The following is a 72089-nucleotide window of genomic DNA, read 5'->3' on the forward strand; positions in this document are numbered from 1 at the left end:
AGTACTCATGAAATGTTTAAGAGTTAAGAAAAACACTCCTGAGGAAAAATAACGCCCAGCCATAGCAAGGGAAAGAGGAAAACTCCCCAAATACATTAAATGCTAACAAGCAGAACTATGCGAACATACACTCAAATAAGAAATATGAACACATCTATGTCAGATACACTTGTGAATTAGTAATTTTCACTTGTGACCAGCAGATAGATTTGTGTCTTAATGGCATTAGAGTGGAATTGTACAAACGGATGAGGTCCATTATAATTTTTAACTAAATGATCATGAAACGGTTGGAAAGGAGGGTCCCTTGTGGGACTCTGGATGGGATTTGGCTAGGTGGATGTCGTGCCCTCAATGTTACTTTTTGGCTGCTTTCATGGATGGAGGATTTAAACCATTCTCTAGGAAGTATTATCTATTGAAGACAGTATTGCAGATTGTTGTAGTCCACTATGTTCAAGGTGGCACAGTGTTCCTTTGTTAACCTTTTTACAAGTCAATTACTAAGGCCTTTCTGTGCCCTATTTATGGTGGAAGCCAGACTGATTGTGTTTCTATGTGTTTGAAGGTGGCCAATGCCTACTTTGCCTACTGAACAACTGAAGATTGACTCAGTAGATCATGTAAAGCACACAAATATATTGTAAATTTATGAAGAACGACATTCAAAGCCTCTCTGAACATTCTACTCTTTAAAGAAACTGTAAAGAACAGCCCAAAACACACCTCCCACCTTTCAACACCTAAAACACGTAAACATTCACAAAACATCCAATTCAACAAAACATTTGTCTATATACAATAAACAACTTACAAAATATAATATCAAAAGAAACACCACTAACATATAACCCCATGACCCACAAAATACAGCTGTAGAAAATATGCACCATCAAGATAACACATAGTCTTCCAAATATTTGGGAACAGTGATTTTTCTCCTCGTCCTGTTGCCCCATCAAAAGGACCCTAAAAACTCTCCACAGCAGTCAACAAGGGAAAATCCCTCCAACCGCCAACACCAAGATCGTTTCTTACTGGAGAATTATTAACCTGCCTATCCATCTGCCTGTCCACATCTAACCAAAACTCACCAGAATCTGATGAAGGCACACTCCCACCATACATCTAGATCTCTGAGCTTGGCTGTAGCCTCAGGTCATCATATCTCTCCTTTGCTTTCTACATCATCCACTCTTTGACATACTTCCTCCAAATCAGGCAGCGAATCTTCTACAACACCCAAACCAGAGAAAATTCATTAGATGAATATGCTTCCCTCAGTAATACAAAAGGAGATATACCTGTATTGGAATGGGTGCGTTATGATAACTTTAAAATCTGTCTGTCACCATGTTAATAACGTTAGCATCAGAAGTCATCACTAACTGTATGGTGTCTTTCAACATTCTATTAACTCTTTCCACCATACCATTACCTTGGGGTCTATACAAAGCCACAGTCAAATGTTTAATGCCATTACTAGCTGAAAATGTTTGGAGTACATGAGATTTGAACTGCCCACCATTATCAGTCATCAGACATCTGGGAAAACTGTCTATCCTGAAAAACGAGCTCAGAAAATCTATGACAGCAACAGTATCAGGTTCCTTAAGACACTTGCATAACACCCATTTGGAATAATAATCAACTAAGACAAATGCATATCTACAGTTTTCTTGCAAATTGTGCAATGGGCCGATCAAATCAAGATTCAGTTTCTCCCAACATTTACAGGAAAAATCCACTGGTGTTAACAGAATATTACAAGGATGTAAAGACTTATCAGCCTGCCTACACACATAACTAGCGACAAGCTTGTCAAACTCCACGTCCAAGTCATTAATAACTATCCTGTCATTTTTTCGTCATGCCAGCCTGACCTACATGGCCATCATGGCAAATTCCATCAACCAAGCCCTCAAAATTCCTAGAAGTACTAATAAACTCCCCATCATTATAGGCTTGCCCTCAATAGAAAGCTCATCCTTGAACTTAGAGAATGGCACCACTTCCTTGTCTACACAATTTTCTCTAAGCCACCCTTCAACTTTAAATTGTCTCTCTCAGCTGGAGGAGCAAGCTCACATAATAAAGGCGAATAGTTAAATACATTTTAAACATTTGTCCCACATACAATCAGACACACATAATGGCTATGGATCCAAAACGGCTCTGTTTTCCCACAAGGGAAATCCAGTAATACCAAATGATCTGGTGACGGGTAATTGACAATGAAATTATGCTGTGTATCAGTGTCATTCAGGACGTTGGTAAGAGACACTCATCTCCATGTTATGTTCCATTGAACAACTGAAGATTGACTCAGGAGATAATATGCAGCAGCACACATTTGCTGTAGCATTTACTGGGACCTTTACTTTATTTATTTATTTATTTAATGATTTTATATAGCGCTGAATCACCCCGAGGGGTATCTCTGCGCTTGCAACCGAAGACTAACCTGGCACTAAAAAAGATGAGTTTTCATCAGCTTTCTGAACTGAAGGAGAGACATTTCAGCACGAAGATGTTGAGGAAGACTATTCCAAAACAATGGAGCCAAATACGAGAAGGCTTTGCCTCCCGTGCGAGCCTTATTGATTCTCGGGATAGAAAGAAATCTTTTAGCCCCCGATCTAAGTGAGCATCGAGGAGTGTACGCCTTCAGTTTCCTGACAAGATAGGAGGGACTAAGCTCGTTCAGAGCCTTAAATATCATACAGCCCATTTTAAATTCCACTCTTTTTTTAACTGGCAACCAATGCAGTTTAGATAACAGAGGCAGAGAGGGAGTCCTAGCAGGTGAACCAGTTACCAAACTGGCAGCCGTGTTTTGTATGACCTGTAATTTTCCCAGTGCAGCTGCATGGGCAGGAAGAAGGAGGGCATTACAGTAATCCATCCTGCTCATAATCAGTGCCTGAATTAGAGTCTTCCTGGTGGAAATAGGGAGCAACGGAAAAATTCTTCTAAGTAAACTCAGAATGTGGTAACAGGAACCGACAATTGTATTAATGTGGGTCTCAAGGGTAAGTTTCAGATCGAGCTTGATGCCCAGATTTTTAACCTCCTCTTTAGGAGAAGGAGCTTTGCCCAACTCCTCAGGCCACCAACTAGGCGACCAACAGATGTCAGCGCCCCCAAACAACATAATCTCAGATTTCTCAGAGTTTAACTGGAGATAGTTTGTTTTCATCCAGGAGGCAATTGCCATCATACCCTGAGAAAAATTTATTTGTGTGTCAGATCTATTTTTGTCGAAGGTGAGGAGGAGTTGGGTATCATCTGCATAAGAAATAGGGTTAAATCCTAAATCCCTCATAAGTTTAGCCAGGGGGGTCACATAGATGTTAAACAAAGTGGGGCTCAGGCATGAGCCCTGGGGGACACCCCTGGTAACCTGTGAGGGAGCAGAAGAAAAGGGACCCAATGTCACTGCCTGAGTTCGATTGGACAGAAAGTCTGACAGCCACTTCAATGCAGGTCCTTTGATCCCAAACTCCTGTAATCTGTACAACAGGATTCGATGAGAAATAGTATTGAATGCTGCTGAACGGTCAAGCAGCACCAAGAGTGCTGCTTGACCTTGATCCAGAGCCATTCTAATATTGTCCGTTACCTCCACTAAAGCAGTCTCTGTGCTATGTTTAGCACGAAAGCCTGACTGAGAAACATCAAGAGCACAGGAAGACTCAAGAAAAGCAGATAGGTGCTTATTAATGTGTTTTTCAGTGATCTTACTCTGTAGAGGAAGCAAAGAGATCGGACAATAATTAGACAATTCATCAGGGGAGATTTTTAGATTTTTACGGATGGGAATAATTTGGGCATGTTTCCACCTTTGTGGGAGACTGGCAGATTTCAAAGAGCTATTGATAATAGAGCATAGAGAGGGAGCAAGCTGAGCCGCAAATTTAGAGGTGATTTTGGCTGGAATGATATCGAGGGGGGATCCAGATCTGGTACATTCCAGAAGTGATTGTACTTCAGTGATGGTGATATTGGGAAAAGTGGTCAAGTAAGAATTTACACTAGTAGAGTAAGATGGAGCTACCGTAGAAACAGGGATGGGGATATTGGAGAGAGTAATGTTTTGATAAATCTGTTCCGCCTTTTGTATAAAGAAGGAAGAGATATTATCACATAGTATCTGAGAGGAGATGTCCCTAATTTCGTAGGATTTGGGATTAGTGAAGTCACGTACAATTTGGAAGAGCATTCTAGAATTGTTACCTGCATGCTCCAACGTAGCTGCAATATGCATTTTACGAGCCAATTTAACATTATTGTGGTAGATAGCGATGGCTGCTTTATAAGTGGCTTTAGCTTGCTCGTTATGTGAGCGTCGCCAAACACGCTCTAGCTTTTTACAAGCGCTTTTCTCTTCGCGCAAAGCAGGCGAGTACCAGCCAGTGGCGGAACTTTTAGGTGAGTGCGTAAGAGGTTTCAAAGGAACTACTTTATCAAGTAATTTGCTTACCCTACAGTCAAAAGAATCAAGTAACTGATTTACATCACCTTGCATGCTATCCCAGTCGCTCCTGGCAAAGAGCAGGGAAAGATGGTTGGATGTCAGTTTATGCCAGGGTCTGTACTGTCGAGTAGCAGGATTATTAGTTACAGCAGGGACATGGTCGATAGAACCCAATCTTTGAAAATTTATTAGAGAGTGATCAGACCATATAAGCGGGTAAGTCTCACCACATTTAATGTCCTGAGAATTAGCGAGGATAAGATCCAAAGTGTGACCTGCAGTGTGGGTAGGAGCAGTGTTGATTGTAACCAAACCACCAGCCGCTAGGTCTTGCAGACATAGTCTTGCGTCTTGATTGGAAGCATCTTCGCTATGGATATTAAAGTCTCCAAGCAAGAGAAATTTGCGTGAGGCAATTAGATAAGGAGAAATGAAATCTAGCAATTGACTAGTAAAGTCTAATATGGCCCCGGGCGGTCTATAGACCAGGGCGCCTTTCCAGCTACAGCGGGCAGAAAGGTCCAATCTAAAAACAAGGCATTCAAATGCTTCAGTCCCTGTCTGATCTAGGATGGTAGCTGTTAACTCTACTTTACCTTTCATTCACATCAATAAATTGGTCTGATGGATCTTGGTCTGTGCTGAGAGGGGTTGGATATTCAGGGTAATTTGGCAGCTAACCAATGAGAAACAGAAATAGGATAATTGTATCTACAAACTCGAAATCAAGTTCAAATAGAAATTCTCATAAAAATACCATAGCTATAAAATATGATCACTGCATCCCCATATCTCCTAATGAAACATAGGTGGGCAAGGATCATACAAACCAAAATTTCAGTTATAGCAATAAAGAATATTAGCATCAGAATTTGATGTTCAGAAACGTTCCCTGTATTCAGGCATAGGGTAACCCAATTATGAATGCACAATCACAAAAGTCGATAAATCAGAATAGCCGAGTCAGATCAATTTTAGTTAATTTAGTTTATCCAGTTTAAATGGAAGAAATTGACATTAAGAAAATTAGCATTCTGATTGAGTCAAGATTAATTTGATTTAATGCATATCAAATCTCAGGATTCAGCATAAGATAAGAAATCAAAGGTGTCTCAGCCGAGGGAGATCCCCAGGCGCACACAGTGAATGCGTCAGTCTGGATAAGTGGCCAGGTAAGCCTTTTAGCAAAGACTTTCAGGAAAGTTCAGCAAAGTTCCAAGTAGTCAGTCTAGTACGATAAGACAGAAGTCAGTCTCAGATACCAACGTAACAGCAAGGGTCACTACAGCATGAAAAAAGCTCTCCTTCCAAAAGTTCAGTTAGGATAGGCAATTATACTCGGTCAGTTCCGTGGTGACGCCTCCTGGCATCACTTCAATTTATCAGACCACTCATTCCATTGGTCAGTTCATATGGGATGAGTGTGATACGACAGTAAACTAGACACAGAATCCAGAAGAATAGATAGATAAATTACGCAGTTCCTTAAGTTATTCAATATGTGACACATTGAACAATGGCATATTGAGGAAAAGACATATAAAGTTAAGAAGTGCACTTTCTCAAGCAGCCGTTCTGAATTGTAGCAATGATTGTAACAAGTGCTCTGCACAGTGCAGGAGTATGGAATTTTATTAACTGATCGACTAATTAAAATCATTACAGTAAAAAAACAATAGAGACTTGGGTGCAAAGTGTGAACCCTAATGTACAGGAGTAGTCAAAGGAAAGAATTATTAATTCAATACTACTGGCAATAGTGTGGAATGTTAACAAACGCTTTGGTTATAGCAGTAAACGATGTCACTTTAAGAATGAGTTCTACATTAATTTAAGCTAATATATGGCAAAGTCATAGTAATGGATCACACAATAAAGGAAAAACGAAAGCATATAAGTTCTAATGCATCATCGATATACTAATAATCATTTCAATATGGTGAAAATTAGAATATGTAAGTATAAGGCACTCATACATTTTGAAAGTCTCAACATGCACATATAACTAATATTTTGTCTAAACATTTCCATGTGTGATCTAAATTATTAAAAGATATGTGAAATACATTAGAGAGAGATTTCATGGAAGCACAATACATTTTTGATAGTGCAACACCAACTTTTCTATTATTATTTGCAGTGTACACGTCATTAGATGAAATGCCATTTTTTTCACAAATTTTCACGCCAAGTTAATTCACATTAATTTCAATTTAGTCTTATTAATGTTCACACTCATACATGAAGATCAAGCTGATCAGCGATAAGCTCCACAACATGAGAGTTTATCAATTCACACTTTTCTAACACGTTAACAGAATGATATATTTCATTAATAGAATCACAACTATATTATTTGAATTAATAATATGTGTCTAATCTACCTTTATTCTTCATGCTTTTACAATTCAGTAACTAATTTCACATGTTTTGTTTCATTGCTCATATTGTGCAATTTGCACACGTTTGCTATTTTCGTCGAAATATTGTCATAGATCATCTCTTTGTCAAAAAATCATTTAGACGCACTCTCTGCCCCATCATGTTTAATCTCTTATTTAGAGAATGACACCCAATGCCTCTTCGCTCCAGGTCCCGTTAACTCCAACTACCAACCCCTGTGAAATCTTCCCACAGCAGAAGTTTCCCCAAACCCAGTATTCTACTCCTTAAAAAAACAGTAAAGAACAGCCCATATTACTATTTTATCCAGAATATTGAAACTCCATGGTTGTTTAGCCTTTGGAGTAGATGTTGGTGTTGACTAGGTCATGGATAGTTTTCTTGTGTTGTGGTGATGAGTTAGTGTTTCAGTGCTGCAGATACTACACTTAAGGGCTGATTGCGATGCAGGGGGCAGATTCACAGAACTAATCTGAGATAAAATCCTAAACGTACTACTTTTGGTATTCACAGAAGGCATTTGTCTCAGTTTAGCAGTAGTAAAGTTAGGAGTCCTAACTTTACTGCTACTAAATGCCTTCTGTGAATACCAAAAGTAGTAAGTTTAGGATTTTATCTCAGGTTAGTTCTGTGACTCAGCCCCTTGGTCGGAAACTCTTCCAACCGACTCCTTTTTGTAATCGGTTCTGACCAACTCGGGTTAGGCGAGTCTGACCAACCCATTATGATGTTTCCGAACACCGTTCAGTCTGACTTCCATTGACTTCAATGGGAGCCTGTGTTCTGAACGAGAACACAGGCTCCCATTGAAAAAAGGGGTGGTTGTGGAAAACCTTGCACCCTGTGGCAGGCACCCCATGGGCATGCCACACTGTGCATGGTTGTAAAGAGGGGTCCCATGGGAACCCCTATTAGCCCCAACTGGGGGCAACCGGGTGCAGGGGGACCTGGTACGGGCCCCCAAAGTCAGACTTCGGCAGCCTTTTTGTGTTAGACAGACCAATTCGGAAAAGCTGTCAGAATCTGACATCGTAATTGGTCGGTCGGAAATGGTGTCCATAGAGCTGCAAGTTTCGGCACTGAATGACTCGGGGAGTCCGAGTGCCGATCGGAACCAAGTCGGTCATCCCGAATGATTTCCCTGCGTTGTAATCGGTCGGTCGGAAACTTCTCAATTCCATCGGAAACATAGGTTCCGAAAACAGTTTAGGGAAATCCGATTGTCGACATCATAATCGGCCACTTAATGTTCGTGTGGACTATTACACTATTACTCAGGTATCCTCTCAGTCTGGCTTTGATAGGTTGTACATTTGACTTCAGCACCTCCAGTCTCCATCTTTAAATGTGCACATGAGAGGCTGCATGGCCTGAAGGTCAGCTTTCATTTGTCCTTCACCTTTTCATATGTCTTGGCCGTCCATGACCCTCTATATAATGTTACCCAAGCCTTGTCTACACACCCCTCCTCACTGTACCTCATCTTGCTGACCCACTCATGTCCCAGTGACAGAGATAGGGTGCTGCAGACACAGATGTAAAAAAGGAAAACAGGCCGCCTTTCATAGTTTAAGAAGGAAATGCCAAATACAACTGAAGATCAGAGGGATCCTCACACCCCTCGGCCCAGTGCCACTGCATGTTCTGTACTATTCATGTATATGCATCTGCAAGTCCCATCAGTGGTTTCAATGTGTAGCTCGCAGTGGCTGCAGGCGCCTACCATCATGTGGATTCCTGGCATTATCACTTTTAAATCAAGCAACTTTGCATATCCTTGTGTTTGAGAGAGAGTGGGAGGGAGGAAGACAGACTTATTGAATGATGAAGCACTTTCATGAAATTGGACTAATTGTAGATTGCCATTTACTGGTCAGAAATTGAGCTTTGCCCCTTATCTTCCAATCATGACCCTTGAGGCTCTGCTAGCTTCTGTTATTCTAATTCTGCTTCAGCTCTGGGCCTACGTGGTTTATATAGCGAACTTGTAAAGCATTTACCAGTGAAATGGCAGATTGCAAAACAACGTATATTATATTGGTTTACCCTATCTTTAAGATAGGAACTCTTAAATGTTATATGCCAAACAAGAAAGAATTTCACAATTGTTGAAATTACTGTCCTGCTGCCAAGGGTGCTGAATATATAGTTAAACCGTCATTTCCTGTAATTCAAAGGTGGCGAAACCTCATTTTTCACACATACTTAAGCTAGCAAATGAAATATATGTAAAAAGAGCCTTGCCTTTGATCTTGCATTTCACTTTGGGAATTTAGTACTGAAGCCCTTACCAGTCTGGAGCAAAGTAGAACATAACATTTCAAACAATAATAAAATAGGCCTGAAGAACGAATAAAATGGTAAGTTAAATGGAATGTAGAAATATTCTCAGGCACAATTACTTGTAATGTCCTGTCTTAAAAACGGTGCTTCCAGATCATTAAAAGAAATGGGACAGGAAAATGGGATACTATTTTTCTACAGTGAAAAGCAAAAAAATCCCATTATGCTCATTTTTTTAAAAGTTTATGTCTTCTGCAGTGCAAGATTGCAAGCAGTTTAAACATTTCCCATTATAGTTAGTAGTTTCTGTATTTAAATGCAATTTGAGTTCATTACTCTAAAGTAATCCTCATAATCACTTCACCTTCCATTCACAATCGTTAATATTTACTTTAAGTGCATGTCGTTGTGGCTGCAAAATCCTTCGATCATTAATCGTAATTATGTATTTCAAGTCCTCATACTGAATATCTCAAATTAAATCTCACCCTTCAGGAGACAATAGATAGTTTGGAAACTTCTTATGGATCTCTTCTTTAACAAACTAAGCAAGGTTTCTTTCTTTACAGGTGTACACAGTTTATAAATACGCATGAGCAGAAGGGCAGCGTATGCAAATTCTGGCATATAAGTGCCAGGTAGTGTTTCTCGATTTTGCCATGACTACGCGGTGTTCTATACTTTTCAATTTTTTACTTCTGCTTTACGTGTTGTTTTGTCTTTACCACTACTTTTGTCTCTTCCAAAGCTTTCCCTCACTTTTTTCTTTTTATTCCAGCACCCCCACAGTCTTTTTTGGTATTTCTTTACTATTTTTCTTTTCTTTACTCATTTTTACTTCTGTATGTCCCTTCTACTTTCTTTACCTCTCCTTTATTTTCTGGTAATTTCTTTCTTCCTTCTCCCTTTCTTCCTTATTTTAAACGAATTACCATTTTTTTAGCATTTTGTATGTAAAACATGCATCTAAAACATTTGAAACTGAAAGATAATGTTTTCAAAGTTTTGAGTTAATACAAGTCTTTGAATTGGGAACGTGGGGTCAGGACGAGTGACCAAAACATCTTTGCAATGAGCTCTTAGACAGTCTGTTCCATTGAAATAGGTGGTATCCAGCAAGTAAGAAGTTACCTATCTAGTGTATAAGTTTCTCTGTTTTAATTGGCAAGTTTGGGTTAGCCAAGGTTATATCAGTTGCAGCAGAAAGGGAACTGTGAAATGATTCTATCTGTCAACTAACATAGGGGGATATTCTCAAGAACGGGCGATAATTATCACCAACCTCGGTTAACGCAATTGTACATAACGCCATCTATCGCAGGAAACTAACGCTGTGTTAACAGCGTATTCTTAACACGCCGGCAACAGGCGATAGTTTCCAGATAACGCGTCAAATGTACGCGTTAAAATTACCAGGACGCCGATAAAAAAGGAAACCCGAACGTGAAAAAAAATGGCGATGGGCCCAACAGCGATAAAAACATCAGCAATAAGCAGCGCCAGGCTTGCTATTCCCACGTCAGGCGGGAAAAATCACCATAAAAGCTGCAACAACAAAAAACAACTGAGAAGCACCATGGAGGAAGCTGGAGCAACTACAGAGGCCAACCAGAACCCGACAAACCTCCCGGAGGACCAGCCAGGGACCTCGGGGAAGAAGAAAGGCAAGGAGAAGAAGAGGAACCCGCGATTCAGTCCGCAGGAAAACAAGATCCTGATTACGGAGGGGATAGAACACCAACAACAACTGTTGATCACCTCCACTGTGTCATTGGCAACTAAAAATGCAATATGGCAGTCCATCTTGGCCAAGGTGAATGCAGTTGGAGTGAAGAGAAGGGAAGTGGATGACTGCATGAAGCGCTGGAATGATGTGAAGTGCAAAACCAAGCTGAAACTTGCTAACAACCAGAAAGCAGCAATACAGACTGGAGGTGGGAGTCCAGCACCACAGAAGGAGCTGGATGAGATGGAGGAAATGGTGTCCACAGTCATCAGTGGGGAGACGGTAGCAGGAGTTGAGGAACCAGACACTGCTCAACATGACCTGACCCAACAGCAACAGGGTGAGTAACGACCAGGGACTGTGGGGACAGGGGAGATGGGCACAATGACACCCATGTACAATTAAGAATGGCACAGTGCACACCCACAATGACTCTGGATCATGTCCCTGATCTCCTTAGCATACTGCAGCACACATAGCAACAGCAAGTAGGCCCCCCGCCAACAATGTGCTCAGAGGGGGCCCTCCCCACACATCACTAATCTCACAACAAACCCATGCAGATGTGCTGGACCCAGCAAAGCTTGGGGTCCATGAGCCACACTGACAATGCAAGTGACACTGCATGACGATTAGCATGGCTGCAATCCAATTATCATGACATGGTGCATGCCACAACACTGAGGTGGCTGAGTGTGGACCACATCCGTAAAGGAGCAGGTCACACTCTGACACATAAACGTGCACAAACAACCCCTGATGTCATCAAGACATCTGTGGACAAACCATGCCCAAGAGTCCCAACTCCCACCAAGAGCCCAATTTACCCAAGTCTGCAACATCTCAGCACTGTATAAGCACAGAAGTGAAAGGCACACCGCCTGAAAGGGATAAGGGACAGCAAAATCAGAGCTGCAGGGGTGTTTCTCCCACAATGCAGCACACACACATAAGAATCAGAGCACATCAACATTGACAACAATGTGGTACAAACTGCAACACTTTCACAACAGAACAGAGGACACAACTGCTGCTGCTTGTGTGTAGAAACTGGCCAATCACATTTGGCATAGCAGGAAACTGTGAGATGATAATGTACAAGTACAACCTCTCATCCCTGATGGTGTAGAAATGTCCACTGTCCTGCATCAAATAGGCATCTCCTCCCAAACTGTCACAATGTACATTGCCATGCAGTCTGTTTGTAAACTTGTCCAATGCGTGAGCATACATGGAACACACTGTTAAACTGCTTCTCCCCTTTACATTGCAGAGGGAGAATCAACACCTCCTGCAGAGCAGACCATACATCTCTTCACTGATGGTGAAGAGGACCTTCACACCATCGACACCGACGCCCTCCAACAGCTCATGGACACCCTCGCATCCCACCCCCAAGGAGCAGGGCAGCCCAGCTGCAGCGAGGAGACCCCACCGCCTGCACAGACCACACAGCAGGAAGCACCCACCACCACGGCTGTCTCCCAGGACCCCCATGACCAACACATGGAATTTCAACACCGTGTGCTAGAGGGCCAGAAGGAGATGGCTGATCAGGTGCGGTTGGGGCTCAACCTCATGGCAGCCAAACTAGATGCCATACGTGGGTGTCTAAGTCCCATCAGGGACCACTTACACAGGCGCGTAGCTAGGGGGGGGGCGGTGGGGGCGGATCGCCCCAGGCGGCACTATATTTAGGGCGGCTGCCTGCGGCGGCCTTTATAATTTATTTAGGGACACAGTGTCACTAAATAAATTATAAAGTCCGCCGCGGCCGCAACGGCGCGCGCGGCCGGGCGGCCCAGTTTGAGTGCCAGCAGCGCACTGCGCATTGCGCGCACTGCTGCTGCTGCACTGCGTGCACTGCTGCTGCTGCACTTGCAATTTGCCATGCCACATGATGATGACTGACCGTTAATCTCTGCCCGCGGCGCCGCCCCGGCGCGTATACGTAACGTTGACTGGCACATGATCCCAGCCTGCTCCAGGGCCGTCAATCTGGGAGAGCGCGCGCCAGCGCTACCAATGACGGCCCTGGGCTAAATTTTTGCCCGGCCCTCACGATGAGAACGTAGCGGTGACGCGTCACGCGCTTCACCGCTACTCACTCTCGTGACGACCTTGTGGCCTGGGGTACGGGCACTGGCAGTCTCTGCTGCGTCACCGTGGATAATTCGTTTTAGACAGTGCAGTTCTGCAGTAGTAGGTAAGAGAATGTGTTTCTTTTATTTTTTAAAAATATGCGCAGGCCCAGCAGGACACGTACTTCCTGTGCGCTTCATTTAAACAGTTTTTATCATTATTCATCATGGCCGATGCAGGACAACAATAAGACAATAAATTTAAAAGTTACCTCAATAATGCTGGTGATTAATGATCGGCTGGAGAGCAATTATTTGTCTGTTAGTAGTTTTCAAATAACTGGCTGAACTGTATTTTGTGTGGAAGCTCAGTGGGTTGCTGCGCCTGCCTTAGAGAATTGATAGCAGTCGATGGAGATGTGTCCCGGGAATACATGCAGAAAGTCTCTGAAACTGAAATTATTCAAGCTGCATTCCATTGTTTTTTCCTCCACTGTGCCTCTCGGGACAGATTGCAACTCGGGCGTTGTCTTGCTCCAATAAGAAAAGTCTAGCAAGGATCCCTCTGAGAGGGAACACCAGCAACCCCGCAACCGCACCCCACCTGGGCCTCGTGGTCAGTGAGGTCCTTTTGAGTCCTGTGGCAGAGTGAGCACAGGACTCACGCTTTTTAGTTTTAATGCACATCAAAGGGAAATATCATACATTTAGGTGCACACAAAAGGTACTATTTATTTTGAAGTACTTTAACCAGAAGGTTGTTTAAATACCAAGAAGCGCATAAAACTATTGAAAAAGGGATAAAGAAGTGAAGAAAAAAGTATCAGCAAAGTAAAGTATTAGCACCAGCCCTGGCACTGAAGTAGACTTCTTTTTAGGCAGATGTGCCTATGTGAGTAGGCAAAACTGGTGTGAGCCATTGCCCCTGCTGCATGCTTTGGAGGCCGGAAGAAATATGGGAATGACATTTGAACAGGCCAGCGGATAAAGATAGCTGATGCAAGGACCCTTTGTGTATTTAGCATGATACCCAAAACTGTCTCATGCCAGACCTAAAAATATATTGATAAAGCCTTTACTGGTGTGCGCGCAGTAGCATTACTGTCAAAATCATAGGCACTCTGTGGATGCTGACCACCAAAGACAAACTGTGAAATCCCCAGTACAGGCAAAATGGAGCAATAACCATGCAATAAAAAGATTATGCAACAGGAGCCCTAAGATGAATGCGCCAGATGACTGTAGCTATATATGATTTGTTTTAAAATGCTCATGTCACAGGGGTGTCTCATCGGTAGGTATGCCTCCTCAGCCGAGCTTGTTCAATAGAAGGTAACATCAGTGTTTATCTTCACTCAGAAGAGCTGGGCATGACCAGTTAAGTCCGAAGTAAAGCGACCATCTGCTGATTCAGGGGACTACATAGTAGATATAAGTGAAGTGGCGCCGGTGCCAGAGTGCACCTGGAGCACACCTCGGTTTCTTTTTATGTCCTATGGTCCTAGTTTGGAACACAAGCATCCTCCACCAATCAGAGGGAGAGATGCTGCAAGAAATTCTTAAAGTCTTTGAATTCAGTAGTTTTCCTTTCTTCCGTTATTATATAATTAACTAGCGATTTATATGGATTCTCTGTAAAGGGAATACTCCTCTCCGAAGTTGTACCTTGTGTAGGGCACTGACATCTCACGATTTATAAAAATACAAAATAAAGATGTGGGCCAAATATATGCCTCTCGTGACTAACTGGGCTGTCCTAATAAGCCGCGCATCGCGGTTATTGGGCAGTATAATACTGATGGTTTGAAGGGGTGCCTTCTAAGACTGTACGCGGATAGTATTTCCCTTTACTGAAGGTTTCATGCTCCTCTCGCACAATGGGTTTCTAGCAGACCCTGCAACAAGAAACAAGTTGCCTCCAAAAAGTCTGTAGGGCTGGGATACAGTGATTCGTATTAGTATAAGTGGTGACTGCAAATAATGGTTGCATTTATCCTAGCCAGTGCTTTGACTCGGGGTTATTCGATTCCATTGTTTTATTTTTTTCCTCACCTGTGCCATTACAGACGGGACGAGCCGAGCCATGTGCAGGGCTGACTTGGCTCCAGCAGACTAGAGAGAGCTCACTGAGTGGGAACACGAGCCGCCGCACCCCCTGGGTTCGGTTCGGCCTTGTCGGGCGGCGGGCCTCGGCAGTGGGGTGGGGTGGGTGCAGCCTGAGTCCAACAGCAGAGCAAACTAGGCCGGGGTCCAAATAGGACATGCTTATGACACTTAGGTGTCTCACTTAGGAAATCGACGGAAATACTTGAATGAATCCGTCACCGAATAAGTCAGCGTGTTGATGTATGAGTGCAAGGATGAGGCACAAAGTGAAAGTGGGATGACTTATTGAGTGCCTCAACTAATTAGTGACTGATGAGGCATGTTCCGTTTCAAGCCTATTAGCATGGACATTGCTTGATCATCTTTGCGCACTCACTCACACACACAAGAACAGACACATGTGGGTACATATGTGGTCTTACATTGGAGATTTGCACTCATTGCTTTTAGCATGAAAATCCCAATTTTGGGTAAGTTGGGACCTTCAGTACAATGCCATGACTGGTCACAAATGTGGGCCTTTAATGAATGAGCTTCATGGCTCTTAGTTAGAGAGAAGTAAAAAATTTCTTTTAGCAGCATCAGCACTTGGTATTCTAAGCATGTGGACCCTGTATCACTTGGACATCCCCTTCAGTGGGTAGTAACAAAAGGAAGAGGGGTATAAGGAAGAAGCGGCACTACAGGAGCTTCCTGCAACATCACCTGCTCTGTCAAAATGCTGTGCCTTTGGTTCATAGCCCACGTGTTGGTGGGGTGTGCAGCAAGAACACAGGCTAGGTGGGAGGGATGGACGAGACTGCATCCTCGTAGAGCAGAAGCCAGCCTACGAGCACTTCCCTTGCCTTGCATGAAGATCATGGGCCATCACCCACTGCTCCCACAGATGATACCGAGCAGCTCCCCACAGCCCCTTGCTACCAGTCAACTCAATGGATTGACTGGATGGCAACGTGCATATTGAAAGGTTCAGTAACAAACAATCCACTATACCCATAGTCTATCTGTAACAACTATGTTCCCGCGGCAAACAATTTCATTCCTAAAGTCGCACTTACCACCCTCACCTGAGATGAGATGAATGCAGAGAAGACAGCATCCCCAGAGGGTACAGGGCATGTTATTTGGCCTTCATGGCATGTTACGGCTGGTTACTGCAATTAGTCCAATACCATGACTCAGAGGAAATAAGGCAAGGTCTAATGTGAAAACAAAATCGCAGAAAAATGTAATATTTCTTGTTTCTTCTGAATATTCAAGGAGTGCCGAAGCGCCGGAACAGTTTGTCCCAGGTCTTGGATAGAGTTGAACAAGTTCCCATGGCCCCCACAACTGTGTTTAAGGATTGTGATCATAATGTGTCGCCCCTCCCTGTATTTTAGCTTTGGGCCCCCAGGCAGGCTGTGCACCATGTGTATGCTGAGACTGCTGTGAAGGAGAGATGCACTATTACAAGCTTGTTTTGGGTACCAAGAGCACATGTCTTTTCATTCCCAGGGAGTTGGTTGCTTCTGCTTGGAAGTAATGACAGGGAGCGACCCCTGGTTGTTGCCTTTGGGCCACCAGAGTGGGCTTTGTATCTGGTCTGTGTTGGCAAGGTGGAGCTGACTGACCCCTTTGTGCTGCATTTAGTTTTAAGGGCACACAGTGAGTCATTCCCTGTGAATAATTAATTTGCTGTTTTTGAAAGATAAAGAATCACAGGCTTCGACACTGTTAAGTTAGTTTTGGGTCCACAGAGCACATCACGTTTGTGCAGGTCCCCACTGCTTTAATGGGGGGGACCATGATGTATGGTCATTTAATGTCAGCTGTAGATGAAGGTTACATGAACAGTGTCATGTATGTGCATGTTTGAATTGTGCTGAGGGGATTACCCGGTAATTGTTCACGCAGCTCTCTGATGGATGTCACATGCGGTTTTTCTGAGTCCCCAGATAGACCATGCAGTCTGTGTGTTCTCTTTTGTACTGCCAGTCACCGCTGTATTCAACTGTGTAGCCTTGGACCGTGTCATGTATGTGCATGTAAGTTGCATGATCAAGGTAACTATTAGCGGCGATACTACGTGTCTCTCGGACCTCTTTGAAGTGCATGCCACTCCGCACCCCCCCCCAGGGGGGGGGCGGCAATCTGAGGGATAGCCACAAGCTCTAGCTACGCCACTGCACTTACAGTCTCTAACGGACACCCACAGTCCGCTCCATGCTCTCCAACAACCCATAGCTTACATCGCTGGAGTCATGACTCTGAGACAAGAACAACTGTCTAGTCAGAGTAGCTCCAGCGATGTCAGCCGGGAGTTGGGGCTCATGCAGAGGATCATGGAGCACATGGAGCGGATGCAGGCGGAAAGAATGGCTGCCACAGCTGAACACCAGCAAAATGTAGCTGGGATCTAACATGCCCTGCAGAATCTCATCATGGCATTGCTGCCACAAGGCCTGGCGCAGATGAATGCTGATGCTACTACTCCCTACTACTCCATCCACATCTCTGCCTCACAGTGCAGCAGAAAATCCACCTCTGGCCCCTGATGTGTCAGTGCCACACAGTACTGCAAACAAAACACCACCACCCAAATGTGAGGCACATCCCACATCAGAGGACGATGATGTGGATGATTTTGTCTTTGTGGTAAGAAGGAAGCGGTAGCATTCATCTCCGCCATATGGCCTGTTTCAGCTTGGTTCTGCCCTCTGCATCATGCCCTGGAATAACACCTTCCACTGTCACCCGATACGCTCTGCGACACTCACCTTGGCCCTCGACATGGACTGCCATATTTGGTTTGGTTAGCAATGACACAGCAATCAGATTGCGGACTGAACTCTTCCTCTTCTGATGAACTTGTCAATCCCTAAAGGACTCTGGCTGGCCCTCCACGGGGCAACTATGTAAGGTGGGGTTTGCATGGCCATTTACTGGTCCAGCTCCAACACTCCACTGAATGTGATTAAAACATTCTAATTCACACAGATGTGTCATGTCTATGATCAAGCAAAAATGCGACTGAGGCTAGACCTTTGGCTTATGCTGAGGCAGTGAAGATACACACACAACAGTTGGCATGTATGAGCCAAGACCCCGAGCGGTCTTGCGCTCCTTTATTTATCCATTCGGGCAAGCCCGCCCTCCGGGTGCATGCTACATTGCAACATTGTCGATTAAGTGCCGGGTGGCGCAGACACTACAACAGAGACAAACGCCATAGTTACTTTTGTGGCCAGCCCGGAACTGAATCACGCCCAGAGCCCAGAACTGAACCACGCCCAGAGCCCAGAACTGAACCACGCCCAGAGCCCCGGGTCATTTCTTCACATTCCTCCCACGCATGCGCGGTGCTTGGCTGTCATGTGCTTCGGAGTACGTCTCCAGACATTCCACCCAGGCTTTCCAGTGGCCTGGCTGGGATGGGGTTGCCCCGTGACTGTTAAGGGCTCCAGTGGTGTTACTGAGGACATGCTGTTGGCTGCTGGAGGTGGACTTGTGGGGCATCCCCATGGGACGATGACTTGCGGTCCACTGAGGCAGGCCCACCTGAAGAGCTGAGCGGATGTTCAGCCTGCGATGATGCTGTAGGTCTGGAGGTCCGGACTGGATTTGATTTGTGTGAGACCTGCTGGACTGCAGTGTAGGCCGGAGGGAGCAGTCAGCACATACAGAACTCCACAGTGCGGTGCTGCAGGGTGCGCTGAGGGCCTGTTGCACGGAAGCCAGCAATCGACTGAGGAGGTTGCCAAGCTTGTGGGCCTTGGGCTTGAACATTGCACCGGCACATGGTGGGCACTTTTGGAGACAAGCCGGTGGCAGCAGGTGAGCTGTGAGGTTTGGGTGAGCTGGGGCAGGCAATCACCACTGGGCGCCAGACGGGTCTGGGGACCAGCAGGCTGGGGTGCAGCAGGCACACAGGATTGCTCAGGCACCACCGATCACGACAACAGCCTCGTGGCAGGGTGAAGGGCGCCACCCTGGCAGACACGCCCCTGCAGGCGATGACGAGATGTGCGCCGGCGTAGAAGCCTTGCTTGGTCTCCAGCTGTTCCTGCACAGTGTGAGGGAAGTGAAGGTGCTGGGGTATCAAGCTGATGATGGCATCCAAGACAGGTGTGGGAAACTTTGATAGGGCTGGCTGTGAGACTCCGACTCTGGCAGTTGTTGGTTGGAAGGTACCAGAGGCCAACAAGTGCAGCACAGCCAGCAGTTTTGTCTGCGGAGGAATATTGGTTGTCCGCTGTGTTGGTACCATCAGCCTGTGGGCAATGTGGGTCAGGATGCGGATGATGGTTGTCCTTTGGAGCCTGTAGTGGGCAATTACATCCTCTGGTGTTAAGTCTCTGAGGCTGGTGTGTTTTCAGAAGGTCTGCTGTATTGTTCTGTGCTGCCTCGGTTGTCGTCCGGGGGGTGGTCCTGGGGTTGGGGTGGTCCTGGGGATGGTGGTGGTGGGAGTTGTGGCCCTCCTGGGTCTCCAAGCTGCATGATCAGTAGCTCCATGGCATCTGTTGGTCGTCAGATGTGGCTCTGTGCTGGGCTCCCTTTATACTGCAGGTTTTCGTCCTACTTAAGACCAGAAAAGAGCAGGTCTTAAGTCCCTTTTGCTAACATGCCTTATCGCCTGTTTTTGGACCGCATCGCCAATCTGGCTGGTCGTGGAGAATATCGTGAAGTGGTGTTATCATGAGTTTTTGGATGGGAACACCTACTCTGCATATGATTAGCGTTAGTTATATCTGTCAGCCTTGGCAATGTTTTTAGCGACAGCTATCGCAGGTAAACTGACGATGTCGGCTGTTAGCGCCGGCTTGTGAATAGGGTGATAAATCTATCGCCACTTTCGTGGCGGAAAAGTGATGTGTCCTTGAGAATATGCCCCATAGTGTCTTCTGCATGAAAGCAATAAACTTTCAAAATGATAAGGTACAGAATGGATCTTATCACATGGGTAGATATAGAACAATGTTGCATTAGTTAATTATCACTGATAAAGGAAGTAAATAAGGAGACAGTTTTATCTGAACCATCACTCCAGCACATATTAGGTTCATTCAAGAAGGCATTATTGTATGTTATGTTATGTGGATTTGCAAAGCGATGCTAATCGTTTGTGAGGGTGTCCTGGCACTGAGTAGGGCAAGAGACCAAGAAACGCGGACGGATGGAATCATGCCTGTTTTTCTGGAAGAGCCAGGTATAGAGTTATTTTCAAAAGACATGACTTACTAGCTAACATTTGGTCACTTCACAAAACTCCCGGCACATACATGATGTATTGGTGGAGGACAAGGGCGACTTCTGTTGGCTACTCTATGTTACACCTGGATAGAGTGGGGAAGAAGGGGGAATCGCTATCATTTATAAACACAACTCAACTTCAATACTAAGGAGCTTTTTGGTGGCAGAATCTATAGGCTTCTGTCTAATACTCTCCACTAATTTAACTTGTCTGGCATGCTGATGTATTCCCCCGGGCACGCAGGGTAATTCTTGTTTCCCCTCAATGAAATCCTTTCCAGGTACATGTTAAAATATGACAATTTTATGGTATTCAGGGACATCAATATACATGTGGGCTCCACCTCCAATTCACATGGCCATCCCCTCAGCCAATCGCTAGTCTGACCCTTTGTTTAACGAGGAGCTCAAGATGCTTCGAATAGCGTGTAAAAAATGTGAAAGATGCTGGAGGCATCAGTACCTTCCTATAGAGAAATCTGTCCACAAGAAGGCCTTACATACTTACCACCTGGCCATCAAGAAAGCTCAATCTGACCTTTTTACAGCTCTGATCAAAATTTCCCACAACAAACCTGGTGAAGTATGTATAATAGTTAAACATTTTACTCACCTGGGCGCCCTGCTTCACCCTCTAACACCCTCTCCCAAGCTCTGCTCCCAAATCTCTAATTTCTTTGATACAAAAATCAAAAACATTGACTTCCTGCATTCCATAAACTCCGACCTCATGGGCAGTAGTGTCCCCAGGGTTGTGTGGGATACTGTTTCTTCCCGTGCTGTCACTCATTGCAGAAATTTGCCCCATCTCTCTAGACGAGTCTGCTCATGTCCTTAGAACATGCAAATCGGGGTCCCCTGTTGACAATAGCTTGTGGCAAGCAATCTGGGGGTGAAACTTGATAACACTGCATCCTTCACCCCCCCAGGTCGCCATTGTAGTAGAGTCTTGTTTTGGGCTGATAAGGATGTTAAACACTTTTTTATACCAACTCCCCCTCCCACAGGAACAAAACTGTCACTCAAGGTTGGACTATGCCAACTCTTTATACTGGGGCTTGCTGGCCTACCTCCTGAAAAGACTACAGCTAGTGAGGAACGTTGCTGCCATGCATTTGCTCCTTCTCCCCAGGAGAGCTCACATACTGCACTCCCTGAAGGCTACATATAAAAGAAGAGGTATGGCTCAAGGGCCTTGTGCTCACTCACAGAACCTTCTACCACTGTGGTACCTGTCCACCAGATCACCTACCAACCTGCCAGGTTGTTTCATAATATAATTTGGTCATGAATTTGTATATGATTGCTAGACCAGACACCCCTTGGGTTGTTGTCCCTTAAACAAACCTTTTTCCTTTGCTCCTCACCCCTTCTGTTTCAATTGTTTTGCTTTTGGAATTTGTGAACCTTTCTACTGCCAATCAGTGCCAAAGTGCGTTTGCACTTTCCTAAAACATGGTATAATTGGCTTACACCTGATTGGAATATTTAATTTGCTTGTGAGTCCCTTGTAAGATGCTACTACCTGTACACAGGGCCTGTAAGTTAAATGCTACTAGTGGGTCTGTAGCATCCATTGTGCCATCCACTACAGTAGACTATTAAAACATGTCTCATGCCTGCCATTGCTGCATGTTGTGCAGTTAGAAACTGCCATTTTGACTTTGGCAAAATAAACCTTTTTCCAGCATTAAACCTTCCTTTTTAATACATGTCACCCCTAGGGTAAGCCCTGTATAACTGACAGGTGAGGGTGCATTATATATAAATAGTTGGACATGTACTTTAAAGTTTTACATGTTCTGGTAGTGAAAAATACTTACATTTGCATTCACTAGTGCAAAGGGTAACATTGGGTTACTTTATTACATTTAATAAGTGATTCATTTTGTTTTACAAGAAGTAGAATTTCATGTTTGGGCTCTCATGAAAGGTATTTAAAACACTCTTTAATGAAAAAGTCGGATTTTAAATCACAATTCAGAAAATGCCATTTTGTGTCTGTTGTTGTGTCCTCGATGACAAGGTGTAGTTTACAGTTGGACTTTGTGTATTGCTCCAAGACATTATCACAAAGGAGGACTGGTGGTTGGCAGGATGAGCACTCCTGACCTGATGGAAGGAGCAGAACTGTCACCTACCACACTTACACTTCAAAGGAGCAGACTCAACACACATACAAAAACTCCAGACATCCTAGTACCAGGGATGTAAAGGAAGGAATTCCAGAACCAGCTGTGGCAGGAAGTCTAGAAGTCTCTCCCACTTTAAAACTGGTATCAGTTATAAATGTTGGGCCCTGAGACCGACTCTTCAGATTATTTCTGGACCTGTGGAAGACCCAGAAGAAGGACTGTGTAGTGAATGAGGTGAAAATAGTCGTTCAGTAAAGATGATTTATTAATAAATACACGGTCTTGGAGCAAGGAGAGAAAGCTCCACCAGGGCCAGCAGCCAGGACCACAGTGAACAAACATTCCACATAGCTTAGCAACTGCAAACTTCTATATGTGACATCATAAGAACTCTAATAGATACATACACATTACTACACACCTTCCCTTGTTCCCAAACAAAATAAAGAAAACTAATTACAAAAAAATGAAGAAACAATTTAACGGAAGTGAACAGGTAATGAATGAGACCTGGTACTTTTCCTAACAAATCAATTAGGCACAGAGATTTCTTTAACATTAGGATTTGAGGAAACTGAAACATCATTAGACAAAACATTCATATCAGGAGAATTAAAAAGATTAGTATCATGAACAACTTTAGAAACTTTTGAAATATTCCACTAGTGTCCTCCTTCAACTTGCACTGCATTCCCATAAATTTTGACAACACGACATGGCTTGCTGAATTTGCTCTCTCCTTTCTTTGCATACAGGGGAGACTTCATTATGACATAATCTCGAACGTTAAGATATGCCATCTTGACTCCCTTTTTAGCATCAAACCATTCTTTTTGTTTAGTTTGGGAATTCCAATACATTTTCTTTAACCTGAGGCATACTATCTTCAATACAGGTGGGAGACCTCAACATTTTAGACATCCACCCACGCCTAAAGGAGGTGTTAGCTTTTCTTCCTCTCATCAGAACAAAAGGAGGAATTTTGGTGGAAGAATGTGGCGTTGTTCTATAAAACCAAATCATATCATTGAGGGCAAGCACAACATCATGATGACCCACCTTGGCCCATTTCACGCAATCCCCAATCACACGATTCGTTCTCTCTACCAGCCCATTAGTCTGGGGATGATAGAGTGTGCTCTTAACATGTTTGATACAAGAAGATTGTAGGAACGATTGAAATTCACTACTGACAACTTTCTTCCCATTGTCAGAGAGAATAACCTCAGGAAAACCTTCCTTCAAAAATACTTCCATGAGGAAGTCAATGATGGCATTGGTATTAGCTTATTTTACAAGTTTTATCTCTGGCCACTTGGAAGTATAATCAATCAAGACTAAAATATAGTTATTCTGTCTACATAAGACATCATAAGGTTCTAGAACATCGATCCCCACTTTGATCTACGGCCCATAAGGGCAATCAATGGGAATTAATGGATGTGTAAACACCTACGAGACTTATCTGAAGTACTACAAATGCAACTCTCTCGAACCATGTTCTCAACATCAGCATCCATAGACGGCCACCAGAAAGCATCACAAACACGACGCTTAGTAAGTGTGGAACCTAGGTGTCCTTCGTGCACTCTTTACAAAATACTCGACCTAAGAGAAGAGGGAGGAATAAGCTTCTCACCTCTTAACAACAAACCATCTTCTAAAGATAATTCTTGTTCAATTTAACAAAAAGGTTGTAGCAGAGGAGAGTGAACCTTTTCACGTGGCCAACCTTTCGTTACTAAAGCGCTAATATCTTGGAGAACAGAGTCAGAAAGAAAAGCGGACCTCAATTCCTATTCAGAACCCACATTTAGTTAAGGAATATCTAAAGTGGCAACAAAACAATCTTCGCAATCTTCATCTATAAGATCATTAAATTTGACATCCTCTTGATCATTACAACTGATTGGAAACCTCGAAAGAAAATCTGCCCTGAAATTCTTTCCCCCAGGGATGTGTTTGACATCAAACTGAAACTGCAACAGTCTAGTGGCCATTCTGAGAATCCTGGGCGTGCAGCACTTACTTATGTTGTCTCATAAAATGCTCACCAGGGGCTTGTGGTCGGTGAGGAGCAAGAAAAGCTTACCCCACACATAGGGGCAAAACTTCTCTATGGCCCAAAAACAAGCCAATAGCTACTTTTCAATAACTGAATACTGATGTTCTGCTCCCCTTAACACTTTAGAGGCAAAACCGATAGTTTGTTTAACTCCTTCAACAATTTGAGTCAGCATAGCCCCCAAACCGACTTGGCTGGCATCGACAGTAATGCAACATTTGTGAGACGAATCAAAAGGTTTGAGTGCCTGGCAACTGCCCAACAAGGACCTCATGCGTTCCAAGACAAGCACACACTCATTCTTCCATTCAAACACAACACCTTTTTTTAATAGTGTACTTTTGGGGCAAACAATAGTTGCGAAATCAGGAATGTACTTGGGAAAGTATTCAAAAACTCCTAATAAAGACTTAACACCAAACTTATCAGATGGAGCAGGAGCACTGGTGATGGCTTCTAATAAACCAGGCATGGGACTCACACCCTCTTGAGAGACGACATGTCAAAGAAATTCCACCTTATCACAAGCAAACTCCCATTTTTCAGATTTGAGAACAACACCATGTTCCTTGAATAGGGATAACACTTTATGAAGGACAGTATCATGAGCCTCCGTGTCTGTTCCAAAGACTAGAACATCATCTTGAAAAACCAAAACGGTGTCTACATCTCGAAGAACGTTGCTCATGACTCTTTGGAAAACGGAGGCCGCGGAGGCTAGTCCAAAAGGCATTCTGCGATACTAAAAGTTGCCTAAAGGGGATACAAAAGCCGTGAGGTGTCTTGATTCAGGGTTTAGCTCCACCTGGTGATATGCACTTGCAAGATCAAGTTTGGAGAAATACTTAGCTCCCTTGGTGGCAGCGAACAAATCACCTATTTTAGGTAGGTGGTGTGAATCGACCGATATTTCCTTATTGAGGGATCTCAAGTCAACACAGACCCTGAGTTGACTATTCTTCTTTCGGGCCACCACTAAGGGAGAAAGCCACAAGGAGTACTCAGCAGGTTCAATCACTCCTTTGGCAGACAATTCTTGGAGTTCCTGCTCCAAATCTGACCTAACGCTGAAGGGTACGCCCCAGAGCTTGTGTTTGACAGGTGTAGCATTGTGCTTGACCACAATTTTATGTTTGAAGCCACATATTTTACCCAGATGTTCCCCAAAGACAGAAGGACATTTTGCTTCCCACCTTTGTTTAGTATCATCATGACATTCTACAACTAACACTTGTTCAAGGGTCCCAGGTTTCAGTATCGTCCCAAACAATCCCTGGTGGAACCACCCGAGGATGTTCAATCCTTTGATTGCAACATATATTTTACCTTTAATGCACTTCCCTTTAAAATACATTTTATCTTCGAAGAATCCTAGATCTTCCGCCCTTCGTAGGAGACTGGAGAACGATCTGGGGGAGATAACTCTATGGAATCTCCCCACGTTTCTTCAAATAACTTCCTGGTAATCATCGTGATGCTGGCACCTGAGTCTACAAGTAGAGGAAGGACTTTATCTTCCACACCAATATCAACAATAGGATCTATACATGTTGATGGATCACCCTCAATGACTTCAGAAGAAGAACCAATGTGTTCAGTCACATGCAGTAACGTATTATCACGCATTTCACAAATTACAGAAATGCCTTCAGAATCCCCTTTTGCTGTTAGAATCAACAACACACACCACAGGTTTCTTTGAGTTTTTCCTTTTGAGGCAAACCTTCTGAAAGTGCCCTACCCTCTTGCAGTAATTGCACGTGACAGTAATGGTAGGACATCTTCCATTCTTAGTATGAGGGGGATTACCACATCTAAGACAAATATTGGGTTTAGTCCCTTCAGGATTTACAGACTTGGTAAATCCTTTGCTAACAGCATTCTTTAGTTTGCCACTCTTGACAACATTTACAACTTCATTGGTCTTATCAGCACTTTTGTCCTCAAGTTCCTTTAAGCACGTCATAGAGATCTCAATGCTTTAAGTAATTTTTAATGTCTCATCAAGAGTGGGATGACTTAGACTCAAAGGTTTTTGTCTAATGCTTTTGTCTCTGTATTGACAAACACATTTGTCCCTTATAAGTTGGTCTGTAAAGTTCTCGTATTTGCAGACTGCAGCTAGTCTCCTCAAGGCAGAAATGTAAGAATCAACATCTTCATCATCCATTTGCTTTCTTTTGAAGAATTTATGTCTTAAAACAATGAGACTGGGTTGCTTATCAAATCTTTTTTTAGTTTCAAGACGGTCACACGAAATTCATCGATACCATCACTTTCTTCAGGTGTTAAGTTGGATAAGTGCTTGAAGGTTGATCTGCCTTCAAATTCCAGTGAGTGAAGAAGAAGGCATTTCTTTCTGTCAGCAGTATAGCTAGTTGCCCCAATAGCCCCTAAATATGTTTTGAATGCGTCAAACCATATTTCCCATTGGATAGGGGGTTCACCGGGAGTGTCCAGAAATGAAGGCGGCAGGTTGACAGCTTGCATGGTATACATGTTTAACTACACCATCAAATGACACACAGAGCAGGGATATGAAATGATGGAGTGAGTGTGTCACTGGGAAGAAACTGCACTAGAAATAAAAAATTGTGAATTTGTCGCGATGAGACATGCTTGAAGAAATAATCTGTGTATAACACAGTATAATACACCAAGCAATGGTAAACAAGAGTATACGTATAACAACTTTTGTGTAAACAATTATGGATGTGCTTGTACAGTTTGTTTTTAAGATGTAACTGAGGTGGTGTGCGTATCACCGTATAATATGCAAGAAGAGAAGAAATTATTTGTTAGGTGTGTGTATCACCGCATAATACACAAGACACAAAAATATGGTTGAAAACTGTACTTTGATGTAAATAAAACCATGTGATTTGCGACTAAAAACGTGGGTTGTCGAGCGGACTGCTGGAAGTAATTGATTGGGTGTGCGTATCACCGCATGATGCGCAACTGAAAGCAACGCTGAAAGATGCTTGAAGAATTGGCTGCTCGGATATATCAAAGTGCGTGTGCATATCACGGTATGAAACGCAAGCGAAACGTTGTCAAAGAGATGCTTTGCAAATGACAGCTGTAGCGTAGCGTGATGAAGTAAGTGGAATGTACACAATGATACAAAGCAGCCGTAGGAAGCCCTTTGACCTGCAAGGTTATACCTCTTACCTATTCCCAGCAACCAAGGGCTCAGTATTTGGCCGCCGCTCGGGGGGCTTACTTTTGGCATCCATTACCGAAATAGGAGAGATCGTTCCAATAAAAATTCACTTAACACCCCCAAGCTGCATCCAGGCTGCAAAAATAACGCTCAAGCTTAACCAGTACAAACAGGACATAATAGTAATAAATGTCTATGTACATCCCAAACAGAAAATAAGAACGGTGAAAGAGCTACCTACAGAATTAAATAAAGTAATGGACGAGCAAGCCTCCAATCTCATTATCCTAGCAGGAGACTTTAGCATGCACCTCCTAGGGCTCACTCAAGATGATGACCCTATGCAAGACCTCACAGGAGCATGGGGCATCCCGACGCAAGGAAAAACACACTTCATTAAGTCAGCAAAAAGTGCGGAAAAACTGCTCCGGGAACTGGGGAATCTAAACTTGAGATCCCTAAATGGTCACTTCAAGGAGGACAACCCACCTGCAGCCACGTTTCACTCGGCAACAGTTTCCTGACATCTTGATTTCACTTTTGCAACTCTTACAATGTTTAACAAAATTGACGCCTTCAAAATTGGAAACAATGAATTAAGTGACCATATGCCACAAGAGTTAAGCCTTTTCTCAACTCCAAGTGAAACCTTAGACAAAAGAAAAACCATTGTACTGGATGAAACTAGCAATCTCAAAAGAATAAGGTGCAACTCCAAATACATCGAGGAAATATCACTTAAAGCAAAAGTTTTGTACAACCAATTAGCCAACAGGGCAACCGATCCCCAGGAACTCTGGGAAAAGTTTGTTACATCTCTTGGTGAGGCATTTTCCAATAGGCGGAGCAAACCCTTTCTGTGTTGTTATTTCTTTAGTGTGTGCAGGCATTTTAGATTGACAAAACTGTTCCTGACATTGGTAGTAGTAGCCCTGTCTTATGCAGTGGGGTATTAAGTGTGCTATTGCAATTTCCTTTTCTTTTTTTTAGCGCAAACTCGTAGGTATCATAGAACTTTACATGAGCACCAGTTGCGTTACAAATGGACACATACATTGTTTATGAGGCAACCCTAGATTAAGGGATTTACCAAGAATCACCAGATGTTGTGCATCCCTGCTGAGACTTGAACCTGGTTCACCAGCTTCCAGGTCGACCGCCCTAGCCATTAGGTCACATCTTCTTTCCGTTATTTTCAAAAAGTGTCCACCAAAATTATTATATTCAGAATATCAACTACCACAATATCAAACATTTGGAGGTAAGTTGAATTTTGTTTGCATTTTCTTTGTATTCTTAACACCTCTTCTATTTATCTTGAAGATATATACATCTTCAAGGCACATAGTTGTGGAGTTAAGAATAGTAATATTGCATTAGACAATATTCTGCATAATATAATTTGGTCATGAATTTGTATATGATTGCTAGACCAGACACCCTTGGGTGGTTGTCCCACAAACCTTTTTCCTTTGCCCCTCACCCCTTCTGTTTAATTTGTTTTGCTTTTGGAATCTGTGAACCTTTCCACTGCCATTCAGTGCCAAAGTGCTTTTGCACTTTCCCTAAAACATGGTATAGTTGGCTTACACCTGATTGGAACATTTAATTTGCTTGTGAGTTCCTAGTAAGATGATACTACCTGTAAGTCAAATGCTACTAGTGGGCCTGCAGCATCCATTGTGTCATCTACTACAGTAGACTTTTAAAACATGTCTCATGCCTGCCATTGCTGCATGTTGTGCAGTTAGAAACTGCCATTTTGACTTTGGCAAAATAAACCTTTTTCCAGCATTAAACCTTCCTTTTTAATACACGTCACCCATAGGGTAGGCCCTATATACCTGACAGGTGAGGGTGCATTATATATAAAGAGTTGGACATGTACTTTTAAGTTTTATATGTACTGGTAGTGAAAAATACTTACATTCGTATTCAATAGTGCAAAGGGTAACATTGGGTTACTTTATTACATTTAATAAGTGATTCATTTCCTTTTGCAAGAAGTAGAATTTCATTTTGGGTTCTCATGAAATGTATTTAGAACACTCTTTATTGAAAAAGTCGGATTTTAAATCACAATTCAGAAAATGCCATTTTCTTGTCCTTACCATTTGGTGTCTGTAGTTGTGTCCTTGGTCGATGACAAGGTGCAGTTTGCAGTTGGACTTTGTGTATTGCTCCAAGACACTATCAGAATGGAGGACTGGTGGTCGGCGGGATGAGCACTCCTGACCTGATGGGAGGAGGAGAACTGTCACCTACCACACTTACACTTCAAAGGAGCAGCCTCAACACACATACAAAGACTCCATGTGGAACAGATTAATTTTAATCTGCTTGGTGCAGGGTCACCACTCTTGCCACGGGTCCTTATCAAGTAAGGAGGAATCAACAGTGGAACGAAGTACAAACCATAGGTAATTTATTAAGCATTCAGAATGGGTCTCCATCCAACGAGCACCATGGAGTTACTCAAGGAAGGAGCACACTTGAACAATGGCTACATGGGTTTTTATAGGGAAGATCACAAACAAGGAATGCCCAGATGTAAATAGAACTTTGGAAAGAACACACAAATGAGCTAAGGCAAGATTCTGACAGCCTCGATATCTTGGGCAATTTTTACGTTTTAAGGCTGAACAACAAAATGTGCTATTCTGAGTAGACTTTACTTAAGGATTAACTATTGCCTGAAAACCTTCGAGCAAGCTGACTCTGCATGTTTACACAGCCTACAATGTCCCAACCTGCAATTCTTTACCGAATGTTTATACAGATGTGGTGTCAAGAAGAGAACCAGACTGTAAATAGGGCAGGGGTGAGAAGGGATGAAGCATAGCTTAATCAAAAAACGAGAGATTCAGATTTTACATTTCCATATCCAGACATCCTAGTACCCGGGATGTAAAGGAAGGAATTCCAGAACCAGCTGTGGCAGGAAGTCTAGAAGTCTCTCCCACTTTAAAACTGGTATCAGTTAAATGTTGGGCCCTGAGACCTACTCTTCAGCTTATTTCTGGACGTGTGTAAGACCCAGAAGAAGGACTGTGTAGTGAATAAGACGGAAACAGCCGTTCAGTAACGATGATTTATTGATAAATACATGGTCGTGGAGCAACGGTGCGAAAGCTCCTCCAGGCTCAGCAGCCAGACCCACAGTGAACAAACATTCCACATAGCTTAGCAACTACAAACTTCTATATGTGACATCATAAGAACTCTAATAGATACATACACATTACTATAGACTGCTCTGCTACGCTTCTGCTGGAAGCACTGCCCTGCTGCCTAAGAAAGGAAAACTATACATGCTCCTTGATCCCAGAACCATTGGATTGACTCCAAGAGCTTGCTGACTGGCTTACTGTTCAGAGCTGCAGTGACATAGCAAGCTCCAGAGACCTGGCCTGCATCTGCTCAGCTGCCAAGACTCAAATGGACTTGCCGGTGCCCTACTGCTGGACTCTGCCGGAGTGAGTCCAGATTCTAGAGAGGTGCCCCCCCGGTCCTCTACCATTGCCTGGCATCAGAGTGTATTCCCTCTGGCCCAACTATGTGTTCCCTCAAAACGAACACAGCACGGCCCATGTTGACTTAGAACCTCACATCGTATCACCTGGAAGCTCATGATCGGTGGTCTCATTGGAACAGATACAACACCTCACATTTTGAGGCAGTGCCTCACATTGCAGCACTTTGTACCTCCTGATTTGCAGTCGCATCATGAGGCAACTTGATGCAGCAATTCACAGCTCCTTATCAGTGGAACCATCAAAACCTAAGTAACTGGATGCAGCCTGATGCAAGAACTTGCATCTCAGTCCAAGTACCATCTCGTACATTGCCCAGCGGGTCAAACTCGGTCCTGTATCGGGCCCGCAATCCATCATTGTCAGCTTGAACTTGTGACTTTTTCCTGTCTGGTCCAATGTCACCAGATAACCCTACTTGGCAATTTGTGCTGCTTGGTGCTACAAGACTTTCAAATTGTTCTACTGATTGGATTGTTGTTGTTCTGGTATCAGTTTATTTATGTAAAACTTACTCTATTTTTCTGGTTGGTGAGGCACTTTTCTTGTGTTGTGTTTTTCACGTAAATATTTTTTGAGTGCTGCATAGGTACTTTACACATTGTCTCTATGTTAAGCCTGACTTATTTTACGCCATGCTACCACAGGTTAACTTACTGACTTTTTGAGTTTCACTCTGACGAGTATTGGGATTGCTGCTTGAGAAAGGCTTCTCCCCTTCAACCAATGACTCGATTTCTCACAAGTATATTTTGTTATTCAATGTTGTGCCATAAATCTAAGTAATGACTTTTAGTAAGCCGGCAATTTAAGGTTACTATTGTGATTATATTTAATTTGGTCACTACTGTAACAATGATCTAAACATTTAGTAGCTCAGTACTATTTTCATTGGTCAGAAGTAGCTCTTGTCATAGAAAGTAATGAGTGACTTAACAGTGAGGTAATTAACTGTGCATGGCAAGTGAGTGAGTTATAGTTACTTTAGGGCACACAGCATAGTTACATTATCTAAATATAGCTGGTGAGTTTCAGTGGATTTGTTCATTTAAAATGGTATGTTTTAACTGGCATTTTCACCTAACTATAACATCTCTTTAATCTTTTTTTGGGTGAATTTCTAAGATTTCTTTTAATTTAAAGTAAGCTATTATTGCAATTCCTAAATATAATGTCACTTCAAATGTAGTTTTTTCGGTGAGTTTCTATGTTTTTTTAAAATATAAAATAAGATGTCTATCACCATGTGGGTTTTGACACGCTACCTCCACCACACACTGTCTTTGGCCATGTACAGAATGGATTGGGGCACAAGGCCTGGCCTGCGGATAGCCCTGCAAAGATCCATCTGCTAGCTCCCTACCATCTGCGCTTGGCCTTCGGCACCCTCTGCAGACCCCCTACAATATTTGAAAAAAATGGTTGATGGTGCCCTTGCCCCTTTAAGGGGCACCACACAGGCCCTAAGAATATAAGTAAAAATACTCACAGGGCACTATGGATGCTCCTTCTCTAGAGCAGTGAAGAATAAATGAGAGGCTCCTGTTATTTTTTTAGTTTTGACATTGTCTTGGATGTGCTGATGCCCTCCCAGGGCACCAACAGATTTTTTTTTATGTTGGGGCAGTGTGGGAATCCCCAATGCCCCTGCATCTCCTGTAGACTATATACTAGCCCCCATACTGGTAAGACCCATAATTGATTTTGCTTTATTTTCATTTAAAGTGGATGATCCAGTGCTCACCAGTAGCACCCACACCACACTGAAAATAGTTGGGTGCCATGGGGAAGCCCCAAGGTCCCCACGGTACCAGCTGCCTCCCCACCAGGACCCATTAAGGGTGCTGGTGGGAGACAGCAATTTATTTTAAGCTTAAAGACCCTGCAGCCCTGCTAGCTGCCCAGCCAGCACTCATAGTGGTGCTTGCGGAACTCTCTCTTTAAGTTTGCTCTTTTCCATGCTCCCATCTGGACAACAGCCAAATTATGTTTATGCCTGTCAAAATGTGGGCAAGGTATGCCCGCACTCTCCGGGGCACTGCTTGGATTGGGGTCTTGGTGTTGGGCCAACTGTTGCTAATTTATAGCTCAAGGAGTGGGCTGGATGCCACTAATTGCAAGCAAACAGCCCCGGGGATGTGGTCCCTGGAGCCTCAATGAGGCACAGTGAGGGGAGTACATGCCCCACACTCTAATCATAAAGAAATGGCCCGGAGGGGTGGGGTCCCTGGGGCCTCATAAATGTTTGGGCAGGGAGAGCTTCACACCCCCTCCCCTAATTATTAAGAAACTGCCCCAGGGATAAAGGCCCTAGGGCTAGAGAAGCCTAAGGGAGGGGAGCCGTATGTTCCTCCCCTCTAAATCATGACCAAGCATCCCCCAGGTCCTGGCCCACACTAGGACATTTTTACAAAAAGGTGGAATCCACTGCAAACTCAAACTAATTTGTTTTTACCCTGCCCCCTTATATGTTTATACTTATATATTAATATTTCTTTTGAAGACTGGGGACTGAGTTCCAAGCCTTAAGATATCTCCCCCCATATTTTTGTTGATATGCCTGCAGAAAATTAAATGTTATCTCTAGATCTGTCAGCTCTGAAAATCATCTGTGGTGTGATATATAGATGCATTTTAAACCTTAATTTCTCAAAACCTACTGAGCAGATTTACACCAAATCACAAAAAGCATGTTTTCTGCACCAAGATCTTACTTTCTGAAACTATGTTGTAATTCTGTTAAGCCATTTTGGCTATAGCCGTGTCTAATTTTCCTATGAATACATTAATGGGAAAAACAAGTTTTGGGACCCCCTTGTCCTCAGCCCCTGGTTGACGGATCACCTTGAAGCTTTTCAGGAAGGAAAAGATGCTTTTCCTATAGAAACTTAGTCCCTACTATAGTGTTTGAGATATATATATTCATGACCCCCACCCCCTTCCCCTTTTACACTGCTCACCTATTTTCTTTTTGTGTACATGTTCACTCTTACCACGCAATCAGACACAATTTTTACTACTGCAAATGTACATACTGTAATTGTCATATCTCTGTTATATCCTGTTAAATAATTCCCATTTTTTTCTCTTCAAAGTACTGCAATTTGATTGTGTCGGACTCACACTATCCATATCGCTAATTCTCTGTATCTTGTTGACTTTACGGAATTTATGCTGAAAACCACCTTGATCTGCACATTGAGAATTATTATTATGAGCACCGGAGTATGACGGACCTTCCATCCAGCTCCTAAGTCATCACTAGGGGTATCAACCCCTTTTTTTCATCACATTTGACCAAGGTTGAGTTTTAGCCACGAGGAATTTTTCCTCTAGACACAAGTGAGATTAGCAACTTGGGCACTAGTCCCGTGATTTTCTTTAATTAAAACCGACCTGAATACCAGGCATGTATTACCTTCCTACTTATTAGTAATCCCTGGAGTAAACAATTTTTCTTTCCACACAGTTAATGTTAATGTTATTTTACTGTCATTATTACTGCAAAGTGGTGGAATGAATTTGCATTTTTTTTTCTGTTTTGTATCAAAACAGCTGCGTCTGTTTTCTTAAACTTTTGATCACTTTATTGAGTGTTGTCACAAGTATTTTGTTTATGTCTATGTACACATAGCTTTAAAAACATTCACTATGGAGGTGGTGGTCATGTGACCAGGACCACGAACGTGGTCGAAACGCGTCGCCCTTACCTGCTGTACCGTGAATAAACTGCTACAGCTGACCGAGTGGGCTTGTGTGATTTTTTTGCCGAAAATCGCTTTCCTTTGGAATATATATATATATATATATATATATATATATATATATATATATATATATATATATATATATATTCCACCAGAAGCGCTCCTTCCGGACTGCTGCATCCCCAGGAGAGTGGCACACGCACCGGTGGAGCACAACAGTAATTCAATTCCCAAAGTTTAGCGTAAATCAGCGCACTCTCAGTAACACACAGAATCCGTCACCAATCCACCGTTTATTCCACAACGCGTTTCGATTCCGAAGAACCTTCATCACGTGAAACATACATCGAATCAGTGAGACTCTAATAGCCCGGAGTGCAAAAAGCGAGAAAGAACCAATGAAAAATTCATGGCAGACATGTTGAAGTGGCACACTAGTCAAATATATGTACAATACATAGAAAGTTACATTTTAAACCAATATAAACACATAGTAAATGCATATGCGAAACTCCTCACTCGAGGTAAAGCATAGGTCTGTTTGTTCACAAATATCAAAAACAAAGAACAAACGAGTGCCCAGTACCGGTACACGTAGGTATTGCGTGTGTCAAAACTTTAACAATGACAAAGATTCATACATTAGACAAGGCATGTGATAATACCATGATATGAGTGATGCAGTATGGCCTGGTGCTGACTGTCCAAGTGGACAGTGACATCCTATGGTATACCATAACGCGGCTCATTTGTACGTCACTGAAAAGACAGGTGTAATGCGATGTTAACCCAAGTGCGTATTGTTGTCAGGCCCAAATATTGCCTCAGGTAGATATGCCAACGTTGACGCAGAAAGTCAGTTTGGACAAGTGCCCTAACTATAGACCAGTGCTTGATTAAATAACGGGCCAGTGCCCTAGGGCTAGTGTGGAGAAAGAGAAAACAGTTTAAACAGTCCATTAATTTCATAGGGCCTACTGTGCTCAGTGATGGAGACAGGACCCTGTCCCCAATCAATCCAACGCACTTGTGCCGAATACAGTCTCTCTTAGATGCTGAAGTGCCCAGATGTGAATGGGAGGATAGAAAGGGTAGGCGGCCCGTGCAGATGATTACAGGTGAGTGGGTCCCTTCCTTCCTCTTATGTGAGACAAGAACAGAAAACACATAATTAAAAGAGTGTGGATAACAATTTCCACCTCAACAAAATTAAACTTACATCCATGAAAATGTAAGACAGATAAAATCTGTTGTGAAGGAGGAAGTCAGAGAGGAACAGAAACAGCATGTCAGTACAGTGTAAACACTATAAATATGGGAGCATATGCTGTAAGCCACATGGCTCCACAAGTTCAAAGTTAAAGAATGCAGTGTATGACAGATCCTCCATGATGTGGATGACCTGACGTGCCATTTGTCGAAACATTATTCCTTCAGATGTATGGCTAATTCTTCGTCCTGGTTCAGTCCCCCAGGAGTCTTTGTTTGTAAGTTAATGATATGTTTGGACTCCCTCTGTCAGAGTGTAAGAACCCTGTTCCCCCCACGGGGCCCTTTGTTTACCTGTTCTATGATGAGAAAGCAGAGACTATTCACGTTGGAAAAGTTTCTATCCTGAAAGTGGCGAGCAACAGAGTATTTCTGATCAGCAAATGATTGCCCTGTAATGCTCTAAAATGTGTTTTTTGGCCATCAGAGTGGTAGACCCGATATACCAGAGATTGCAAGTGCATACAATCACATAAACGACAAAAGTGGAGCTTCATGTGAGGAATTGTGTTATTTCCTTCCTCACCCCATTGCATTCTACGTAGTTCAGAATTTGCTGTTCTTACAGGCCTTACAATGGCTGCAAGGGAAAAAACCCTGCAGGCCATGAAGGTTCCTGTCAGGATAAATGGTGATATTGCTATGTACTAGCTGGTCCCTTACACTTTTCCCCCTCCTGTAGGTTATGTTCGGTCTGTTCGGCAGAGTGTTGCCGATAATGTTGTCAGTTTTAAGTATGTTCCAGTTTTGTATCACAATGCGTTTGATGCTTCTTGAATCTGAGCTGAAGGTCATAATCATTCTAGTGGTTTTCCCTTCACTATTTGTGTCAAGATCTGATGTGTCAGCTATCGTCAGAGATCTATCCATGGCGTCAGCCCTCTCTTTCGCTTTCTTGAGCACCCAATTAGGATATCCCCTCTCGCTGAAACGTTCAACCATCAGGTTGCTTTCAAGTTGGTATCCCTCATCAGTGTTGCAATTTCTCTTGGCCCTCAGCAGCTCTCCATAGGAGATGCTCCATTTGAGGGCCTCAGGGTGGCTGCTGAGCGCATGAAGCACACTATTCCCAGCTGTCGATTTCCTGTAAAGGGATGTATGTACTCGATGGTGCTTGATTTCTAGCTTGACATCTAAGTACTCCGTCTCTTTGTCTCTTATGTTGCCACTCAGTTTAATGTTCCGGTCATTGATATTGAGTTTATCAATGAACAACTGTGCCTCATGTTCATGACCTACCCAGATGATAAACAAGTCATCGATGTAGCGTAACCACATCAATACGTGAGTGAGGTCATTCTGCATCCTGGGGTCTGAGAAAATCTCTTCCTCCCAGCTTCCCATGAACAGGTTTGCGAAGCTGGGAGCAAAACAAGATCCCATCCTGGTTCCAGTGGTTTGACAGTAAAGGGTACCATTGAACATGAAGATTTTGTTTTTGAGACAATATTCTATCATCTCCAAAACCATTCTGCAATGTTTCTGAAATCTCAGGGGTCTGGTCTCAAGATAGCGTGCGCATGCCCTAAGTCCTTGCTGATGGTCAATGATGGTATAAAGACTATGTACATCAAGGGTGATGAACCAATGGTCGTCCCCCCTCTCAATGTTGTCAATCCTCTTGAGGAAATCTTTGGTGTCTCTGACGTAGCTCCGATGTGTGCAGACATGGTCCCTAAGAAAATGACAATCAAGCGAAGGAAATAAAACCGGGTGGGCTATGTTTAACGAGGTCCAGTATACAAGCCCTGAGGTAATTATGCGAGAAGGGTATACCGTTCCTCCTTGTCTGGGGAGTTAGTGTGAAATGTACACTTACCCCTAAGGTTGAGACAAAGTGGAGGATAATGTCTAGACAGCCTGGGAGCTAATAGCAAGTGATGGGTGGGGGAACCCACACTGGTGGAACTAAAACCCTCACACACCCAGCAAGCTAGGTGTCATGCTTCATCATCTGGGTTTTGCTCCTCGTCGGGTCGGCGCTGCAATTCCCAACGGGCTCCCAAAGATGGGGCTCTTTAGCGGAGATCTTTTGTTCCTTGCCGAAGGTGAGTGCAAGTGAGGGCCAGGTAAGTGTAGACGTTGGTGAGTGTATTCTAAAACAGGGTTGGTTAGTCTGAATAATGAATTTTATTCGGTCAGTAAACCACCCTATTAAAAACAAGATGAGTGGCGGTAGTCTGGACACAATGGGTCAAGGACTAACTCTGCTCTACTCAGATGGTCAACATGTTTCTTGCCTCATGGTCAGGGGGATCCAGCGACAATTCATCAGGACCAGTGAAAGGTGAACTATCTACAAATTGTGAGGGTGTAAAACAGGATACTAAATTATTATGGTAGTGCCTGGATAAAACTACCCTAGGGAAGTGTCTGGGAAACTTAACACTTCCACATTGGAATGGCCTAAAGTTAAAAAAGGTGCCGCTCCAATCGGTACGTGGCGAGCCTCTTGGGATGGCGTGATAGCCTAGTTCTGTTGCCCAAGGGTGGTCTTTACAAAGACAGATACTGAGGTCTCTCTCTGGGGATGACAGCATTGTTATCCGTCCAGCTGACAAAGGCGGCAATGTTGTCATCTTGGACAGAGATCTATTTGTAGCGGAGGCATGCGGACAACTTGAGGACACCCAGTACTACATGCCTATTAGCTTTGATGAGCATAACACTAGTATCATCACTGTCTGGGATCTTCTGATAGAGTGGAGGGATAAAGGCATTCTGAATAAACCGGGTTCGGCGGAGCGGGGTAGGTTTGCAGACCACCCTTGGGCAACAGAACAATGTGGAAGTGTTAAGTTTCCCAGACACTTCCCTAGGGTAGTTTTATCCAGGCACTACCATAATAATTTAGTATCCTGTTTTACACCCTCACAATTTGTAGATAGTTCACCTTTCACTGGTCCTGATGAATTGCCGCTGGATCCCCCTGACCATGAGGCAAGAAACATGTTGACCATCTGAGTAGAGCAGAGTTAGTCCTTGACCCATTGTGTCCAGACTACCGCCACTCATCTTGTTTTTAATAGGGTGGTTTACTGACCGAATAAAATTCATTATTCAGACTAACCAACCCTGTTTTAGAATACACTCACCAACGTCTACACTTACCTGGCCCTCTCTTGCACTCACCTTCGGCAAGGAACAAAAGATCTCCGCTAAAGAGCCCCATCTTTGGGAGCCCGTTGGGAATTGCAGCGCCGACCCGACGAGGAGCAAAACCTAGATGATGAAGCATGACACCTAGCTTGCTGGGTGTGTGAGGGTTTTAGTTCCACCAGTGTGGGTTCCCCCGCCCATCACTTGCTATTAGCTCCCAGGCTGTCTAGACATTATCCCCCACTTTGTCTCAACCTTAGGGGTAAGTGTACATTTCACACTAACTCCCCAGACAAGGAGGAACGGTATACCCTTCTCGCATAATTACCCTAAGAAAATGAACCACATACTTTGAGATGTGTTCCACTACTCCCACGGTTTATTCAGAATGCCTTTATCCCTCCACTCTATCAGAAGATCCCAGACAGTGATGATACTAGTGTTATGCTCATCAAAGCTAATAGGCATGTAGTACTGGGTGTCCTCAAGTTGTCCGCATGCCTCCGCTACAAATAGATCTCTGTCCAAGATGACAACATTGCCGCCTTTGTCAGCTGGACGGATAACAATGCTGTCATCCCCAGAGAGAGACCTCAGTATCTGTCTTTGTAAAAAACTGAGGTTGTTGTAGTCGCTATTTTCCCTCCTCTTACTTTGGTGTATGAAGTTGCTGAACGCCCTACCTACAACCTCCGGTAATGTATCAATGCTGTTGTGTGATAAACTAGGTAGAAATGTGGACTTGGGCTTGAAGCCAGATGAGGCTGAGGCGTTGGTCAAAATGTCATGTTCAGCTAGTCTCTTTGTGGTGCCTAAGTTAGGGTCCAGCCCCTCTTCCTCGTGATCTAGTTCAATCATGGTGATCAGTGTGTCGATGTCACCTATGTGGAGATCTGTTTGATCTGTGATGCTATTGACCTTTGTGGCCCTGTTAGTCTCGGTCCTCTTAAGTGTGTGAAACTTTTTCACTTTTAATTTGCGGACAAACTTAAAAAGGTCTATTATGGCACCTGTGTAATCAAAGGGGTAGGCAGGACAGAATGAGCATCCTAGGCATAAAGTTTGTTTTTCAATATCATTCATGGGTCATTTAGAGAGGTTAATAATAGTTCTATTGACCATGTTTGTATCCATTAGAAGGCTTTTCTGGCGCGTATTTGCTTGTTTCCCATGCCGCCATATCCCCTACATCTTCTGCCAATGTTTCAAATTCTTGCTCGTCTGTTCCTGCGTTTCCTCGACCTCTGCCCCGTTCTCTTCCTCTCTGACCCCTCGTTTTTGGGATCGGGGTGTCCCTTGTGGTTTGATGACCCCGGCGCAGGGTCCGGTATTCGTCTAAAAAAGTCTGTTTCCGTGTGCCACGTGCTTCCATTGGGACATTATTCACTGACACATCTGATTCGCTTTCACTGGTCGTTGACCCCTCCGTGGTTGTAGGTTCTGTATTGGCTGTTGTAGTATCATCCACTGTGGCTTGCTGACTGTAGAGGTGGTCATATTTCCTACTAAACGTCAAGATTCTGCCACTTTGATAATCGCCATAGTCGCGATTGAGTTTCCTCTGCTTACGAGAATTAATGGCCTCCTCATATTTCTTGAGGCGCACCTGCTTTGTAAGGTCCTCCATCAGTTCTTTGATTTGTTCCAAAATCCCTTCGCGATCTAGCCACACACATTTTATCAAAATTTCTAACATCCTTTTTGAGCTTTTTGAGGCGTTATCAGACCACTCCTCCAGCATTTTGGGATTGGTGTCTCATACGTGGGCGTCGTGAAAATTCTTAGTCCTCTTGGTAGCATAGCTTGATCCACATAATTTTGCAGCGATATGGCTTCCCACCATTTGAAAGTTTCTGCCCTTTTAAGTTTCTCCAACTTCCGTAATTTCCATTCAATTGGTTGTATAGGATTAGTTGTAATGCCACTTCTGGACGTTGGCATTGTTTTCCTTGTGAAAATAGCCCGGGCTCCTTCCCTTCGTTCCTCCTCTTCCTCCATGATGCACTTAGATTCGGTGGATAAATGTCTGTTGCAATGCGGAGTACGTGTGTTCCCCTGTGTCCTGTCAGATTCTCTCTGCTTATACAATCCATTCCCGAAGTCGGTGTATGGGCGTCTACTGGAAAGTCTGTGACTATTGCGGTACGGGAATGTGAGCCGTAAAAACTCGCTCACAGTCAGGAAAGTATCTGTGCCCAGAGTGCATACAAATACAGGGTTTGGAAGGTTCCACGGTGTGTCAAAGACCCCCGCTGCCTCAGGGAGGAGGGAGAATGGAAGAAAATGAAAGCCCAAGGAGAAGATGGAAGCAGGGCTCGTTCGAGAATGAAGTATGCTTTTTGTCTCCGTGACCCTGATAAAATGACAACTACGAACTTACATGCCTACACAAGAACTGAGAATCTGTCAAAATGTCAGTGAGTGGGCTGGTGTGACAGGGAAGTGGTTAGCGTCAGGTACTGCTTCAACGTGCTTAGCCTGAACTAACTTGCAGGGTTAACCTTGCAGCCACCTGCTTTTCCAGTCAGAATAGTTGCTATGGCGACTTCAGACTTTTACCACACCACCAGGGCATTGTGAGTCCAGCAACGCTTTAGAGTTCTTTAAGATTTCTATCCTACCTCTAACCATCGAAACGCTGCGTCGGCTGAAGCAAATTGCAAAATCCGTTAATGTAATACAGTCAAGAACTAAAAGAAGGTCGTGGTCTTTGGGTGCATTCCCTTCAGCTGTAACTGCGTCACTTCCTAAAACCAAGGGAACTGTGCTTCGTCACTTAACTCCAGGAGTGAAATGATGTGTTTTTATAGAGTTACGGTGTATTCTAAAAGCGTCTAACTGCATTACAGAAATTAAAGTAAGTAAGAAGGCACGGCAGTCCAATGCTAAAACATTGCTGCACTCGTAATCTAATTTCCTTATGTATATAAATGCAGCCAGACCTGCAGCGTGTCTCCTAAAAGGGGCTTAATTTCACATTGATTTCTTATCAAAAGTGAAGTCTAATTACATAAAAAGGTTCTTTCCTGCATTGCACATGTTGTGGTATTCAAGGTAGAGCGCTTCCTGTATTGCGAGAAAGCACACCCTGTCAGCACCTTTGACTCCTGGACATAGGCAAGAATGCAGAGGTGTAGCTAGCAACGGTGCAACAGGTTGTGGCACCATGCACAGGGCTGCGAGGAAGGCACTGCTCCCTAATTATGTTTTACTACCTATAAGTGGGCTGCCATTTTCCATATTACTAGTAGGGCCTAAGAGGATCCTGCTATGCAACTGCATTTCTAATCGAAATATAACCAGTATATTCACGGTGACTAGGAGAGTATGTATATTTGTTTTATGTACACCATGTGTACATGATTGAGGGAGGGAAGCAGCATCGTGACTGACCAATGACGTGCACTGCCTTTTGTTAGTCCTTCCTTGCGCTCAGCAAAAATAATAAGAAATATATTGACCTTATGTGTATTTACATATTATGGGGGGTGGTGGTAAGGAGATTGTTCATGGCCATAGCAAATGCAAATTAGGCAATATGAGCGACGACCTGGGTGAATATTGAGGTTATGTCAAGAGCCGCCTAAGCATGGCTTATGACAACGTGAGCATGCCCTAGAGGTCGAAACTGTGGGGCATATTATTAACGGCCAGCGATAATTATCGCTGGCCGTGCTTAGCGATACATTTCTCATCGCAGGCTATCTCTGGGATTTATCGCCCTGGTAGCGCGTTATTAACAACGCGTTTCTCCAGGGCGATAAAAATTCCAGAGATAGCGTGGTTTTCCAGCGATGTTCCCTGCAAAACGGCGATAACCTTGCTGATACGACCCTGTGGTCGTAGCAGCATAATCCACCCCCTATGTCAAACATAGGTAAATCAGGATTTTAGCAGACGTTAGATTTTGGTGAAAACGTCCGTTGTCGCTGAAATCTAACATCTGCTAAAATCATGTGGGCTGCCTTGTAAATATCATGATGTGAACATCAGCGATATTTGCAAGGTAGTCCATCCGGGGTCGCCCAGTGACGCCCACTTTGCATCTCATTAGAGATGCAAAGGGAGGCACTGGGAAAAAGGGTGCTAACATGGGATTATGCATCTTTGCACCCTCTTGTAAATAGGGCGATAGTTTTATCTCCTTTTTAAGCCAAAAAAGCAGAGATAAAGCCCTTGTAAATATGCCCCTGTGTTAGTAAGACAGATATAAAGGTACATTTCCTCTGCCCAAAGCGTTCTGGTGAGACACTAAAATGGAATTAAACAGCTTCAACACTCAAATGGGTGCTAGGGTCAGTGGTAATAGGCACAGTAGGCTCTGCCACAAGGCAGGGGTCTTAGGGCAGGGGCACTGGGCGCAGGGAATGTTCTTCCTCCATGACTCGAGGACGCCTGGAGAACAGTGGGAGAAGTGAAAGCAGTTTAGAAATGCATATGTTGCAAAGTTTTTTTTAATACTTTCGGTTGAAAGCCTTTCATGCATACAGTAAAATAGCAAAACAGAGACTGTCGAAGTAACCATAAATTAAAACAGAAGTCATTAAATTTATACCAACAAACAAATGGGATTTAGCTGCAAACTAGCCAGGTGCATTATTGTATTGGGTCCACAAATATTAACAGACAATACTGCATTCTTGTAAGGGATGGGGAGACAAATGAAAATAACTTATGCAATAAGGTCTGGTAAAGGTCAGGGAGGGGGGGAAGTGGGGGAAGTTCTCCTTCAATTAGTCTAAAAAGCCGAGTAGACACTTTAACTGACTCCAGATTGAAATACAAGTGCGGTCAAAAAGATCATGGAATTATTGCAGTGCTTACCTTTTGTTTATAATTAGCTCTTTTTAAAGCTTCAAGCAAGTCGGGAGATTCAATGGCCACTCCCAACAGTGATGCTCATTCGGGAATGGATACCCTCGTCGACAGTTTCAAATCTGGTGTCACATCACTTTTCGCGGTCTGAATTTGGCATACAGCAGTGACAGCAATTTACTCTGAATGTCCCCACGATGCTACCTTTTTGCAGCTTTCTCAGTGCTTTGATGAGAAATTCAGAAAGGCCGTAACCAATTTTCTAACCACCTTATTGAAGACATAGGGCACTGATCCCTTCGCTCTATCGAAGTTTTCAGGATTTTGGTTCTGTGCGATATTACACTTTCTCCTACATCAGCGCTTTTGTTTTTCACATTACATCCATTACTTTTATTTGGCACTATTGGTGCGCTTGTTACACCCTAACTCACACCAGGCTCGTATACAGTACCTTCCTTGTTGCGGCCAACACATTGGTGTCTGTGGTACTGGGGTACCACCAGCACATGGGTTGACCCAGGCTCAGCAACCTTAGACTCACTATACAGGAGACCATTTTCCCAGTGATCCCACCAGGTAGGTCGCTCCCTCTCCGCACAGCACCGCCTGTGTATCCTCCGCTGCCTGTTCGTGGTCCGTGCCATTTTCTTCCTTCTGTAACCCTCGCTGCCCCCGTGTCTCTGCCTGGTTTTTCTTTCTGTACCCCTCGCTGCCCCCATGCCTCTCCGCCCGTTTTTGCCTTCGGTTTCTCAGCTGTCCCTGTATTTCTGTGCCCTTTTTGCCTTCTGTAACACTTGTTTTACCTCGTTTTTTGTGCCCTTCTGCCTTCTGTGACACTCGTTTTGTTTCCTGTATTTCTGTGCCCTCTTGCCTTCTGAGACACTCGTTTTACCTCGTTTTTTGTGCCCTTTGCCTTCTGTGACACTCGTTTTTTCCCTGTATTTCTGTGCCCTCTTGCCCTCTGTGACACTCGTTTTCCCTTGTTTTTTGTGCCCTTTGCCTTCTGTTCCCTTCATTGTCCCTCACCGTGAAGGACTGGGTTATTCTAAGACCCAGCGGTGCCAGGGGACAACACCTGAAACCTTCGTGGGTTACCTGTTCTGGCGTACAAAACACGGAGACATGGGACACTTCCAGCGACGTCAAAGATCGGCGTTTATTTACTGCAGGGATACAGAAATCGCAAGAAGTACACAACGTGTAGGTTCTAGGAGACTGCTTTTGAATTGCAAAAGTGGATCGCTCCTTTTAAACACATTTTTGCCATTGCACAACATGGCAAACAAAGGTTACAACTCAGTTCCCACAATAAACTTCAAAAGAGTCGCGTTCATGTTTCAGGAGGCCGGAACATAATTACAGCAGCATTGCCGGTTCCCAACTGTAAAAACATATTATCCCCACAGTTAAACACATTCCATTCTGACTGTAAACACATTAGGAGAAGGGACAGAAACAGATGTAAAGAAAGAACAAGGATGCACAACAGATTGGAAAAGAGTGTTGGGAGTAATAACGGAAACTTGATTACAGGATCAAAGACCTCGTGCCCAATGCATGCACGACTGAAACAATAGACCAGCACGGTAAGATGAGCCTTGAGCGGGGCCATCTGCCTTTGTCGTGTCATTTCCCCTATCATAAAAGTCACCCTCAAAGAAACACGTGTCCTTAGTGTAAGCTTGGGAATCCCAGGGTCACAGAGCGGACAAGGTCCGTTCGCTGGCTACTTGAGAGCAAGAGACAAAATGGATGCCGCATCTAAAATGGAACCCGAAGGTTCGGATGGACAAACCCAAAAATGAGACGAACCATACGTGGTTGCGTAGCGAAACCGCGTACACCCACTAAACTCGTCATTTGCGGTTCGTAGATACCGAACTCATCCATATTCGACCACACCTAAAAAGTGTCGTTCCGTCTCGCACGGAACCTCAGACGCTCCTTTTGCCCTCATGTAGGCAAGCACTAGTCGAGATCAGAATCAATGTCAATATTCATCAAATCGTTCAGCTGCTGCTGGAACATCATTCTATCCATCAATGTCTCCTTGGTAACAGATGGCCGTCTTATACACGTTGTAGCACAAAGGCCACATAAGGCAGGACCACACTGCACACAAAGACAACACGTGAATAGAAACGTTACAACAACCCCTACGATCATCAGAATCTTCCAACCCCAAGTGGATATCAGGCCCCATAACCATCCTAGAAGTGTCCAATTACCTTCGTCCACGTGTATGGACTCGGAGATCTTGTGCAACTTCCAGATGGCTTGGTAAACAGTTGGAGCATTGTCAGGAATGAAAATGCAACAGCTCGAATGGATAACTTTACACACACCACCTCTATCTGCAAGGACAACGTCTAGAACCATACGGTTCTGCAACGTCATGAGTCTATCCGCCTGAAGTTCGGCTGTTAAATTACCAAGAGCACTCGCAGTTATGTTAGCAGTCGACTCGACTACACGGGTCAACTGTCTGAGGTTCCTACTATTAACCATAGGTCCCCAAAACGGCAAGAAACCCTTAAAGAAGTCTCCTGCTTCCTGACCGGCAGTGTCCTCTTTGCTAATAACGCCTCTCACAATTCTAGTTTTGTGATAGTCTGAGGCAACCGTAAAAGTCGGTGGTAAAAGATTCGCAATATAACAGGTACCCGAGAAATCACGGGGTAACCATGTATATGCACGTTCATAACATACGAAATAAGTACCCTTGGCAGTCAGAAAAACAGGGGGAAAGAGCATCGGTAGGACATACGTGTCAGTACAAGCACTGTTCCCAAGTTGTGCTCTCGGATTTCGACCCAAACCTTTCAAGCAGAAATTACCGAGGTGGGGTACGATCCATATTTGGGACGAACTCTTGAGCTGTCTATCACCCACTGACGTACTATACTCAGCCTCACTCAGATCCTTATAGGCCTGCACCTCTTCATCTGGAATAAGCGATGCATCAAAAACATCTCTATCTAAATCCGCAATCGCTATCGCCAAAGGCTTGTGGTACGGACCAGGACCAAAGCTTGCAGAGCGTGGCTCTCGACTGGGGTAGGAGTCTAGTGCACTACGGAACATAGTTTGGAATGCTCGAGCTGAACCCTGGGAGCTGTAAGGAAGAACCAAATACGGAATACCCCTATCCATGGTATGTGGCATTAACCCACACACCCAACAGTTGGTAGTATTCATCACCAACTGATGCTGATGTAGGAGTTGAACAAAGGAGTTATTCATGAATTCCGCACGTCTAACCTGTTCATGTTGAGGCAGGAGATGAAAAGAATGTAGAGAAACGGTAGTAATGGAGCTTAGTTTAGGAGAAAGAGTAGGTGAAACAGAAGGCAATAACGACTGTATTCCAAAATACGCTCCGCCCACCAATAGCATAGATACAGTCAGAAACAGTAGGAATACCTGAAACAGAAAACATTTTGTTCGTACAATCTTATGCAATTTTGATCTTTGCGCCGACATCCTTTCTACTTCCAACAGCTTAGAGAATGCCATCCTCTAAAACCGTCCGTAAACAGAAAGGAGTACCCGCACGGCCCTACGGTTAACCCGAATGATAGGTTTTCTTAAACACTCAGCTTTAATACAAATCTCTTAGCTGCAAAAAGGCACATAAAAAAACTCAAAAAGAAAGGATGTAATTGTTCGTAATGTTCGTAGCACCAGTAAAGGAAAATATAAAACAAAATTTTATTAGTCCTTGCTACGTGGACGAAGAAAGTATCGATTTCTTCCAGGTCGAGTCTGCTCTACAAACAATTGTTCAGCTGGTGAAACAATGTTCGGTGGAGTGGACGACGATTCAGACTTTGAATTCTTTACGACTGATGACTCCACAGGTATGTCTAGCAGCGACGAATTGTCTCCTACAGGTTGAGCATCACTAAACGGCACAAAGCATAAAGGGGTCTCAGTTTCCGTTGCCGCAATCCCAGTTCTCACCCAACCATCTGTTGGTGAGGGGATTGGTACTTTTTCCGTGTGGCCGGCGTGTACCCAGTTCTTTCTGCCCTCCAACCGAACTGCAGTCCTCGTTGTTAATAACACTTGAAAGGGACCCACAAATCTTGGCTCCAAGTTACGTTTTCGGCCAAAATTTCGGGTAACGACCCAATCACCTGGGCGGAGCCGATGTCCAGGACCCTCTGTCTGTGCCGGTAGAGCTTCAAAGACCTGTTGGTGAATTAACCTTAATTTAGTGGTCAGATCATGAAGATAATCAATTAGCATTGAATACTCAAGACTATCAAAGGCCTTAGGTCTCGGGACTCCCCAAATGTTCGCAGGGCGGCCGAACACAATCTCATATGGGCTGAGCCCTACTCGAGAGTGTACAGTCGCTCTGGTTGATAGGAGAGCCAGAGGCAAGGCATCAGGCCATGATAGACCGGTCGTAGCTTGTATCTTTGCGAGTTTCAGCTTTGGGGTACCATTGTACCCTTCAACTAAACCCGCTGCCTGAGGATGATTAGCGCTATGGAATTTCTGACGAATTCCAAGGCCCTTACATACACTCTGCATCACACTTCCCACGAACTCACTTCCATTATCTGACCACACAATCCGTGGCATTCCATACCGAGGGAAGTATTCCTTCAGCAGGATTTTCGCTGTGGACAGGGCAGTGTTATCCTTAAGAGGATAGGCCTCAATCCATCTGGAGAACGCACAAACCACAACTAAAACGTACTTCAGATTATTGCATCTCTCCATATGGATGAAATCCAATTGGATAACTTCAAAGGGACAAACAGGGGGAGCAAAATGACCAGGTGGAGTGGGGGTGCCCTTGCCAGGATTATGCATCAAACACACCATGCAATTCTTAACCACTCTCTCAGCACACTTAGCAATACCATCATTCTTCCATACAGGGGACAAGAACTTGCATATCCCTTTCGCACTAATGTGTGACAACCCATGAGCCATCGTCACGACAGCTAATACATACGCATCCGGTAACATCCACCTCTGACGTTCCGACAAGTCAACTCAACATCCATGCATATCCAACTTTCCCGTGCTTTCTTTCCACTTGGTCTTTTCAGCTTCAGTGGCCTCGTTCTGAATTGCTTTCACACTCTCAACAGTGTCTTCACACATACCAGTTTCCGTCGACCATCTCGCTGAACTTGTCACATACATTCGAATTGCAAGATTCTTAGCCGTTTCCTTGGCAATCTCGTCCACAAATGCATTACCACGACCAACATCATCCGTCACTTTTCGATGCGCACTGCATTTAACGATCGCCACCTGTTTAGGCAATGTAAGTGCATCCAAAAGATCATTCACGAGCTGCCCGTGTTGGATCTTCGTACCATGCGATGTCATAAATCCTCTTTCTCTCCACAATCGACCAAAACTGTGCGCAACGCCGAATGCATACTGACTGTCGGTAAACACATTCACTCGCTTTCCCTTAGACAAAACACATGCTCTTGTCAATGCAATCAACTCTGCCGCTTGCGCTGAATTCTGATTCAATCTCGCAGTTTCCACAACCGTGCTCAACGTCACTACAGCATACGCGGTCGTCACATCGCCATTCGGCAATTTAAAACAGGAACCATCAACATACAAAGTACCATCGGGATCTGTCAATGGAGTGTTTTTCAGGTCCACACGACCCTTTGTTTCTTCCTCAGTTCGTAAATAACAATCATGTGGTGGTACATCATCTGATTCCATATTAGTCGGCAACAATGTCGCCGGATTCAGTACATTACAACGCTTGATCTGTATATGACTTGCCAAAAGGGTCAGCTCATACCCAGACAACCTTGCACTCGTCAGATGTTGAGTTTTTGTCCGATTCAAGAGAGTGTCAACTGCATGCGGAACCATCACTATGAGCATATTATCCATGACCAGACCTGCGGATTGTCGAATAGACGCCGCAGCTGCCGCTGTCGCCCTCAAGCAACTTGGCAACGCTCTAGCCACCGGGTCTAAGGTCGAGGAGAAATATGCACACGGACGCTGCTTACCACCAAATTGTTGCGTCAAAACACTCAACGCACAACCTTCCCTCTCGTGGACATATAATGTAAATGGCTTACTATAATCAGGAGTACCTAACACAGGAGCCGAACACAACGCATCACGTAGTTCAGAAAAACTTTTCTGACATTCTTCCGTCCATGGCAAAGGAGTCGAAACGTCCTTGCACGTGAGAGCTATCAATGGCTTCGCTAACAGTGAAAAATTTGGAATCCACTGTCTGCAGTATGACGTGATACCTAGAAAGGCACGCACATCTCTCTGAGTTGTTGGCACAGTCATTCGAGCAATTGCTGCAATTCTTTCAGGGGTCAACCTTCTTCCCGCCTTTGACAATAAGTGACCTAGATAGGTTACTTCTTGACAACAATATTGCAATTTAGAAGGTGACACTTTGTGATGCAAGTCACAAAGATGCTGTAACAGTGATACTGTAGCAGTCTTGCAAATCTGTTCAGTGTCTGCAGCTACCAACAGATCGTCAACGTACTGAATCACGGCCGCACCAGTTGGCAGCACGAAAACATCAAGTTGACTCTTAAGAGCTTGACTGTAGATCGATGGACTCTCACAGTAGCCCTGAGGTGCACTTTTGAACCTGAAGCTACGACCACCTAATGAGAAACCGAATAAATCTCTGCTGTCCTCAGCAATCGGAATGCTAAAGAACGCATTCTTCAGAACGATTACCGAGAACCATGATGCAGAGGCTGGAATCAGAGTCAGCAAAGCTGTAATGTCGGGTACCACGGGAAACTGTGGAACAACAATTTTATTTACCTCCCTTAAATCAATAACTAGACGGTACACAGGAGGCTTGGAGGGATCAGTTCGCTTCAAAATAGGCAACACAGGACTATTACAAACGTTACCTCGTGTTTCCTCAATGACATCTTTATCAATCAAATCGTAAATGATCGCTAATAGTGCTCATTCACCATCAAGGGAGATACGATACTGGGGTATGCGCGGCAGTCGCGCGTTAAATTTCAATTGAACGACATAAGGTGGTATATCCAGCAGGCCCACATCATTGGGACCTGTCGCCCACAAAGAAGCCGGAAGAGAACTCAATTCCGGTGGGAGCTTATCAATCGACAAATACATAGGAGAGATCACTCTCTGACCCAATGTAAGCTCCACTCCTGCAGGAGAGCAATACAAAGTTGCATGTAACCGTTTCAACAAATCCAAGCCCAAAAGATTCTCACCACAACCAGTAGTCAAAATCAACGGAGCTTCTAACTCATGAGACCCAATTATAAGGGGCAAAGGGCTAGAAACTGGATTGCTAACGGGGGCGCCAGAGAATCCAACGGAAACATTTGTTAAGCCAGACAAAGGCGCGCCAGGGAGTTTCGAATGCATGATGGAACTTTTCGCTGCACCAGTGTCCAACAGAAAAGGCTCGACTACGCCCAATGTGGCAACTGCGACATAAGGCCCTCTCTGATCAACCGGAACTGATACTTCTCCCTTCCTCTGTCTACGGCTGTCCTAGTAGACACCGTCCGCATCAACATCATACTCGACATATTAGTCATCCACATGATACTGTGCAGATCTACCAGACGAGAGATCGTGTCGATCGAAACAATTTTGCGAGTCTGAGGAAGTGGCAAGACGCTCGGTCTGATTCTGAGTAACACCGCGACCTCTACCACGTGAAGCTTGTTGAGGAACACTACGACCTCCTCGAGCCGAAACACCATTGTTCCGGTCACGTAAAACTGGACAATTAAACTTCAAATGGCCCTCACCCCGACAATATGCGCATTGATTATACCCCAACACAAAGCGAGGTGCAGAAGAGTCATTACGCAACTGTGATCTAGAAAACTGCGATTGTGATCGATTTGGCTGTTGCGAGTCATTATAATTTGAGCGCGGAGGATACGCTTGCTGCAATAAGACCTTAGTTTTAAGATCCTTCGTTTTCTTATCTGCGCGTTCGCTTTCTTCCTTCTCTGTATTTTCGTAGTACTGGGCCGTAGCTAATATCTGAGCAGTGGTAGAAACAGCCCACGAACTTTCAGAATTCTTCAGCTTGTTGCTGAGTTCAGGCAACAAATTCGATACGAATTTATCAACGAACAACCGCTGACCTCCCTCAGCGCTCATGTCCTGACCATTATGATCAATAAATGCCTCCTCAAATCTCGTAAAGAAATCGGAGACACTCTCATCCCTCTTTTGTTTGCACGCAGACAACTTGTCCCAATTAACGCGTATTGCTAGCATAAGTGTCTTCATAAGGGTAATTATCCTCTGATGCAAATCCGCAATAAGCTGTTCAGGTTTAGCCCCACCAACTTGCTGGGCGTCTGCCGCCGCAAGAGCAGCCCAGTCACCGCCTAACTCAGCCGCGTGATTCTCGTGACGGATTTTCGCCCAAATCGGCTGAGGCACTACATTGCCAAACAACATGTCAATATCGGCAAGGTTCATAGCGGTAGCATCCACTAGTTGGGACAACTCCTTTTAATAACCTGCAGGATTTTTACGGGGGTCAGGCAAGGTTTGCTTTACCTGCAAAACTTCCGATCGCTTCCAAGGGAGGTGTATCCAAACTCTCTGAAAACGTGCTGGAATAGCAGGATTAGCATTAGGATCACCTGGCATCCATACTGGGGGAACTTCCCGCATAGGATACTGACCAGGTTTTGCCATCCACTCTTCAGTCTCGTCCTTAAACAATGCTCGAGGTTGCACTGTACATCGAAAAGATAACAGACGCTCTAGAGCACATCGAACATTATCACCTACAATCACACCAGTCGTAAATTGATTCTGGAGCTCAGAGACCTCGGGCGGTACATTATCCACCGCATCATTATCCCACTCTTCTCTCAAAGATTTACACATTTCCTCGAACACGAATCTTTGTGTGGGCGCATTAAACTGAGAAAATGTCTCAAACACTATACGCGAAGTGTACTTCACAGGATGGCGAATCCATTTACGCGCCATTTTTACAAACGACTCACGTTCCCTACCATCAATAATCTGACCGCGCCTCTGAGCAACATCGGAAAGAGTCGACCCGAGTATTGGCCCAAAAAGCGGAGAATAGAGAGTAGCAACAGCATTAAAGAGACGGCTTCGAACAGAAGGAGAAGAAGAAGGAGGTACAGGAGCAACAACAGTAGGAGTAGAAACAGTAGTAGTGGACGGGGTAACAGGAGTAGTGGTAACAATAGGCTGAGGAGGGACTGGCAAAGGAGCAGTAGGAAGAAGAGCTGGTAAAGGAGGATGAACAATCTGCGGCACAAGAGGATTCGGGAGAGCAGGAGGAATGACGGGCTGACCAGCAGCCGCCAGAACAGCAGGTTGAGGAATAGGAAGAATCACAGGACCCACAATACCTGGAGCATAGGGAGGTGGCGATTTCAATAAATAAGACAATAGCGAATCTTCTATCACTTCCTCTCCCGTCTTATCAGAATTAGACGGTAACACCGGATAACATTTATCCACCGCCATATGATGAAGTCGAGCACTGACTTCCTGCTCCTTCTCATCTTTGTCTCGCTGATACTGTTCTGCATTTCGCATCACCGTAATAACACCTTCTCTCTTATTTTTCTTAATCTGTTTGATTTCTTTCTGCTTGGCCTCTTTGCGCCTTAACCGGAAGGAATCAAACATGGCCGGCCTAGCCTTCTTTTTAAACAGTTTAGCTTCAAGATTATCTAAGACGGCAGTTTCGAAACTACCATGTGATGGCCAACTAAGAACACCATCATTTTTAGTGTAACGAACCCAATATTCATTATATACGATTGGACCTACGCCATGGCGACTATAGAGCTCATAAATTGGAGTTCCAACCGGAGGTATCGGACATGAATCCTCCAGCCGGGAATCCATGCTGCAACATTTAAGGAAACCAAACAAAGTACTACGGCCAGGCATCGTGCACACTAACCGAGTTTACAAACTTCGAGGGCTATCGAATTATGATGTCCTCGCACAAAAAATGCAAGACCCTCGGTTTTTGGCAATTGCAATCGTCAAATAAAACCCAACAACTAAGAACCAACAACTAAGAACCACAAATGCAATGGAACCATGCAAACAACAAGGTAACTCTAGGAGCGACCCACAAATACTTTACTGAAAGAGCAATGGCGTCACCAGGAAGGCCCGTCTATCGTCTCGCCGTACAAAGGACTACGCCAGGCGCCAAAAACAGGTCGACAGTCAGGGCATCAGTCCGTCGCAGCCGTCTGGAAGCGGGAATCTTCGCGGGAAAAAACTTCGGGCCACTTATTCCGACAACTGGATCGATGAAGCGGGGTGCACCTTCCCTCGGAGATTTCACATGAAGTTCCTCACGATCGTCGGGCTTTGGACCGATACCGCTGATGTCGCCCCACGTTGAGCGCCAACTGAAGGACTGGGTTATTCTAAGACCCAGCGGTGCCAGGGGACAACACCTGAAACCTTCGTGGGTTACCTGTTCTGGCGTACAAAACACAGAGACACGGGACACTTCCAGCGACGTCAAAGATCGGCGTTTATTTACTGCAGGGATACAGAAATCGCAAGAAGTACACAATGTGTAGGTTCTAGGAGACTGCTTCGAATTGCAAAAGTGGATCGCTCCTTTTATACACATTTTTGCCATTGCACAACATGGCAAACAAAGGTTACAACTCAGTTCCCACAATAAACTTCAAAAGAGTCGCGTTCATGTTTCAGGAGGCTGGAACATAATTACAGCAGCATTGCCGGTTCCCAACTGTAAAAACATATTATCCCCACAGTTAAACACATTCCATTCTGACTGTAAACACATTAGGAGAAGGGACAGAAACAGATGTAAAGAAAGAACAAGGATGCACGACAGATTGGAAAAGAGTGTTGGGAGTAATAACGGAAACTTGATTACAGGATCAAAGACCTCATGCCCAATGCATGCACGACTGAAACAATAGACCAGCAGGGTAAGATGAGCCTTGAGCGGGGCCATCTGCCTTTGTCGTGTCATTTCCCCTATCATAAAAGTCACCCTCAAAGAAACACGTGTCCTTAGTGTAAGCTTGGGAATCCCAGGGTCACAGAGCGGACAAGGTCCGTTCGCTGGCTACTTGAGGGCAAGAGACAAAATGGATGCCACATCTAAAATGGAACCCGAAGGTTCGGATGGACAAACCCAAAAATGAGACGAACCATACGTGGTTGCGTAGCGAAACCGCGTACACCCACTAAACTCGTCATTTGCGGTTCGTAGATACCGAACTCATCCATATTCGACCACACCTAAAAAGTGTCGTTCCGTCTCGCACGGAACCTCAACCGCCCCTGCGTCCCCTGCGGCCCGCCCCCCTGACTGCCCACTGCCCATTCGCTGCCCCCACCTCCTGCCTCCCAGCTGCTCCTCCCTCCACCTTCCCATATATGCCGGCTGCTGCGCGGTGAGGAGAGCGACCCTTGACCCACCCAGGTAGGTCGCTCCCCCTCCACACAGCACCGCCTGTGTGTCCCTGCCCCAGCTGCCACTGCTGCTGAGGAAGTTCGAGACCCTCCACCACCCGTAGGCTACCACCTGCGCCTCATCCCTGGTGGCCAGTGGTAGGCCGTAGGTTTGTTCATCTTGCGCTCTATTGTTTTATTGTATTGCCTGTTTTTCATTGATTTGTCTGTGACTGCTGTTGTTCTGTCTTCCCCCGCTGCCTGTTCGTGGTCCGTGCCCGTTTTCTTCCCTCTATTCCCCTCGCAACCCCCGTGTCTCTGCCCGGTTTTTCCTTCTGTACCCCTCGCTGCCCCTGTGTCTCTGCCCGGTTTTTTCTTCTGTACCCCTCGCTGTCCCCGTGTCTCCCAGCCCAGTTTTTCCTTCTGTACCCCTCGCTGCACCCGTGTCTCTGCACGGGTTTTTCCTTCTGTACCCCTCACTGCCCCCGTGCCTCTCCGCCCGTTTTTGCCTTCTATTTCTCAGCTGCCCCTGTATTCTTGTGCCCTGTTTGCCTTCTGTGACACCCGTTTTTCCTGTATTTCTGTGCCCTTTTTGCCTTCTGTGACACTTGTTTTTCCCTGTATTTCTGTGCCCTCTTGCCTTCTGTGACACTCATTTTCCCTCGTTTTTTGTGCCTTTTTTGCCTTCTGTGACACTCGTTTTTTCCCTGTATTTCTGTGCCCTCTTGCCTTCTGTGACACTCGTTTTTTCCCTGTATTTCTGTGCCCTCTTGCCTTCTGTGACACTCGTTTTCCCTCGTTTTTTGTGCCCTTTTGCCTTCTGTTCCCTTCCTCGTCCCTCACCGCCCCCGCCGCTGCGTCCCCTGCATCCCCGCCCCCCTGACTGTCCACTGCCCATTCACTGCCCCGCCTCCTGCCTACCAGCTGCTTCTCCCTCCCACCTCCCCATATATGCCAGCCGTTGCGCGGCCACGCAGCGGAAGCGCTGCTGGCGCGCAAAAGGCAAGCCCGTCTGCGCCCGTCCGCGCCTGGACCGCGCCCAGCTCCAGAACACCTGGCCCCCGCACCCGCCATGACGACCACCGCCACTACGACGCCAACACTCTGCACGCTCTCAACTCAGGACGGACCCACAACTGCTTCAAGGCCGCCCCGAAACGCACACACGGTCCCTTCACCTGCCGGAACTGCAGCTACACCAGCCTCAGAGCCGATGAACCACCCACCAAGAAAGACCCCAACCACCTCCGATGCATACTACTGAACACCCGCTCCTCATGCAAACACGACGTCGAGCTCTGGGACCTGCTCAACACAACATCCCCGGACGTCACCTTCCTGACAGAGACCTGGCTGAACGACTCCTCCGCACCTGACATCGTCATAGCCATCCCAGACGGCTACAAGATCACCCGCAGAGACCGCACCAACGCAGTCGGAGGAGGAATCTCCATTGTCCACAAGAACAGCATCAGGGTCTCGATTAGCACTGACGACGCGCTCAGCACCGCCGAACACATGCACTTCCAGATCCACACATACCATAACTCCACCCTTAGAGGCACCCTCGTCTAACGACCCCCTCGGACCCCATCCCCAGTTCAGCGATTCCATCGCTGACTTCATCAGCACACACGTCCTGACCTCCACCGACAACATCCTCTTTGAAGACCTGAACTTTCACCATGAGAACAACAACGACAACAACTCCACAACCCTGATCGATAACCTCGCCAACCTCTGACTCAAGCAACTCATCACAATGCCCACCCACTCCGCCAGCCACACGCTCGACCCCGTCTTCTCCTCAAGCCCGCACATCTCCGTCAGCCACACCACCGAACTCCTCTGGACCGACCACCGCTGCATCCACTTCGCCTTCCAGAAACCCACCACACACCACCGCACCCAACAGATCCCTCGCCGCTGCTGGAGAAAAATCACCGAAGACGAACTACGTGCAAACCTCTCTCTCAGCCCACCCACCGAACCCTCCAACACCGACGACACTGCCCACAGCCTCAGACGCTGGATCGAGGACTGCGCCAACACCCTCACCCTGCTGAAGAAACCTCCCCATAGAGACACCAGCAAGAGGGCCAGCTGGTTCACCCCAGAACTCCTTGCCTCCAAGCAAGCCTGCCGGAAACTAGAGAAGGAATGGCACAGTGAACAAACTCCAGACAGCCACACAGCACACAAGGATGCCATCCGCAACCACCACCACCTCATCAGGGCGGCCAAGAGGACCTCCTTCAAAGACCGCCTAGACAACAATGCACACAATAGCAAGGAGCTCTTCAACATCATGAAGGAACTCTCCAACCCCAGCTCCAACACCAACGACATCCCGCCGTCGCAAGCCCTGTGCGACTCCCTCACCACCTTTTTCCACCTCAAGATAGAAGACATCCACAACAGCTTCAACACCCAGACAGCCCCAACAGACAGCAACAGAACAGACCCTCCACACACCATCGACCACAACCCCCTGCTAGCCTGGGCCAGCGTGAGCGTCAATGTCACCATCAAGACCATGAGCACAATCCACTCCGGGTCTCCGTCAGACCCATTCCCGCACCACGTCTTCACCAAAGCAAGCAGCTCCATCGCACCCCACCTACGCAATGTCATCAACCTCTCCCTCGAGACCGCGACCTTCCGAGAGATCTGGAAACAAGCCGAGATAGACGCCCTACTCAAAAAACCTAAGTCAGACCCAAGAGACCTCAAGAACTTCCGGCCCATCTCTCTGCTCCCCTTCCCGGCCAAGGACATTGAGAAAATCGTCAACAGACAGCTAACCTGATACCTCGAAGAAAACAAAATCCTGGACCCTTCCCAGTCAGGGTTCTGCAGCAACCACAGCACCGAGACTGCCCTCATCGCCGCCACTGATGACATCAGGACCCTGCTGGGCAACGGTGAGACCACAGCACTCATCCTCCTAGGCCTCTCCAACACCTTCGACACCGTCTGCCACCGCACAATACGCGCACGCCTCCACGTCGCAGGGATCTGAGACAAGGCTCTGGAATGGACCACCTCCTTCCTCTCCGGCAGAACCCAGAGCGTCCGCCTCCCCCATTCCATTCCCACGCCTCCGAGATCATCTGCGGTGTACCCCAGGGATCCTCCTTCAGCCCGACACTATTCCACATTTACATGGCCCCGCTCGCACACGTCGCCCGACAGCACGACCTCAACATAATCTCCTACGCTGACGACACTCAACTGATCCTCTCCCTCACCAAGGACCCTATCACTGCCAAAGCCAACCTCCACGAAGGATTGAAGGCCGTCGCCGACTGGATGAAGATCAGCCGTCTGAGGCTGAACTCGGACAAGACGGAGGTCCTCATCCTCGGCTCCAACCCTTCAGCCTGGGATGACTCCTGATGGCCGACGGCACTGGGGGCAGCCCAGACACCCACCGACCACGCACGCAACCTGGGAATCCTCGACTCAACGCTGTCAATGACCAAGCAGGTCAACGCTGTCTCCTCCTCCTGCTTCAACACCCTCCGCATGCTCCGCAAGATCTACAGATGGAACCCGACAGATAGAAGAAAGACAGTCACCCAGGCCCTCATCAGCAGCAGACTCGACTACGGAAACGCCCTCTACGCGGGAGCCCCGACCAAACTCATCAAACGACTACAACGCATCCAAAATGCCTCGGCATAACTGATCCTCAACGTACCACAACACGGCCACATCACCCCTCACTTGAGAAACCTGCACTGGCTCCCTGTCAACAAGAGGATATCCTTCAAGTTCCTCATCCGCGCACACAAAGCACTCCACAAGACCAGCCCAGCCTACCTCAACAGACGGCTCTCCTTCTACATCCCCAACCACCAGCTACGCTCCGCCGACCTCTCACTCGCCACTGTCCCGCGCATCCGAAGAACAACCACCGGCGGGAGATCCTTCTCCCACCTCGCCACCAAGACATGGAACACCCTCCCACTGAGCCTACGACAGACCCAAGACCTGCTGACCTTCAGGAGGATAGCGCCTTGATACCCTCGCGGGTATGTAGTGCACTGTACAAATGACTGATTGATTGATTGATTGATTGAAGTGTGACCCAGACTGATCACCTGCTGCCTGGCTCGCAGCCTGCTGCCACAAACAAACAAGAGAGGGGAATTCCTGCTGCTCCTTGCAGAATTTCTCTCTGGAGATTGCCCCTTCCTGCTGCATCTTTAGATTCTGAGTTCAGGCATACTAAACTCCATTTTCCCATCTTGTTCCCATGGGCAGTTACACTGATAAGATGTTATAAGTAAACTCCATGTTCTATCCTATGAGACAGATAGTCTTTCAATAGTAAAAAACGGAATTGGCAGTATTTCAGTACCAGGATATGCCACACACATCAGGACATGTCTACCATCACATAAACTACACCCTGCCCACAGGGGTACTTGGGCCTACCTTAGTGGTGGCTCACATGTAAGAATAGGGAAGGTTAGGGCCTGGCAAGTGGGTACACTTGCCAGGTCGACATGGCAGTGCTAGACTGCACACAGGCACTGCAGTGCAGTCCTGAAACCCTTTTGCAAGACTGCTTGTGTGGATTGCACAATGCGTGCTAGAAGCCCACTAGCAGCATTTGGTTTACATACCTTGGCACACACAGTACACTGTACACGGGACTTAACAGTATGCCAAATAGGCCATTTATTGAAACACTAATCCATGACAACAATTTACAGGGAAATCACTTGCACTTTGGCACTGAACAGCAGTGGCAGAGTGCTGAAAGCATCTAGACCAGCAAAAAGGAAGTCCAACACAGAGTATAAACATAGGAGGCAAAGGCAAGAAATACAAGAGGCACCCACACCAATTATGCCAGGTCTAACACGGGCTAGGGTGCTTTAAATGGCCCTAGCCTTTGCTGCTTTGTCCCTTTTTGGTACCTCTATTCCTTTGAGATCCTTGCCTGTTTACACTGACCTTTCTCATTCATTTTTGTTTGGCTTCAGGTTGCCTTTTCCCAGGATCTTTTTCCCTTTGCCCCTTTGCCACTTTAGCCTTACCTTGCTTTTCGGATTCTATTTTGGCTCTGACATTTTACTGCAGATTTACCTGTACAAACTGTGGTAAATATTCTTTTTACCTAAACTGAATTTCATACGGAATCTTTAAAATAAAGTAAAATAGCTCAAAATAACAAGAGGCAGAATCCGTGGTATAAGAGGGTTTCTAAATGGGCTTTATTCTATCCAAAATGGCCGACTCGAGTCGCGGCCTTCAGGTTCCGTCACCACGAGGGTTCAGGAAGTGAAGTACAATACTTTATTGACAAGAAGTAACTTTTATAGGTCATACATTTACAATGAAACAAGTGCAAAAAGGCGTAACAATTGATAAGATAAATTAACATAGTGATACGTAATCGAAACTAGGCGTAATAAGGAGCAAAAAGAAACATGATTGGCTCTGATTATCTTACATAGGTGGATCTATACGATAATACTTAACATGGATGCGTGCGCAGCAGCATGACGTGTGATTGACGTGCAACTAGGGGGTGAAGGGGACTTGACATTTAGTTCTACATGTGGAGACGAGAAGTCTAGGGGGTCATGTCAACCTAATCCCAAATCATATCTAACATCCTATGTTTAGAGAACTATGTTATCCACAAGGAAGGACTCTCGGACAGAATCTATTCTATACTAACTGTATGTGCGTGTACAAGCGTCTAAGTGCCTATATGAGAAGCGAGGGGCAGAAAACTTTCCATGGCAACAGGGCTATGAATCACTTGCAGGAGGACGGAAAGGCTGAGTCCTTTGCTTGTGAGCTAAAGGAAATGTTTACCTAAATCACTAGACAGGAATGCATCGGCTGAAGAGCAAAATAGATAATTCGAAGGTGAAATACAGCTTCTTGGCAGGCAGGCGAAAACTGGCCGAGGCAGGCACCGTTAGCTGCACAGGGAGTAGGACAAAGTTCATGGATACAGATGCGAGCTCAAGCTGAAACTGTCAGAGACAGAGAGCAGGGAAAGGCTTTGAGGAAAGAATCGGGCCTACTTGCCTGAACTGTAAAAATGGAGTACCTTAGCCATATAAAGTCGGTGGCTTTTCATACTTAGGAATTGAATATCCAGCCCATTGATGGCGGATCTGACAGGGAACATGTCGACGGTAGACACACATATGTTTGCGTCTTGGAAACTGGAACTGGAGGGAACACACATGCATTTGTAACATGCATATAGAACCGTTGGGGTCCAAGATAGGGGACATAACTGACCAGGAAAATCCACATTTCCACATTCCCTCCTTGTCCCCTACTTGCCCTTCAAGAGATATCAATCTTCATCAATCCATTGATCTGTTCATATAGCATCATTTGCTCTTCTTTCTTCTTCCGTGATCTTGAATGAAATCTTGGTGGTGGAATACACGATGTGGCACACAGACCACAGATCGCTGGTCCACATTGTAGACATAGACAGCAACTGAATAGTATGAGAAGGCCAATACCTAGGAAGGATAGGACCCTCCATCCAAAGGTAGATAATACACTCCAAAACCAACCGGACCAAGTCCAGGTGCCTGGATTCTCGTGTATCTGGCTTACAATCTTATGAAGGCGTGTTATAGCTTTATATACAGATGGCGAATTTTCTGGTATGAATATGCAGCAGCTGGATCCGATGACCCTGCAAGCTCCGCCCCTATCGGCCAGGATGACGTCAAGGACAAGACGATTCTGGAGAACAACAATTCTCATCACTGATTGTTCCTCTGTCAGATTGCCTAGGGCGGCTATAGTCTCGTTTACTACAGCTTCAAGAGTCTTGGTGAGTCTGCGTATCAGCTTACTATTTGATATTGTACCTATATAGGGAAAGATACCTTTATTGAAATCTACATACTTGTCCCATGCCGTCTCAGTATAATCGACAACTGGGAGATCTCTACGCTCTCTTTTGTGTACTAAATGAACATTTCGATAATAGTCAGGGGGAGCTAGGAAAACAGGTGGCAAAAGGAATGCTATGTAACAGGTACCATCCCAATCTAGAGGCAGACGCATATATGCCGTCTGACCACATATAAAGTAAGAATGGCGAGAAGCTCTAAATGAAGATTTCCCTTGATCACTATATTCTACTGTAGTAACGCATTTGCTATGGCCCATGTGTATGGAACCAACTTTTCTCACACATAATTCACCCTTAACTAGAAATACTGACATAGTGGGCAGAATTAATTCAACTTCGGATTTGACGTTCAAAATCATGAGATTAGGCGTAAAATTACCTAATTTATACACTTCATTTTCTAAATCAGTTCCTGTTCTACTGGGGTGACCCTCCTTATTAGGGTGACAGACTTTGAATAAAACTAGATTCAGATTTCCCCATATCCAATGTTGTTGATAAACTGCTGTGTCTGGGTCTATGGAATTTAGTAAACTAAACCATGCTCCACAGGAGCCATTGTGTGTGAACGGATGTGGAAAGAAAGGCAGAACTCCTTTGTTATTCTGATAGGGAGGGAGTCGGCCACACACCCAACAATTGGTGGCATTACTAGTCTGATGGGAATGATGTAACATACTAATGAAGGTGTTATTGCGCAGCGCAAGTCTATAAGATAATTCATGTGGCGGTAGGTCACTAAAAGAATGTTCAGCAGTAATATTATAAACATGTCTAGAAATAGGATGATATATGTGCAAAATCACACTCGTAATGATTATTAAAACACTCAATAAAAACAGAATTAATAATGTCCTCACACAGTAGCTACGCAGTGATTTACAATACGCCTGTCGTTTCAACATTTCTCTGGTATTTTCTCTACTCAGGTCCAAGGGATACATGTCAGAGACAATTCAACCGCTTCACCTTGGAGAGGACTTAAACAATCAAATTGCTCGACTGTTTGGGCCTAAGTTTTAATTTATAGTTCTGAGAGTCATTCCTTTCAACAAAGGGAAGTTTTGAATCAGTCTGTGAGGGAGTGCAGGGCACAGTGTCTATATCCGAGGATAGTCCATGAAATTTCTTAACGTGGCTGGAATGTATCCATCCTTTGCGGCCCTCCACTTTCACGGCTGTTCTTGTGGTCAGCAGGACTAGCTTCGGTGTTTTCCACCTGGGCTCCAATTGGGTTTTCCGATCGAAATTCCTCACAAACACCAGATCCCCCGGAGCAACGTCATGGGGTTTCACCTCAGTGTTGTCAGGAAAAGCTGCAGCTACCTGTGAACGACAAGATTGTAGTGCAGACATCAAGGAAGCCAGGTAATCTGTCAGCATATTACAATTAACATCAGTTATTTTACGTGGTACAGGCGTCCCCCACATATTTGGTGGCCTTCCGAAGATCACCTCATACGGGGATAGCCCTGTTCGAGAGTGTGCTACCATTCTTATGTAAAATAGTGCAACTGGTAAGGCTACTATCCAGTCAACACCTTTCTCCTTACATATTTTAGACAATCTGATTTTCAAAATTTGATTATGTCGTTCCACGAGACCTGCTGCCTCGGGGTGTCGGACACAGTGGAATTTCCACTGATATCCCAACAAAAGTGAGACATGTTTCATTAATTCGGATGAGAAAGGCTGGCCGTTATCTGAATATACAACACGTGGTAGCCCGTACCGTGGGAAGAATTCTCGAACTAACTGTTTGGCAGTAGTCGGGGCCGTGTAATCTGATACTGGGTACGCCTCAGTCCATCGGGAGAGAGCGCAGACAACTACAAGAACATATTTGAATCCTTGACATCGTTCCATCTGGATATAATCCATTTGGAGCACTTCAAAAGGATGATCAGGAGTCTGGAATCCACCCTGTTCTACGGGAACACTTTTTCCCGGGTTGAACTGACAACATATCATACAGGTACGGACCTTTTGTTTAGCTGCTGCTCGTAAATGTTTATTGAACCAAATGTGTTGAATGCTATCTAGCATAGCTTTTTCTCCTAAATGCGCCGGGCTGTGAATTGTAGCTATAATGGCTTGGACCATAGAGTCAGGAAGAAACCATACAGATTTCTCCTTCGTCATCCATCCCTGATCTGTCTGGATCCCTCCTAGTTCAGTCCATTTCTTTAATTCTTCTGCAGTAGCATGTGTCTGTATGTCAATTACGTCAAGTGCGGGATCCTTAATTGTCATACACTGTGTTGGTGTCTGAACTATTGGCTTTGTCATGTCTAATGTGCGATTCTGAGCAGTCTGTTTAGCTGTTCTGTCAGCTAAATCATTGCCTTGAGAAATGATATCAGTAACCTTCGTGTGTGCTTTACATTTCATAATCGATATAGCAGTGGGTAGATGTATTGCGTCTAACAAGGCATGAATGAGGAGTCCGTGCTGAATGCGGGCACCATGGGAGGTTAAATAACCTCTCTCTCGCCACAGTACGCCGAAGTCGTGTACAACTCCGAATGCATAACGTGAGTCAGTGTATACATTAACTTTCTTATTTGTGGCTTGAATACAGGCTTGTGTTAGAGCAATAAGTTCTGCTGCTTGGGCTGACAAAGTATCTATACAATTTGTCTCAATAACTTCAGTGTCTGTTGTGACTGCATACGCGGCCACTAAATCTCCTGTACTTGTTCTCATGCACGATCCGTCTACATACAACGTCAGGTCTGGATCTAACAATGGAACGTCTGTCAAGTCTTGTCTAGGTTTCGTCTTTATTTCAATGATTTCAACACAATCATGAGCTAGTGGGTCTGTTCCAATTATAGGTAATAGTGTAGCAGGATTCAATGTATTACACCGTCGGATCTCTATGTGTGGTTGAAACAATGTCAGTTCATAACCGGTAAGTCTTGCTATGGTCAAGTGTTGTGTTTGTGTTCGGTTCACAAGAACCTCTACTGCATGTGGTACTTGTACTGTCAATGGATGTCCTAATACTATGGCATCGCTTTGTCTGATTGCTAAAGCTGTCGCCGCCACTGATTTCAGGCATGCAGGCAAAGCCTGAGCTACGGGATCTAATGTACTGGAAAAATAAGCACATGGCTTGCGTGATCCTGCTTGATCCTGAGTGAGTACTGACAAGGCAGTACCTTCACGTTCTGTAACAAAGAGTGTAAAATGTTTGCTATAACAGGGTGTTGCTAAAACAGGTGCTTGACATAAAGCTTCCTTTAGGCTTTCAAAAGCTTGTGTATGTTCCTGAGTCCAAGGGAGAACAGTCGATGTGGCTGCCTCCTGTGTGGTTAGCTGAATGAGTGGTTTTGCTAGAAATGCGTACTGAGGGATCCACTGCCTACAATATGAAGTGAGGCCTATAAAAGCCCGCACTTCCTTTTGTGTCTGGGGTATTGACATGTTAGCAATTAACTGGATGCGGTCGGGTGTAAGCTGCCTTCCCTCCTTGGACAGCGAGTGACCAAGATAAATAACTCGCTGGACACAGAATTGCAGCTTAGAAGGAGACACCTTGTGCCCCTTGTCGGCTAGAAAATGTAAAACTGTCAGAGAAGCCTTTTCGCATTCAGGTTCGCTTCTCGCGGTGATCAGCAGATCATCGACATATTGAAGCAGTGCAGTATTGACTGGCATGTGGATACTGTCAAGTTCTCGTTTCAGTGCTTGGCTGTAGATGCTGGGGCTTTCTGTGAATCCTTGGGGAGCGCGTGAGAATTTAAAGCTGCGCCCATTTAAACTGAATCCGAACAAATATTGGCTTTCCGGATCTATTGGGACGCTGAAAAAGGCATTCTTGAGATCAATTACAGTAAAGAATGTTGCTTCGGAATCAATTGCTGTCAATAATGATGATATATCAGGGACCACAGGAAATTGTGGTACAATGCACTTGTTTAGTTCACGCAAATCAATAACCAATCGGTATACTGGTGGGGCAGTAGGATCAGTTCGTTTAAGAATCGGAATTATCGGTGAATTACATACATTGGAGTCTGTTTCTACAACTACTCCCTGGGCAATTAGCTCATCAATTATTTTCAGCAAAGCCACTACAGCATCATGCGGTAACTTGTATTGTCGCATTCGTGGTAGTACCACTCCTGCTTTCAATGTGACTCGGTATGGTGTAATGTTCATGCAGCCAACATCCGTAGGGCCTTGTGCCCATAGATGTACTGGTAAAGTCTGTAGTCGGGGATCCATGTCCCTAGACACATAGTGACCTTTAAAATCACGTAGAAACAACCTTACTCCTTCCGGAGAACAACATATTATGGCTCCTAGTGCTTTCAGAGTTTTAATTCCTAACAGATTTTCTGGGCATGATTTAGTAAGCAATAAATCTGTAGTTCGTGTCAAAGGTCCTATCGTAAGTGGGAGAGGCTGTGATACTTCATTAACAATAGGTTTTCCTGAAAAACCAAGGGAAACATTTTGAGAGCCTGAGAGGGGTGCCCCTGGAACTTCACTACGTTTTATAGTTGTTCGACTTGCCCCTGTATCGAGTAAGAATTTTCTATCTTGACCTAATAATTCACTATGTACATACGGTCCTTCTTGATCTACAGGAATCTCGATGAGCGGTAAGTCAACTTCCCTCTCTAGGCTTGTTCATGCGTAACGCTGATACTCAGGATATTCATATTGTGCAGTCTGATACATTTGTCGTGTTGTGGTTTGTGTGGCAGTAGCAGGCAACGGTGGTGCAGCTGGCACAAACTGTATGGGCTGCTGTGAGGCTGGCATGGACTGTTGCTGAACTGGCATGGACTGTTGCTGAACTGGCATGGACTGTCCATGCTGCATAGCTCCTTGTTCATTCTGATCTTGTCTAACTAATCGTGGTCTCTCTTTTGCAATACCTGTAGCTATATTACGTTTCAGGACTGGACAATCGTGTACATAATGGCCTAGTTGTTTACAGTAATTGCAGGTTCCTCTTACAGGAGCTGTAGAATCACCAGAATGTGTCACACCCTTTTTGTGACCCTCTGCTGGTACTGTCTGAGAAACTAGCATTTTCATTTTTGTATCCTTCATGCGTCTATGCTCGTGTTCTTGTTCATCCCTAATTCTATTATGATGATACTGTAACATTTGTAGCATTTGTGACGGAGTGTTACTTTGCCAGGTACTCTCGAATTTCAATATTCTATTCTTCACTGGAGGCAATGCATTTTCCACTAATTTTGTCACAAATAAATGTGGATATGAGTCACTACTTGCTTTTATACCACTGTTTATACCAAAACATTTTTCAAATCGAGCATAATAATCGCTTGTGTCTTCATCTTGCTTTTGTTTGCAGGCTGTGATTGCACCCCAATCTTCCTTTTTTGTAGTTAATAGACGTGGCAGTACCTGTACTAGTAAACCTGGTAACAGTTTAACTTTATCCCCGAGCCCTGAACCTGCAGTTCGGGCCCTTTCTTCCTCTGCTAATGCTGTCCAGTCTATCTTTTGGTCTCCCACTTCCCACTCTTTTTCTTTCAGTTTTTCATAGATGCCAGCAGGCAAAAGCACCTTTAATATCGTCATAATATCAGGAAAGGTGTACTCTCCCATTAGTAACATGTCTTTAATTTCTCGGTGGAAACCCGCTGGGTCTTTGTCATGACTAGGTACTACTTTCTTCATTTCTAATAATTCCATTTTTGATATGGGTGTGTAAACAAATACACGGTGAAACTCATTGTCTTCGCCTTTTATTGGGTGCACTTCTCGTAAAGGATTTTGTCTATCCATATAGTACGGCGTTCTTTCTCTGTGGGGCAGCGAGAGAGAATCCGGATTTACAAAAAGGACATACTGTTTACGTGACACTAATATCTCTTTAATTAGCTTGTTACTAGAACCTCTCCATCTGTTCGTGAGTAGTTCCGTTAATATATCAGGTAAAGGACCAGGGTCAGCATGTTGGCTCTTATATAATATAAGGAGTTGCTGAATCATATAGATTCCAGCTAAACGTTGTTCATCTGCACTGAGATTAAAAAACGTGTGTGCTACGGTCTCATCACCGTATTTTTCAGGACTGTCAATCCAGTGAACAGCTGATCTGGCTAATTCTTGCTCATCCATGGAATCGAGGAGGTGGTAACCCCTTCGTTCTCGTAGTATTTTATCTGCGGCTTGAAACAAATGTTCAGGAGACTTCAGATTTATTACAGGCGTCGGATACGTTCTGCTATTATTTGGGCATACAGAGTGTATGGGATCAGAAAAACATCTAGCATTATCACAGGATCTTCCTCTGCCTACATAGGCTATGGTCTCTGACTGTCTTGCGGAATTCCCTGATTCGGACACTTCATCTTGCTCGAACTCGTCTGTTCCCAATCTTTCTTCATGAATACGCTCTATTTCTCTACGGATTTTTCGGCACATGGCTATTATACAATTTTGCTTATCGTGTCTCCCTTCTGATATATTCTGGCTCCATCTTGTAAGAATAAGCATTGCATTCGGGTCTACCCCCGGACGGTCTTGATTTCTGATCACACAGTTTATGAGGAAACGTAACAGTTCCCCCTGTATCTCTACTTTCTGGAATTCCATAGCTCTGTTAATACATCCTGGATCTCGTCCTGTTTGAACAAAATGATATATGTTATCTAGATGCGTACTCATTCCTGGTAACCTTGCTAAATACTCGGCGGCTCGCCTGATGCGTAATGATGCCAGGACCATTTCGTCCTCTTTACCAACCACCGGGTCATATCTACAATTTACAAGGAGTTCCTTAAGCGTACGTTCACTTACGAATTTAGGTGTACGTGAATGCGCTGATTCTTGAAAGACAAGTTTATTTATTCTGGGTGGTGTAAAGGTATTGCTAGCACCTCCCGTGGCCCCATCTGGGGCGTCGGGTGTGAATGGGTTCGTTGAACGTGACACAGCAACTATGGGTGTCGATACCACTGTAGAATCGACTGCGGGGACAGATGTGCTTGCCGAAGCTTGTATCGGGACTTGCTGTTGCACGGGGTCGGATACCTGATCCTGACGTTGAACCCCTCCGCCAGACGGTCTATGTAGTGTGGCGTTAGCATACTCGGGAGCTGTGTCGTCTAGATATGAGGAAAGAAAAACATCTTCTGCGGTTCTGGGATGCCCTTTTTGATGTACCTTAATTGGAAATAACGGGGGTGGCAAGTCTTTTGGCATCCCTGGAACAGCCTTTGGTAGTCCTTCGGCTAGAAGGGGATACATACCATTCATAAGAGCATTTCTTTGTCTATTTACTTGTTCTGACTTCACTCGGATACCTTCCTCAATTAATAGATTTTCTTGAACTTTATTTGAACTTTCTTTACTCCTCTCTTCTTGTCTACGTGCTTTTTCTGTACGTCTATGAGATTCTTTACGCCATAACTCAACAGCGTCTTTCTGTGACTGTCTGACCTTTCTTTTCCATAACTCTTCCTCCACTTTCATGATGCACTCTGCATCCCAGGTTCCCGCTGCGGGCCACCTTTGACTTTCCGGCAATCCCTTGGTATAATCTACCCATAGATCAAGAAACAATATGGCATCTAAGCCATGCTTGTGGTACATAAAATGCCCTGGAGTGTCCCTAGGAGGAATAGGAACTGCTTCTTCAAGCACCCCTTTTCTGGTAGTAATCTGTCTTAACTTCGAGAAGAGCGGCATATTGACAACTGATCTGATACTTACTCTTGAATTCACTTAATACGAAAAACACAATAATGAACAGCGAACAAAGAACAATCATTCATACCACAATATGCAAGACATTTGAACACTTTAAACATTGAACATTAAACATTTTAACAATAACCGACAATGATGACAGTCTGCCTAACTAATCACCACGCTGAATTCTTGACAATAACTAAATACTTCGGAATACTTGATATACTGCTAAACAGTACATATACACTGCTAAACAGTGCAGACCAGATTTGTGTACCCAAATCCGTCTTGACCGGCACAACCTATGTGCGCGTCAACACGCCTCCTCGGCGATGGTACTCACCGAGTAGCTCCTTGAAACGGAAGGCCTCAGAGAATGGACAGGACTCGATGACTGCGGACAGCGGACCCTCTGGACATCGGGATTTCGAAAAAACCTGGTGGGCTTCTGTATACCTCGGATCTTGCTCTCTCAGCTAGGCTCTGGTCGGGATACTTCGCACTTCTCACCGCCTCGTCTGGGTTGATCGCAGCCTCAGTCGCCCCCGCTTGACCGGAGGGAGCTTACAGGAAATCCTGCTGGTACGCGTTTATGGTCCGTCCAGCTGTGGCAGGAGACCGGGCCTGCAACGCACCGCCGGCGCGTGAGATGAGAAAGTGTCCCTGTTCGGGCGCCATTATGTGGTAAATATTCTTTTTACCTAAACTGAATTTCATACGGAATCTTTAAAATAAAGTAAAATAGCTCAAAATAACAAGAGGCAGAATCCGTGGTATAAGAGGGTTTCTAAATGGGCTTTATTCTATCCAAAATGGCCGACTCGAGTCGCGGCCTTCAGGTTCCGTCACCACGAGGGTTCAGGAAGTGAAGTACAATACTTTATTGACAAGAAGTAACTTTTATAGGTCATACATTTACAATGAAACAAGTGCAAAAAGGCGTAACAATTGATAAGATAAATTAACATAGTGATACGTAATCGAAACTAGGCGTAATAAGGAGCAAAAAGAAACATGATTGGCTCTGATTATCTTACATAGGTGGATCTATACGATAATACTTAACATGGATGCGTGCGCAGCAGCATGACGTGTGATTGACGTGCAACTAGGGGGTGAAGGGGACTTGACATTTAGTTCTACATGTGGAGACGAGAAGTCTAGGGGGTCATGTCAACCTAATCCCAAATCATATCTAACATCCTATGTTTAGAGAACTATGTTATCCACAAGGAAGGACTCTCGGACAGAATCTATTCTATACTAACTGTATGTGCGTGTACAAGCGTCTAAGTGCCTATATGAGAAGCGAGGGGCAGAAAACTTTCCATGGCAACAGGGCTATGAATCACTTGCAGGAGGACGGAAAGGCTGAGTCCTTTGCTTGTGAGCTAAAGGAAATGTTTACCTAAATCACTAGACAGGAATGCATCGGCTGAAGAGCAAAATAGATAATTCGAAGGTGAAATACAGCTTCTTGGCAGGCAGGCGAAAACTGGCCGAGGCAGGCACCGTTAGCTGCACAGGGAGTAGGACAAAGTTCATGGATACAGATGCGAGCTCAAGCTGAAACTGTCAGAGACAGAGAGCAGGGAAAGGCTTTGAGGAAAGAATCGGGCCTACTTGCCTGAACTGTAAAAATGGAGTACCTTAGCCATATAAAGTCGGTGGCTTTTCATACTTAGGAATTGAATATCCAGCCCATTGATGGCGGATCTGACAGGGAACATGTCGACGGTAGACACACATATGTTTGCGTCTTGGAAACTGGAACTGGAGGGAACACACATGCATTTGTAACATGCATATAGAACCGTTGGGGTCCAAGATAGGGGACATAACTGACCAGGAAAATCCACATTTCCACAAAACTTTCTCAGTCATTTTTCCTTTATGCTAACCTTGCTCTTTGGACTTGTTGGAGAGGAAACATTGTTATTTTAATCAG

The sequence above is a fragment of the Triturus cristatus genome, chromosome 10, assembly GCF_964204655.1.
Source record: "Triturus cristatus chromosome 10, aTriCri1.1, whole genome shotgun sequence".
Taxonomy (NCBI): Eukaryota; Metazoa; Chordata; class Amphibia; order Caudata; family Salamandridae; genus Triturus; species Triturus cristatus.